The sequence below is a fragment of the Phaethon aethereus genome (assembly GCF_964289735.1).
Source record: "Phaethon aethereus genome assembly, chromosome: 3".
NCBI classification, from domain to species: domain Eukaryota; kingdom Metazoa; phylum Chordata; class Aves; order Phaethontiformes; family Phaethontidae; genus Phaethon; species Phaethon aethereus.
Genome location: NC_138576.1, coordinates 44,882,346 through 44,954,434, shown reverse-complemented (window position 1 = coordinate 44,954,434; position 72,089 = coordinate 44,882,346).

The window sequence follows — 72,089 nt, the reverse complement described above, 5'->3', positions numbered from 1 at the left end:
AGGCAAGCATGTACAATTTTGAAATTGTTGTGAAACATTTTGGTTACTAAAATGCAAAATTCAGACTCGAAAAAGGTTCTAGACAGTATTAAAAAAATTATTTGTTAACTGGATTAAGACCACAGCCTGAGCTTTGTCACAAAAAAAAAAAAAAGACAATGGGATGCCCCCGATGCCGCAGGGGTATCATACAACTACTGGAGTTCTCAGACACTGGTACAACTGTCTAGAAAAATAAAATACTTGCAATTTAAAAATCATCAATGCAGAAAATAAAGAAATCTAAACATCCATAGAAAATAAAAATGGATTTTCTTTGCAAGATGGACCTACATTCAAAATTTTTTCATGTAGCTAAATGTAAGATTACAACAGCAGCATCTACAGACCCGCCTACAGAAGCCATCTTTTGGACAACCAGCTGTTGTCCAAATGCAGTGTCAAAAATCTTTTCTGCAAGCCTTAGAGGTATAAATCAAAGACTAAGAGTGAGAAGTTGAGTTCAGCTTCGCACAACACTGATGACACTGATACTGAAGAGCTGAATGGAGCTCTGTTGTCTAAACTTGGAAAGTGGAGCAAGGAAAGAAAACTGCAGAAGTAGTTCAAGTGCTTGAAAAAATCCTTTATAGAGAGGATTATTTGGCTTTTCCAAAGAGACCTGAATTAGAGTGTGTAAGTGCCTTTATCGTGGGTGTGGTTACTGGATGCAGGAGCACTCTTTAAATTAATGCAGGAAGGCACAAGGACCAATTGCTAGGAAGCTGAAGGAAAAGAGAAATAATAGAAATAGGACACAAAACTTTGTTTTTGTATTTTGAAGTAGTTTATTATTTATATTTCAGTGGTGTCTAGAATCCTAGTCATGGAACAGAACAAAAAGATTTTGGTTTCATTTTTCTTTTTTGCTTTAAAGACATTTCAGTTATTATGTTATGCAAATGGTAACAGCTGAATGTAAACAACTTTGTAAAGTACAATGGCTGGCAACTTATGAAAGGACGGCTTATATTTTATGAGATTAAAATCTCATAGATGTCTGCTTTAAAATGATGTGAACTTAACTTCATGATTGTGCAATGCCCAGAGTTTAGTAGGCTCACTGCAAAAAAGGAAGTGTAAATGATAGTATATAGGAAAAGGAGGTCAGAATTATTTGGGATTGCATAAAAGAATCAACTAAACTCAAAGAATACCTCCCAGCATGTGTTTTACAGACTAGCAGTTACATTTACCTTTGCTTTGCAGGGATTATTAAAAACCAAGTAAACTCAATGATTAATAGGCCATCCATCTTCTTCCCTTGGCCTCTTATTTTTCTCCCAAATACTAGCTTAAAGCTACAGCTCTTCCTGATTGTCTGAGGCAGGCAGTTTATAGGTCTCCCACAGCACTTTTGAGGTGGTAAGAGAATGCAAATATTGCTGAATTCATTCATCTCCATATCTGGCCTCTGACTATCAGTGTACTATCAGGAACTATCAGTTAAAAGTATAAATGAGCAGGGGAAATGAGTGTTCTAGCCTTGTGTGCTTTCTTTTTTCACAAGCCAGTATTGCTCAGATGGTTTTCATAAGAGATATTTTTACTGAAGAAAATTGCAAAGTCTGCAGAGCTCAAAATAGACATGATTTGTGCACACTCACACACAATCACATATATATTTATAAATGTATATTTGAAAAACATCAGGAACAATTTAGTCATGAAAGACGAGAGAAAAATTCTGAGCAGTCAAAAATGTGACATTATCAGGAAGTTTTATGATATCAATTTGGAGGACTGTAGCTAGCATTGGATCAGGAACTAAAACATGAAAATACGTGTTCTAAAAGGTGAGGTGATCACACCACTGTAATAGCAATCTGAATAGCTACAGAAGTGAAGTAGATTTAAATCTGACTTCTATATAAAATGATCTCCATAACCAGCATAACCAACCCCAAATGGAGATGAAAACTGCATTTTAGCAAGTAGATTATAGGTACTATATAAAAAGAACAGTCCTCTTTGAGAAAATTTACACTCTAAGATTTAAGCAACATCTATAAACTGAAAGTGAATGTGTGATGTGATAACATATGAGCAGAAAGACTGGGTAAGACAGTCAGGTTTGATTGATTCATATTAGTCGTTCAAATGGCCTTCATAATCACAGCTGGTTTCTGGACTAACCAATAATAATGGTGATAAATTAATTTACCTTAATATTATTGTAAAATTTTTCTGCATTGGTCACTACTCTAGGTGACTCAACAGTACTATTTTTATAGTGACAATTGTGTTGACTTTCTGTCTGAGGTATTATTGATGTAATTTAATTAAGTGCCCTTTTATGTTGAGATGGATCCAACTTGAAAGAAATAACTTACAATGATTTAAAATTCAATCATACCATAAGATGATCCCCTGTTTTCAAAGATTTGATCAAATATCCACTCATTTTCAATATCTTTGGTCAATCTGAACTAGAGATATTACATGTTTGAGTTTTTCCTTTGGTTATGCTTTACTATAGATATTCTTATATTTCTGAATCCCCATCACTGAAGACCTTTTTAAATAAAGTAATTTAACTTTACCCCTTGTGCTATCGCAACAGGCCCTGCTAAAAAGTCTGTCCACATCTTTCGTATAGGCCCTCTCAAGTACTAGAAGGCTATAATGAGGTGTCCCTGGAGCCTTCTCCAGGATGAACAATCCCAACTCTCTCAGCCTGTCCTCCATAGGACGATCAGAGGACTCTGATAATTTTGGTGGCCCTCCTCTGGGCCTGCTCCAACAGGTCCATGTCTTTACTGTGCTGAGGGATGCAGAGCTGGACGCAAGACTCCAGGTGGAGTCTCACCAGACCAGAGTAGAGGGGCAGAATCACCTCCCTCGGCCTGCTGGCCACAGGTTTTTTCGTGCAGCCCAGGATACAGTTGGCCTTCTGGGCTACAATTGCACATTGTCATCTCACGTCCAGCTTTTCATCCACCAATACCCCCAAGTCCTTCTGGGCAGGGCTGCTCTCAATCCCTTCATCCCTCAGCCTGCACTGGTACTGGGGGTTGCCTGGACCCAGGTGCAGGACCTTGCACTTGGCCTTTTTGAACCTCTGGATGGCATGCCATCCCTCAGGCATGTTAACTGCAGCACTCAGCTTGTGTTTGATTTTTTACCCCTACTTATGCATAAAGCTGAGGTAAAAATTACCAAACGGTAAGAGGTACTAACCTATTGTCCAGTCTAACTAGGGCAAAAGCAGGAGTCCAATATAATATTCAGTATCATAAAATTTCAACCAAGTGAAAGACACAGATCTCAGTCAATATATTTCTTATGCCAGAATGATTATTCATTACTATTAAACAGCACAATCAGACTAAAAAACCTAGTTCACCAGTGATGTCTGTAAAAGTAATATTACACACCTTACACCTGTTCTTCACTTTACCTTCAAAGAATTTTGTAAACCTCTCTGAGGCTGCAAGGAGAGGTAGATCTGGATTGTTTCTCCATACTCAACTCTGAAAGAAGCTTGAGGTCTCCCATGGTTCACTGTTCTCTAACTCCCTCAGAGTCCCAAAGGGAGCCTGTTCCCTTCCTAGGGCTATGTTGCTAACAGCCTTGATGGTTTCTGGCTATATCAACTGCAGATATAATCTGTACACGCTGACATTTGGCTAGGGCAGATGTGCTCTTGCCACTTATGAATACTACAGTATGCCAGCACAGGGTGAAGCAAATGCATTATTTCCACTTCCCCAGTGCTAATCAGTCAGATGAAAAAAAAAAAAAATCTTATTCTGTGGAAGTAATATCAGGAAGCATGATATTGACACTGAAAACTGTCATCCAGGAGCAACCAGATCATCATGAGTGGATAGGCATGAACTACACAAGGAAATAGTATCAGTGTCAGAAGTAAGAAAGAAAAGTGAAAAGTAAATTCAATGGTTAAAATGCAAAAAATAAGCATGCATTAATTTAGAAGTGCTGCCATCATCCCATTTATGGTTCAGAGATGACTCCTGAAATTAGAATAGCTTCATACTGTTCATACATGGTTTAGGGGACATGGTGGCGTTGGGTTAATGGTTGGACTCGATGATCTTGAAGGTCCTTTCCAACCTTAGTGATTCTGTGATTCTGTGAACTCACTTAGGAGGTCTTGTGCAGTGAAGAAGACTGAATCCTTCAAGTATCATCTTGTTACTAAGAAAAAGCTTTTCCTCAGGTAACACCAATACAAATGTGAATATAAAATTACCACTACTGAGACCATGTGAAGATCAACTAGATCTAAGGTTCCTATGAATAATCTGTAATATTCCTGATGTAACCTGGTACAAAGACAGACTGTAAGAAAAACAGCTGGATAGACACCATATAACCCATGCCAAAACCTAGCTTCATATTTAAAAATAAGTCTTTGGATAGCTTCAATTCTCATCTAACCAGTGCAGGATCAGAGGTAGTTGAAAGCAAAACTGGAAATAAAACTGCAAGGCATAAAGGCTGATGGAGAACCTGGGAAATTCAGAGTCCAGAGACATCGTGGAGGAGAGGAAAGGGGTTAGGAGATCTCAGATGCATGGGGATACAGAAGAAGAATGGATTTTAGAAAAAAGAAGACAGTAATAGCTTTTTTGTTTTGCTTTTAATAGCTGGACTGTTTTAATGAGCTACAAACATGAAAATCAGTTGTAATAAATTGTTCTGTGATATTGTGCTATGCATGTCAGAGGCAATGCAGCTCTAATCTGAATAAACTCTATAAGCAACTGAGATATGCTGGCATGTGCAGGCATTGCCTATGGAGGATCCCAACCCAACTATCCCTCTCTCCTGCACCCAGTAACTCCATACTTACGGGCATGTAGAACTAGGAGCAATGGAGCTTTTCAGGGTATATTTGCAGTTGCAAAAAGGTATGAAAAAGTAACAATAGGTTAATTTTTTTGTTCTTTTTAAAACAGTTTGTAGCTTGCTTTCTCTTAAATATATTTGTATTTTCAGTACTAAAATTAATGTGAATGAATCAATGCATTTTTTCATACAATAAAAATAAAATTTCTTTTAAAAAATGACAAAAATTTCATTTGAGATTTTCATAATCAAACTGCTTGGGAGAAATTAATAAAAATGTTTTGAGTCAACACAAATCTGCATGTCTTATCTATATCCAATAATTTCTCATGTGTATTTGAATTAATTGATTTTTTTCCTCCAGATGTTGTAGTTATTCATTAGCATGAGAGGTTTTGAGCTTTGTCTCATTATTTTTCTAGGAAAAATGTAAATTATCTCTTTTTCCAAAAGACAATAAATCTGTAAATATTGTTTTCATTGTTGTGTATCCTGTGGATATGTAATAGTGACTATCAAGCATTGCAAAATACTTAACGAAATGTAGGGAAAAAAAATGTTTCTGAGGCAAAATAAGCACTCACTGAAAACATTAGGTAATTACATATACAATTAAACAAAGAGCTGTAAAATGAACTTCTTGAACCTGCGGGCCAGAAAAAATTAAGCTCTGAAGATGGCAATTTAGCTAATAATTCAAATAGCAAGGCTGGCTAAGGCAGGAATTAGTAATGGTTGCCCACCCCCCATTCCTATGCTATTATCACAGCTGGGTGTTCCAGTCAGTGAATTATGTGACATCTACATAAAAGCAGCCTTGTAGTTTTTTACCACTTGGTACCAAAGGAAAGAGCACAGTGAAGGTACATCTCATCTGGCCCCTGACTCCCCACAGGTAATTTGCTTTTGCCCTCTGACAGAGTTCAATCCTTTAATAACACAGGCAAACATTGGGTGAACACCTCAAGTAATACAAAGATTGGAAGAATTACTCCAATTTTAAAAGCCACCCTGGCACTAATGGCCAATTCAACAGTGCAGAAGCGCCCTTCCTCCTTCTAATCATGCCTGAGCTATTTGGCTTCATTGTTTTATTCATGTACTTATCTAGAGATATCCATTCTCTGTTATTTGATTGTATTTGTATGCAATGCCTTGCCCAGAAAATATAGTTAGCCTTGGAACAGCAAGAAAATTTTTTCTGGAGTTCCTGGGGTGGGATCTTGTCTCTGCTTTTGGCTTCAGTATAGTTGAAGTCCACCTTAGTTTTGTGTGCATATATTTTTGTGTGTGTTCAAACCACAGGGATAAAAGAACTCCTACTTTCTAGCCAAAGAATTGCAGGATTATCCATTGAAATAAAGATTTGGTAATTCAGCCTAGAGGAGAGAGGTGATGGGGAACTAACTCAAAGTGTTTAAATGACAGGAATCTGCTAAGAGCTGACACTCATTAGAGCACCATTTCCAACACACTCAAGCTCATGATTCATTCTTTCCTTTTTACCACGCTCTTTTAGACTATGCTGGGCAGCACAAAACTGCCGTACTTCAGTTTCTAAGTGCTATCTGCTGCCTTTTGTGCCACACCTTGGTAGTTTTCAACAATGGCTCTTCAGCAGTTTTGTTCCTAAGGTGGCTGTTCAGGACAGCTCAGTATAATTTTCAATCTGTTTTCAGCGAACCTGTTTATAACTAGATGTGTATCTACATAGTTACAATGACCTTGTGTCATAGAATCCATAGTGCTAGAGATTTTCTGTGCTGGTGGGTTAAAACTGAAACCTCTGTGCCTGTTTAGAGCTAAGTCCTACTGTTATAGCTATGCACTGAATCTGGCCCTTGGACGTGGAGAAAACTACATTATTGACCTGACATATAAGTAAAAAAAAAAAAAAAAAAAAAAGACAAAAAAAAGACATGAAATTTAGAGGCAAAACCTGTGAATTGTACTTAGTTTCAAAATTAGTCCCATTTTGTCTGTTTCTTGCTTAAGAGGAAGGGCTTAATTTTTTTCCTCTCTCAAAGAATGAATGAAAGAACAGAAGAAAATTATAGGTATTGTAATTGTTTATTGACAACATGTTTCTAAATCTTCCTAGAGTTGCCATCATTTCATCCCGAATTTACATGTTTTGGGCTGATGAAACATGAAAAATCTCTCCTGTCTCTTTTGAAATAATTGAACGAGCATGGAAAATAATTTCATCTTTTTCAAAGAACAGAGTTCTTCAGACACCAGAGGGAGAAGACTGATATGGTACATTTTTTTTTTCTTTTCTCCAGTAGCTGGTAGGTGTCTGGAGAAATGTAATAATAGACACCTTGGGTATTCAAAGTCACCTTATAAAACTACTATCCAGTGTAGAAGCTGAACCCTTCCCTATATGAGTAAGGGTTAGGCGAAAGAAGGGTTTCCTTTTGGGGTCGGTGGGGGAAGGCTCTCCGCTAGGTGGCACTGCTGAAATGTGTGAACATTCACAATTTGGCAGGTCTGGTATTCAGGGGTTTTTTTAAGAATTCTTTGCAAAAAGAACATTTTTTGCCCCCACAAAGGTATGCTAGTTCCATATGCCACAGAGAAAAAGATACATATATCTATGCTGAGGTTACAGAATCACAGAATTCTTTATGTTGAGATGTGGACCTATGTATAAGGAAAAATATTCTAAAAGAGAAAAAGAATAATGGAACTTCTATTAAATTCTAAATTTAGGTTTGTTTAGTTACATCCTTTTCAATAATGAATTATTTAAGGCTTGTTGACATCCACTTGAAATCACAAATTAGTCTTACCAGTTAGTAGCACTGTATTAAACCTGTCTTTAAAGATTATATTCAGTGAGCTTGAAACATTGGTGGACAGAGGAACATGGAACTAATGGGTGAAATCCCCTATGTTGTAGATGAGAAATTGAAGGACAGTGCATATTTGCTTGTGTTTCCACAAGTGAATCTGGATCTTCTGAGTCCTGATTCACCGATAAATCTGAATTGGTTATCTCCAACCTATCAATGTGGACTATCATTCAGTATGAATCAACTAATGAAACATTTGTGATCTGCACTACTCTCTGGATGCAAATTATATGGTGACAACTGAAAATCTTACTATATCTTCGGCTTAAAGATGGCTGGCTTTGCTTCATTAAAGCAGGCACAAGCTTTGTATATCATAGCTTCAGGCTTCAGTACTATGTCCCTGTCCCTAATGAAGTACTAGGTGTTAATACTCTGTAGTATGGCATTGCTCAGAAAAACTTGATTTCTGGGCGTAACTGATCATTCAGCACTGAATAGGATGACAAGAACCATAGTTCATTCAAAATACCAAACTGAGAGCAAAATTTTTACATTTTCTTTTCAATGAAAAGAAATCTTGTGTTTCTGAACACTGTCCACCTGCTAGACCTGCACTAACAGATGCTCATTGATGTATCCAAGCAGTACTTAATCACTTTTTTAAAAAGTTCAGAAAAGTTGCTGTGGTTTATTTGGAGACATCTCACACTTTGCTGAAGTCTCCAGGGCTTGCTGACATTACTGACTCCTCATGAATGAGGGCTTTTTTTATTTTCCCTTCATTTGTTTAGCTCTTTACCTAATTGATTTTCTGTGCTAATACACTAAAGGTCTGAAGAAGGCAGAGCCTCAGGTGTGACAGATGAAATAAGGTGCTTTTAGTCATTGCTTTTATCTTCCATGTCTAATGTGTTGGTTACAGCTGTGCAGTTTAACAGCAAAATCAATACATCATTTGCTGCTGTACCTGAAAGAATTTGGAAGCCTGTTGGTATTTTAACTATTAGGTTTCCCCTGAAAGGCCTCTACCCCCCCACCTCATCCCTCCCAAAATCAAATGTTGCAGGAAAACAAGAACCATTTCTGTCTCCTAGCATTTGTGTATGCATGTAAATTTATTAACCATTTATCCTACTGCCAGTTACCTAAACAACTTTTTTGGAAATTGGATCTTATAGTTTATTTATTAACTTTGCATTTACCTCTAATATAAATGCTATTCAGGGCATATTTACTGCTGGCGCATTGAGTATACAGTTCATAACATGACAAATATAAAGAACAAATAGGGAAATAATTTTCATGACAATGAATAAACAAAACTCATAGCCCTGTATGCAATGCTGGTTTCCTGATGCAGACACAGAATTAGTGCTATGAAACTACTTTGTCCTCATTTTTCAAATAAACACATTTTGACCTCAAAAAATTACAGAAAATGCCAAGAAAACAGGGCTGTGCCAAAGAAAAGGCATAGTAGTGACTTTTAAATAATCTGTTGAGTCATAAGTCAGTTTAGTTCCTTGTCATGTGGTGTGTGTTGTACTGTTTTCTCCTCATCTCCTGATTGTGCTTTAATTTGGGTGAACTTCATCCTTGCCACATTGGTGTACTGTTATTATATCTTCTTGTTCTTTGACTGATGTAGTTGTTTCTTTCACACTGCTATACTTATTGTCATTTGCTAAGGAAACCCTCAAACACAAAAATTGCTCTCTAAATAACATGATTACCTTATTATTGATTTATTTCATAGTTTGCTGTAAGCATCCTCAATGTTGCACACTGGGAGATCTGTGCCAAACAAATAACAGGTCCCTTCCCAGATAGTACGCACAGAACAGCATAGTCCTGCAAAGAGCTCAGTCATTCCCGTGAAATACTGTGCACCTTTACCTGATGTGAATTTTGACCCTGCCTGCTTTGGTCACACCCTGCACTGTGACTGATCACACTATGAGGCACTGATTTTCTGAATGAATTTTGAGAATATTTAAGGACTCACCTGAATTAAACAATCATGTGAGAAGGACTCATCAACTCAATATTACAAGTTAGTAAACTTCTAATAATATTATAACTAGGATTGACCAAATGATTATGAATAGTAAAAGCAGAAGCCTGAATGTTCACATGAGTAATGAAACAGAAGAAACAGATTTCAGGATTAGGATAACATGAATTTTCTGTGGTTTTTTTTCTTTTTACATGTATTTTGTGGATATGCTCTAAACTGTTATAATCAAGTATTAAAAGTAATAGTTTGAATGGTACTTTGAACATAGCTGAATCCAACAAAATTAGTTCTGCTGTTCAGATATCAACAGCAATATCCTCAGCAACCTACAACTGTACATGAAGATAGCACACTTGTGTTGAAGAGATCTTTTCAGATGTAACAGAATGATTTTAAGAGATTTTACTATGGAACATGTGTTCAATTTCGGACACTGAAGTTTCATAGTAAAACAAATTAATAGGACTTTATTATTGGTAAACCGTTACTTTAATATCTCCCCATCCTGGATTTCTGACTGTTAATAATTGATTCTGACAGTTGCTAGTTGCAAGTGATATTTACAATAATTTTAACTAAAGCAAGTCTTCATCTTTAGTTTAGCTAAGAGAATTCCTGATAAATTTCTAAGGCCAAAAGGTAGTGTCATGGTCAGCTTGACAGAATTCACATAATTTTAGCAAACAGTTCCTGAGCCAAGTTTCTGACTTCTTGCTGTCCAAGAACATAACTCCCAGAAAGGCACTCTGTCTCAATAATGATTAGCACGTTAGACAGTCACAACCTTCAGAAATTGTGCCAACTCTTAATTACCCTCAGAGTTTAATGATGTCAATGTGGATGGTCATTAGAGTTTATTACACCTTTGTTTGCTACTTTAAATACCACCCTTACCTAATTTCTATGCCTCCAGGAAGTAATCAGGGGCAGTGATCCTATTCTGAAAGAAAAAATGGACTCCAGGCTTCAGAATAATTTCATATAGATTTTGAATCCCTTTAAAAATATTAACATACTTTTCAACCTGTAGGTAACAGATGTGAATGTGGTGTCCAATTAATATTCTCGGCAGTTAATAATCTCATTAAAACTGACAATACCACCTTTCCTGCGGTAAGTTCCATCCCTCTGATCATTTTTGTGGCCTTCCTCTGGACCCTCTCCAACACGTCCATGCCTTTCCTGAGCTGAGGGATCCAGAACTGGACGCAGGACTCCAGGTGGGGTCTCAGCAGAGTGGGTAAAGAGCCAGAATCACCTCCCTTGACCTACTGGACATGTTTTTTTTGATGCAGCCCAGGATACAGTCGGCCTTCTGGGCTGCTAGTGAACATTATCGTCTCATGTCCAGCTTTTAATCCAGCCATCCCCCCATGTCCTCCTGGACAGGGCTGCTCTCAATCCCTTCATCTCCCAGCGTGGATGGATAATGGGGGTTGCCCGGGCCCAGGTGCAGAACCCTGCACTTGGCCTTGTTGAACCTCATGAGATTCACATGGGCTCATTCTTTGAGCTTGTTCAGGTCCCTCTGGATGGCATGCTCTCCCTCAGGTGTGTTGACCACACCACTTAGCTCATTGTGATCTGCAAACTTGCTGAGAGTTCACTCAATCCCACTGTCTATGTCATTGATGAAGACATTAAACAGCACTGGTCCCAGTATGGACCCCTGAAGGGGCACCACTCATCACTGGTCTCCATCTTGACATTGAGCTGTTGGCCACTACCCTATGGATCACAGAATCACAGAATCATTAAGGTTGGAAAAGACCTTTAAGATCATGAAGTCCAACCATCAACCCAACAGCACCACGCCCACTAAACCATGTCCTGAAGTGCCACATCTACACATTTTTTGAATACTTCCAGTGATGGTGACTCCACCACCTCCCTGGGCAGCCTGTTCCAATGTTTGACCACTCTCTCAGGAAATAAATTTTTCCTAATATCTAGCCTAAACCTCCCCTGGTACAGCTTGAGTTTTCCTCTTCTTTTATTGCTAGTTACTTGAGAGAAGAGACCAATACCACCTCACCACAACCCCCTTTCACGTAGTTGTAGAGAGCAATGATGTCTTCCCTCAGCCTCCTCTTCTCCAGACTAAACAACCCCAGTTCCCTCAGCTGCTCCTCATAAGACTTGTGCTCCAGACCCCTCACCAGCTTTGTTGTCCTTCTCTGGACACACTCCAGCACCTCAATGTCCTTCTTGTAGTGAGGGGCCCAAAACTGAACACAGTATTCAAGGTGTGGCCTCACCAGGAGCATGATCACTTCCCTGCTCCTGCTGGCCACACTATTTCTGATACAGGCCAGGATGCTGCTGGCCTTCTTGGCCACCTGGGCACACTGCTGACTCATGTTCAACCAGCTGTCAACCAGCACCCCCAGGTCTTTTTCTGCCGGTCAGCTTTCCAGACACTCTTCCCCAAGCCTGTAACGTTACATGGGGTTGTTGTGACCCAAGTGCAGGACCCGGCACTTGTCTTATTAAACCTCATACAACTGACCTCAGCCCATGGCTCCAGCCTGTTGAGATCCCTCTGCAAACCCTTCCTACCCTCCAGCAGATCAACGCTCCTGCCCAACTTGGTGTCATCTGCAAACTTACTGAGAGAGCACTCAACCCCCTCATCCAGATCATTGATGAAGATATTAAACAAGACTGGCCCCAGAACTGAGCCCTGGGGAACACCACTTGTGACTGGCCACCAACTGGATTTAACTCCAATCACAACTTTCTGAGCTCGGCCATCCAGCCAGTTCTTTACCCAGTGAAGAGTACACCTGTCTAATCCATGAGCCATCAGTTTCTCCAGGAGAATGCTATTGGACACAGTGTGAAAGGTTTTACTGAAGTCCAGGTAGACAGCACCCACAGTCTTTCCCTCATCCACTGGGTGGGTCACCTGGTCATAAAAGGAGATCAAGTCGGACAAACAGGACCTGCCTTTCATGAACCCATGCTGGCTGGGCCTGACCCCTTGGTTGTCCTGCACAGGCCCTGTGAGCACCTTCAAGATGAACCTCTCCATGATCTTCCCTGGTACTGAGGTCAGGCTGACAGGCCTTTAGTTCCTGGGATCCTCCCTCCGGCCCTTCTTGGAGATGGGCGTCACATTGGCATTGTCTGGGACCTCCCCTGTTAACCAGGACTGCTGATAAATGATGGAGAGTGGCTTGGCAAGCTCCTCCGCCAGCTGCCTCAGTACTCATGGATGGATCCCATCAGGCCCCATAGACTTGTGAGTGTCCAGGTAGCGTAGCAGGTCGTTAACTGCTTCCTCCTGGATTATGAGGAGTTTATTGTGCTCTCCATCCCTGTCTTCCAGCTCAGGGGTCTGAATACCCTGCGGATACCTGGTGTGGCTATTAAAGACTGAGGCAAAGAAGGCATGAAGGACCTCATCCTTTTCCTCATCCTTGCTCATAATGTTCCCCCCAACATCTGCTAAGGGATGGAGATTCTCCTTGGCTCTCTTTTTCTTGTTAATATATTTGTAAGAACATTTTTTGTTGTCCTTTATGACCATGGCCAGACTGATTTCTTGCTGGGCTTTTGACTTTCTAATTTTCTCTCTGCGTGACCTAATGAGATACTTGCACTCGAGTTGTCTTCCCCTTCTTCCAAAGGTGATAAACTCTCCTTTTTTTCCTAAGTCTCAGACAAAGCTCCTTGTTCAGCCAGGCTGGTCGTCTTCCCTGCCAGCTCGTCTTACAGTGCATGGGGACAGCCTGCTCCTGCAACTTTAAGATTTCCTTCTTGAAGACTGTCCATCCTTCCTGGAGCATTTTGCCCTTCAGGACGGTCTTCCAAGGGACTCTCTTGGCCGGTGACCTGAACAGGCCGAAGTCTGCCCTCCATAAGTCCATGGTAGTGGTTTTTCTAAGCCCCCTCCTTAGTTCACCAAGAATTGAGAATTCCATCATTGCATGATCACTAAGCCCAAGATGGCCTCTGACCACCACATCTCCTGCCAGTCCTTCTCTGTTCATAAACAGCAGATGAAGCAAGGTACCTCCCCTTGTAAACTCACTTACCAGCTGTGTCAGGAAGCTATCTTCCACACACTCCAGGAACTTCCTAGACTGTTTCCTCTCTGCTGTGTTATACTTCCAGCAGACATCCAGTAAATTGAAGTCCCCTACAAGAACAAGGGCTAATGATTGTGAGACTTCTGCCAGACGCTTATAGAACGCTTCATCTGCCTCTTTGTCCTGGTTGGGTGGTCTATAACAGCCAGCCAGCAGAATATCTGCATTGTTTGCTTTCCCCTCATCCTTACCCAAATGGATGGATGCCACCATCCAACCAATCCCTCTTCCACTGAACAGTCCACCCATAAATCCATATCTCTCCAATCTCTAGCCACTAGGTTTGTCTGGCAGGACTTGCCCTTGGTGAAACAATGCTGACTTTCTTGAATTGCCTCCCTGTCCTCCATATGCCTTAGCGTAGCTTCTAGGAGAAGTTCCGTGATCCTCCCAGGCACAAAAGTGGGGGAAGTGAACATAGGGAAAATGTACTAAATGTAGTGAAGGTATTTTGATATTTGATCTGTGAACTTGGATTGGCTATGTTAAATTCAGCACTGAGAACTTCAGTGCCAGACATTTTTACACATGTATTTTTTAAACACATTTGTACTATTTGGAGAGGGTTTTTTTGTTTTTAAACCTGCTATGGAACATCTTGAATCTAAGATGCCCCTACGAAGATCTGTCACACCCTTTTCAACTGATCTGGCAAGAATCAGAACTCACTATAGCCCATCATAGAGTCAGGGCTTTTTATGATGCCTTAATGATGCTCTCCTGTAGTAGACACTATGTCCTATTTTTCAGGCTTTGCTGCCCAGCTAAAGACCCCTGCCGCATGGATGGTTTGGGTACTTTTGCAACATGATAGCCTTTCCCTCTGAGAGTACACTATTCCGCTATTAGTGACTCTTTACTGCCTGAGAGGAGGAAAGTTGCTGACAACGATCACAAAGAGCAGACTTTTGGTGCCTTGAAGCCACAAACAAAGGAAAAAAAATCATTCACTTCAGAAATGAGCTTTAGATTACACAAGAACTAATCTTATCTGTATGGGGATAAATAGTCAATAAGATGCACCTTTTGAGATTCCCATACTACAAAGTAATGAATTCATGTAATTCTTCAAAAAACGCAAGCTTGCTTTTTCTAGATATAGAAGGCTCTAGTACAAAGTTAAGCCTCATGTACTCATATTACAATTGTCTTTTCATCTGGTACATGCCAAAATAATATGTTTTAAATGTTGCTATGAAGAACTTTATAGCATTTTTAAACCTGCATAACATCCCTGTTCAATTGGCCACTGTAGTGGCACAGTGGGGGCCAAGTGTTTCTGGCGGGCCATCAGCCAGGGTCCATCCCACCACCCCAGCCAGTCCTGGGTCTTGCTAGTGGAGCACAGCATCTGCCCTATAAGCAGATCACACATAAGCTTCTTGTGGCTCCCGGTGTGCATCTCGTACTTTCCATGCTTGAGTGTCAGAATACAGACTACTGGCACTTGGTCCTGGTTCATAAACACAAAGTGAATGAAAGTGTGGTTTGCCATGTTTATGTTTTAGGTGCCTTTACTGGTTTACAGTGGGGTTGGGAGGAAAGAATTAAGTCAGGTGTTTTTTGGCTATAACTATTTAGAAAATAAAAAAAACTCTTTTGAAGTAAAACAGCACTAAACAAAGAAAAAAAAGTACTCCTGTGTATGAACATGTCTCTTTTGAACAAGTCCTGGAGAAAATAACATTTTTGGTGATTATATCAATCACCATCAATGAAAAGAAGTGAAGGGGAACCTTAAATTTGGCCAATACAGCCATGCATGAAATGGAAGGCATCGTCTTCAGAGTTTGATTCAGAGAAAGCGGTATTCTACTCCTTTTTGTTTGTTTATGAAGCATGTTAGGCAAGGATGCTATTCTGTGCATTCCTTGGCTTCAAGCCAGGTTTTAGCTATTATACTGTTGGTCTTGTTTTGAAATTGTTTGTTAAAAGGGATGAAATAGAGAAATATGTTAATTTACATGTCAATACACACTCCTCCCCACATACTTCACCCCAGAGTTCTCCAGTTAATCAGCTACAGAGAGTAAAGACCTATTTCCCCTTAAAGTAATGAGAGCACCCTCTGGGATGAAGAAAGTGTATGTTCTTAGAAGTTTGTGATACCATGCCTCATGAAGATGGTTTCAAAACAGTCACTCTCTTTTTTTCAATGCAAATGAAAAACCAGAAACATTTTGCTGAAAACTTGTTTCATGGTCATACATTTTGTAACTGCTATTTAAGTTTATTTGGGTTTTACAATCAAACCTTTTATTTTTATCTAATAAATATGTCTTGGACAAGGAAAGCCATTGCAACAAGCTGGAGCTATGTGACTCCTTCTGCCAAGGCTGGCAGAACTCCCTGACATACCATATGATTTAGCTACTCTGGGACAGATGCTTCTTTTTGCTGCAAAATATGGAGGCGGTGTGAAGGGGTCGAAAAAGACAGAGCTTCATCTCCCAAATGGGAAAGAAGTGTGGATCTTTTGGAAAACGCTTCTCCCTGATTCAGAAAGCTCCATCTCTCTCTCTCTCTCTCTCTCTCTCACACACACACACACACACACAGAGCAAGAGGTGATTAGTCCTCGGAGCTGATATGGAAAATGGTTGGTAGATGCAGGATTTGTTCAGGCAGTAGCTACTCTATAAAAGATGTTTTTATTACAGATCAGTGGAACACTATTGTGCCCTTTGCAAGTTCTATTCTTCTCTTTTTCCGATTATTCTTGCTTTTTATTCAATGACACTTATCCAAGATATGTACTAGCATCCTCACTTTTTCCAAGCAAACTCAGTACATATTGAATGCCTACTTGCTTTCCTTCTGATGCATGAATAATACATTCTAGTTTTGCTATGGCCCAAATGCATATGAAAAGGTAGAGAGAGAGAGATAGTTTACTATATACTTTACTTTTTAGGGTGCTCTTCTGGGAGATGGAAATCAAAATGCTTATTTTTGGTTTTAAGCCAGTGGAGGGAAAAAGTGATAAGGAAAGTAGCTAAGCCATGGTTATTGCAATATGTACCTTGTAGTAATTTATACCTTTTTATCGCACCTGGCCTTTACTGACAGTAAGTCAACCAGGGACTGTCTTAAGCACATTTTTCCTTTGGCTGTAATGACATTACAAGGTTCAAGGGAAACTGTCATTGTTTAACCCCAGCCGGCAACTAAGCACCACGCAGCCGGTCGCTCACTCCCCTAAGGTGCTATGGGGGAGAGAATCAGAAGAGTAAAAGTGAGGAAACTTATAGTTTGAGATAAAGACAGTTTTATAGCTAAAGCAAGAGCCACGCACGAAAGCAGAGCAAAACAAGAAATTCATTCACCACTCCCCACGGGCAGGCAGGTGTTCAGCCATCTCCAGGGAAGCAGGGCTCCAGCACATGTAATGGTTTTGTGGGTAGACAGATGCCATCACTCCAAACGTCCCTCCACCCCTCCCTTCTTCTTCATCCCAGCTTTATATACTGAGCATGATGTCACATGGTAGGGAATATGGCCCTTTGGTCAGCCTGGGTCAGCTGTCCTGGCTGTGTCCCCTCCCAGCTCCCCGTGCACCCCCAGCCTTCTTGCTGGCAGGCCAGCACAAGAAGCTGGACTGTCCTTGACTACTTAGCAACAACTCAAATCGTCAGTATGTTATCAACATTGTTTCATCCCAGATTCAAAACAGAACCTCACACTAGCTTCTGTGAAGAAAATTAACTTTATCTCAGCTGAAACCAGGACAGTAACAAAGAAAAAAAACCCCCACACTTACACTATACAGAGTTCCAACATGAAATCAAAGTGGAATATTCTGCTTATCCTCTCAGATCCAAAATCAGAAATATTCTCCAGCTAGGCATATTTCTCTCCTGATTATGCACTAATATTTACCACAGATGTGCCATAAATAACCTTTCCACAATTTTCCTACAAAAATGAAAGCAGGTGATTTAAGCTGATGTGTCAAAAATGTGAGTATGTCTTACTGCTTGTACATTGCCTTTCTTATTTTCAATAATTTAAAAATAATGTAATCTATCCTTCTATACCTCTTCCCTTTTCTTTTCTGAAAGCACAGTCATTGGTCCTTTAATGACTTTAAAGATTTTTAATTCTGAACATGTATTTTTTAAATAAATAAGAGCTTTTGGCCAAAAGATTTTTATTACTGACACATCCCCCAGTGATCTAATTTGTTTTTCTTTGAAAGCACATGCTCCATTCCAGACCCCATGGAGACAATTGCTTCCATACCCTCCTCTGCAGCTCACAGGAGTCATAGGATACAGAGAAGGAAAAATAAACATAAAGGCAAAGATGTACTTTTTTTTTTTTATGAGAAAATGTCCAAAACTTAGTAGCATTCTTAAAAACTTGAGAGTTTAGCAATGTTCAGTTAAATTCAATTCAAGAACAAGTTGTTTGGAAATTTTGTTCAAAATGTAATTTCTACAACTATTCCTTTCATTTCATTAAAACTTTCGCTCCCATGTGTGCTTTTATTACTTCTTCAAACTGTGTAGAACAAGGAGGATTCACATTCTTGTTCTCCAGTTTTGATGCCAATTTTAAGCAAAGAGTTGCCTGTTCAACCCAGATCAAAGCTAAGATTTGCTGCACATCCTTTAGCCTGTGTACATGTTTTTGACAGTGATTTTGTTTCTACAGCTGAGCAAATGACAGAATCATCTTTTTACTTTCTTTCTCCATCTCCCTCCAGACTGAGATTTCATAAGAATATTTTGTTCAGTCATGTCCCCGATATCTCTGTGTCTCGCTTGTTTTCACTGTGTGTGAACGTTCACGTGCTCAATCTTCATTACTGCAAATAATCAGGAAAAGGACATGTTAATCTCCAGTTTGTCAAAAGCAATTTTAAAATTGTCTCTTTAATTGTAATACGCTGCTTTGGTTAATTAGATATGTTAACAGAGGCAAAGAAAAAATGTAGCAGAAACCTAGCAATGTAACTGTGCAAACAGAACTGTGAACATGCATTGAGTATGTTTTCTACACACCTCTGCATTTCTAAAATAAAAAGTTTTATAGAAAGGTTATGCCATTTTTTGATGTTGAAATACCTATTTTCTATATGAAAAAAAGTATTACACGGTCCCAATCTTACACCATGTGTGTATGTAATGAATGATAAAGTCATTGGGTTTTGGAAGTACAATGTTTAGTTTTCTTTAGTTTAAAGATGTTTAAGTGAAGCTGTGTTTAAAAATTTGAACAGCAGGTGTGTTATTTCAGCTTGCATCAAGCTCCTTGCAGTCCAATGCTCCAGTCTATAGTCCAAAGGAGGAACCAGGATCATATAATACAAGGGGAAAAAGAAAAAAAGAATAAAATGTGCAGGGGAGCGAGGAAGAAATTATCTAATGTTCCTCAACAAAAGGAAACCCTGTGGGTTTCCCTCCTCTGCAGAATCCCACTTCAGTCAGTTCTTAATACTCCCTTAAGGCAAAATTGAATTCCTGATGTCCAAGTCTCTCCTAGGTAGTTGATGGGTGTCCCGCATCTGTGCTCTGGTAATAAAAACCAAAACCACTTAACTAGGTCTTTCAAAAGAGTGCTAGTGCTTCCCAGAAGTGTGTCAGAAACTTAAAAATAATTCAGTTTTTTGAAGTAAAAAAATAATAATTTATTTCAACGGGGCCATTGAAAGTTCTTATTCTTCTTTTTAATGACACAGAATTAAATTTCAGTTCCATGTTTCCCATTAGAGTTGAAACAGGGTGCAGAGTAAGATTTGTCATAATATATTAGTGTTCTTTGACTTTTATTATAATACCATATAAATTAAATACTCCTAGCAGATGTGACAGCAAAGAGTAATTGTGTTTGTGTTGCAATATTTCTTAGTGATTTTTCATTTATTAATTTGTTTTATTGATTTGGTAAATCAATATTAAGCCTATATATGAGAGAACAAAAGAAAAGGAAATAGACTAAATTGGTACTTACAAGTATGAAATGAACATGAAGTTCAAGGTTTATCAGGAAGTGATAATCTGGTTGAATGAACTGAAAATGGAATACTTACGAGAAGCATTTATTCTATATCTTATAGTTAAAATTTTGGGATTACTAATGCTTTTATACACCTTTATATACATTCTAAAGTAAAAAATCAATAGAACATTAACTGATTATTATAATTTTATATACTAATAGTTGTAATACTTTAGGAACAATATAAAACTTTGACTATCATTGACAATCAAGATGAGAAAGTAAGTTGTATCAGTCAGTGATGCCAAACTCCTGAAAAACATGATGATATTTGTATTCTCATTTGCAAGAACACATACATAATACATTGGAATGTGATGGAATTGAAATTAATTTAAAAGATCACAGACACTTCTGCACTTTAGCTTTACCTTTTCCTTCATTTCACTCTACTTCAACGTATTTCTGAGTTTGATAATTCTAAGATTACCTACAATCTCAGTAAATATCTTAATTACATTTTATATTATTTCACATTTTTTTCTGAAACATTACTAAGTAATATATTTAGCAGAAATGATGGGGAAAAAAATCCACATTTAAACTATTTTTAAATAAAAAGGATTTTAAGACAATTTTGAAGATTTTTTCCATTTCTCCCTTTTTCTTTTTCTATTTCCTTCTTCCTCTGTTTTTGTTCCATGTCTCCACTGGTGAGGAGAAGTTAAGTAAAGAAACATAGATGGGAGAAAGAGAAAGCATGACTAATTCTACCAAAAATATTTTTATACAAAATTAATTGTTGAAAAAGTTTTTTTCAGTTGTTGAAATTTAGAGGATATTTTTCAAAGTCTTAACAAGTTTCATATTTTAAACTTTTTTGCATGTTTTAAAAATATTTATTGTATAATTTTTCAAATCTTAATTGAAAACGACAACTAACATTTAGGGAATGTTCCTTTCCAGACACAATTTATGTCTTCTCACAGGCTGATTTTGATAATTTGCCTTTTTCTCTATTTCCTCAAAATCATAATTTGTTTTATTGTTCAACTTAGGAACCCATACTTACAGAGTCAAAATATGTTTCTGTCTGGACATTTTAATTTTTTCATTAACGTGTATGTTTTAATATTCTTCATCAGGTTTTATTTATTCTTTTTTCTTCTATTTCCTCCCATGTCAGTTTTCCCAGTATCAGTCCCTGGGGCATACTGCTGGTCACTGCCCCTCAGCTGGACTTTGTGTCGTTAGTCACAACCATTTGAGCCCAGCAGTACAAATGGTTTTCAATTTACCTCACTGTCCTTTTATCTATTCTGTACTTTATCAGTCTATGTCTATAACGGTATTATAGGAGAAAGCATCAAAAACCTTAGCCAAAAGTCAAAATCAACCATACTCACTGCTCTCGCCTCATCTACCAAGGCTGTCATTTCATTGTAGGAGTCTATCAGTTTGGTTAAGCATGAGTTACCCTTCATAAATCCATGCTGACTACTCCCAATGACTTTCCTGTTCTTTGTATATTTGGAAAATATTTCCAGGACTATCAGTTGCTCTATCACTTGATCTCAGATGTCAAGGTGAAGCTGATTAGTTTGTAGTTTTCTGAACATTCCTTCTTGCCCTTCTTGAAGATTGGAGTGATATTTGCTTTATTCCAGGGTCAGGAATCTTCCCCAATCACCATAACATTTCAAGGGTAACCAACAGTGTCTTCAAAATAACATTTTCCAGCTACCTCAGCACTCATGAGTGCATCCTATCAAGTCCCATGACTTAAATATGTCCACTTTGTTTAAATGTACCCTAACCTGAAACTCTTACACCAAGGATAAGTCTTCTTTGCTCCACATTTTCACACTGGTCTTGGGGGCCTGAGATTCCTGAAGGCAAATCTTACCAGCAATGACTGAGTTGAAGAACACATTGAGAACCTCAGGCTTTTCCATGTCCTTTTTCAGGAGTTCTAATGCCCTATTCAGCAGCAAGCCCACATTTTCTCTAGTCTTCATTTTGTTGTTAATGTAATTGTAGCAGTCCATCTTATTGCCTTTCACATCCCTTGCTGTATTAATTTCCAGGCTGGCCTCAACTTTTCTAATCATATCTCTGCATGATCAAACATTTCTTTATTCCTTCTGGGTCACCTTTACTTCTTTCCTTCCATCTCTTGAACACTTGCTTTTCAATCAGGAGCAACTTTGTCCATGCAGGTCTCCTGTTGTCTTTGCTTGATTTGCTGTTTAATGGGATGGACTGTTCCTGAGCATGGAGGTGAGCCAGCTGGAGATCCAGCTCTCTTTGGACTGCTCTTGTCTCCAGGATTGTCTCTAATGAGTTTCTTCCAAGCAGATCCCTGCAGAGGCCAAAGACTGTTCTCCTGAAGTCTAGGTCTGTGATCCCTCCTCTCAGGATCTTGAACTCCACCATCTCATCGTTGGTCACTGCATCCAAAGCTTCAACCCCCGGTCAGTCCTTCCCTGTTTTTAAGTATGAAGTACAGCAGAGCATGTCCCCTCATGGGACCCTGGCTCACCTATGTCAAGAAGTTGTCATCAATTCACTCTAGAAAACTTTGGGATTGCTGCTATGTTGTACCTCCAGCAGATACTAGGGTGGCTGAATTTCCCCTGAGGACCAAGGTCTATGATCATGCAGAATCAGTTGCAAAGGCATAAGAAAAGTCTTCTGTCAAATAAAAAGAAAAAAAATTCCCCAAAATAAACCTTCTTCAGAATACTTCTATCTCCTAGACTATCTTAATAGTTTGTTCTGAGTGCCAATATCTCATCATATAATAATTATACCTGTAATAAAAAATTTATTATTATTGAATATCTGCTTTTCTTTCCTACTCAGATTTATTTTTCAATGTGAGGCTTGCACTTGGTGGCTCCTTATCCCTTAAGGTCTATTGGAAGAGCTGACCCTTTTTTAGGTCTGCTTTCAACAATTTCCAGAATAAATGTGTGACATTTTTCAAAATGTAATCTGGAAATTAATTGTAGGGAAAGGTTTCTGTGCCTTCAGAAAGTGTTAATAAGTGTGTGGGTGGTGTAATGTGGGCGACACATTAGTTGCTATACATAGGAATGAAGTATGCACAACAAGAATAAAAGGAGGTGATGTGATCAATGCTGCTACCCACACTGTTCTGGATTTTGGATGGATTGTAATTAGTTTCACCTCTATACTTTAAATGATAATGTCTGGAGAATTCTGGAAGGTGAAACATGCTATTATTAGCATAATTAACTGAAAATTAAAAAAAAAAAGATACTACCATTAAGAGGTACACTATATTCCGTACTCTCAGCTATACCTAGACATCCCCCCACCCCGCTCAAATCAATATCTGATGTTGTATCATCATGACATTTTTGACCATGTATACATATCCCCACATTTAAAAGTCCTAGGAGAGGGCAGGTATTTTGTTGTTTTGATAAAGTATCTGGGTTTTATTGTGCAGAAGTCTGGGAAAAATAAGTACAAAATATGTGTTAAACTGAGATTGTACTTTCAATAACAAAAAAATCAATAAAAAAGCAACAAAAAATCCTACCCAAATAGGCAGCACCTAGTGAGTAATAACTTCATTTCTGTATAGCTCAGGGGGGTTGCAAGGGGAGTGTGAAAAGTTCATTATTATCAACCAGAAAAAAAAGCGAGTGCTAAGAAGAAAGAATCGTATTTCCTATTGGGATTTCTCTCAGACTACATGATTTGCATGAAGGGCGCCACATCAAACACATTGGGTGCCCTTTTTCAAATATTAATGTGAAGCTTGTTTCAACTTCTTTCTTGACTTTGTGCCACCTTGTATCAAAGGAAGTTAAAAAGTAGGACTTGGGAGGAAAAAATACTTTTCCAACTGTTTCAGCACTTAGGAAAAATCTTTCTGTATTTGATCAGTTCTGCTTCAAACTTTTATTATTTTGACAAACAAGCACATTTTTATAGCTGTGCATTCTATGACAATCTGATTTGGACTTTTTTCCCCCTTTTTTTTAGGTTTTCCATTTTGCAGCAGTGGGTGTCATGACTGACCAACTCAGAACATTTATGTGGTACGTAATTTAATTATCTGACTTAGCCTTTTCTCCTACATGTGATAATTTCTGTTAAATATTTATATATCTGAGCAAGATTACACCAAAATATGCCACAGAAAATGAAGCCCTTAAGATTAAATGTGCGTACTCTGAGCTGTTTTAATCTCACCTAATTGAACTTTTAAACACCTACCTCTAAGCTAATCAACCTATGTTTTTCTTAGAGTCAATGGGGAGAATTAAGCACCTCCCCAGCATGGTACAGCTAAATTAGTTGTCTGAGAAAGATGACAGGAATTCTGCTCCAGAAGTGGCACATTTTTTTAACTGACTATAAAAGGAGCCTAAAATGTTTAGCTTATATTTCAATTACTAACATTTAGATGTAAACAGTAGGTAATTCCCACTGCAAGTAACTATATAACAACACCCAGAGGAAAAAACAAAGTGGACATACTTTCTGCCTGTTTCCCCTTCTCCTCAGAAACAAAGCAAGCTGAAGAAAAGTGGCAGGATTTTTTGCTGAGCAACTCAAGCATAAGTAAATTTCTCATAAAAATACAAGAGATGACACACATTATATAGCATGAGAGCAATTAATAGAGATAAGAAATGAAGTTGTGGAAATTTGCAGAACAGCAGTCCCAGGAGAAGCTGGTCTTTTCAGAATGCACAACCCACAGTTTGCAGGACAAAAATATGAAACTACAATGAAATAGGAATTGTAAGTTGGAATTGATAGCTTGAAGTAGTGTTATCCTAGCCTGAGAACTAAATGTTCTCCACGAATCCTGGGAAGAAATCTTCACTGAGGTCTCACAAGCTATGGCAGAGGAATATTTAAATTCACAATTATCATCCAGATTTATAAATGAAATGATCACCATGCAGGTGGTACAACTAAAGCTCCTGAAGCATTTTCATAAAAAAAAAATCCAAAGTACTCTGGAGAATACAGGTAACCAGGTTGTTTGGTCTGTAAAACACAGATCTTCCAAGCCCTTTTCCTTACTATTTTTCATAAAGAAGAGATTAGAGATTGAAGTGAACTACTGTCAACCAACATGTGAAAAACCTAGCAGTGCTACTGAAATACAGAGTAAAATTTAGACCTAATGGATTCTTTATGTGCTTCTTACTACACAGAAGTGTTTTCACACTGAAGTCAGTAAGACTGTTTTTCTTGTAAGTCACAGAAAAAGCAAAGTTTTATAGGAATTTCCTGTCAATGTTTTTCACGTTAAAAAAAAATAAATTAATATTATTCTGACCAGTCCTATCTATGGCCATAAGCAAAATAAAACATAATGATTCAGTCTTTAAAAACATTACCTAGCCCACAGACCAGAGAAAGAATAATCAGATCATTAAGAATGTATGATGTGGGTAATATAGTTCCCTTTTGCATAGATATAAAAATCCCTGATTTGAATATAGTTTTCTTTTTTGTCCTTATTCCCTCAGAATGAGTTTTTTGTCACTTTCGGGCTGGATGTCTCTTGCATGAGATTTTATTTCCTTTTTCTTTGTCTTTTTCTTTGATTCACTTAAATTATATGGGCATTTTGCACATTTTAAAGCATTAACGTCAAAATATTCATAGAAAGAGAAGAGCTGAACTTTAATATCATATTGTAATCCTATATATGTGTGTTGATGTTATTTTCTAATTTGAAATATTAATTACTGTTGGGAGACTAGATTCTGCGGTATACATTTTGGCAGCCCCATATATATTGAATTAGTCCATATTTCTGTTGGAGCATATAAAAGCAGAATCTAGATCTATGAAATTAGTTATAGAAAGATTTATTAGATTGTCTAGCTGATAATACAACAGATCACTATGAGTACTCTAAACTGAGAAGAACGGGCATAAGACTTTACCTCTTAACAATCCATTATCTGTGTATTTGCCGCATTCATAAATGACAAACATGTAATCTTAGACAAGGTCTGCAACTAACAATTTTTGTTGGCTATTTTCCATGTAGTATGTCTGAGCTATTTGGTTCTTGGTTTCCACCATTATCAGTAAAATTAAGTTAGAGGAAAGAAAAACAGCATTGCACGTGCAACTATCCTCACTCTTTTCCTACTCTACCAATGTTTCCTACTGTAGATCATTTATACTGAAAAGACTATCTAGGGTCAACTATGTTCCAGAGCTGAAAAAAACGCAGTTTGCTTTTCCAGCCTTTCTCTTAACTCACAAGGAAAGGCAGCAGTCAATGCCTATCTGAAGCTAGTGAAGTGATTAAAAGATTTTTATTTAAAAAAATAAATGTTTTTTGCTTTTTATCTTGGTTTTAGTGACAACTTGAAACAAAGATAAACAGAAGAATTGGATCACTGTGGTTACCTATTGCAGCCCATTCAGCTTTAAGCTACATTTTCTACCCGGTTTAATTAAATTTCAATTTCCTATCAGCTTGCTCTTATGGACTGTATTGAACATCGACATCCTGAGCTATTACAGAGTAGGTTGAAAGGATAAGTGTCTTTCTAGGAGAGGTTTTCATGGAAAAGGCAGAGTTTCAGAAAGTGTTATTCAGTGTAAGTAGTGGTAAACAGTAATTTCATTCCTTCAGCCTACATGGACTGTGAGCCTATTGAATTATATTTAAGATTCTGTTGCAGATGCTACCCCACTGTAAAAAGCCCTGGGGTATATCACACGATCTCAAATTATAGTAAAGCACAGTACATCACCAAATGGCTCTTAACAAACATATAGCTTTAAGATTCTTGTACCTGTTTCCATGCTCCTGCAACATGCCTGCATCAGGAAAAAAAACATGAACACTCCCCTACCTGTTCCAGATAGATCCTATCTTTCAAAGCTACCAATAAGACATTAAGAAGCTCAGCATGACCTGGCAATGTGTGCTCACAGCCCAGAAGGCCAACCATATCCTGGGCTACGTCAGAAGCAGTGTGACCAGCAGGTTGAGGGGGGTGATTCTGCCCCTCTACTCCACTCTCATGAGACCCCACCTGGAGTCCTGCATCCAGCTCTGGAGCCCTCAGCACAGGAAAGATATAGACCTGTTGGAGTGGGTCCAGAGGAAGGCCACAAAAATGATCAGAGGGCTGGAACACCTCTCCAGTGAGGACAGGCTGAGTTGGGGTTGTTCAGCCTGCAGAAGAGAAAGCTCTGGGAAGACCTTATACCAGCCTTCCAGTACCTAAAAGGGGACTACAAGAAATCTGGAAAGGGACTTTTTACAAGGGTATGCAGTGCTAGGACAAGGGGTAATGGTTTTAAACTGAAAGAGGGTAAATTTAGATTAGGTATAAGGAAGAAATTCTTCACTGTGAAGGTGGTGAGACAGTAGAACAGGTTGCCCAGAGAAGTTGTGGATGCCCCATCCCTGGAAGTGTTCAAGGCCACGTTGCATGGTGCTTTAAAGCAACCTGGTCTAGTGGAAGGTCTCCCTGCCCATGGCAGGGGTGTTGGAACTAGGTGATCATTAAGGTCCCTTCCAACCCAAACCATTCTATGATTCTGTGGCTCTACAGAATGAGCCAGTGTTCCCCTGCTCGCTGTCAAGGGGTAGACATCAAGATTTTTTCCTGACTACGAAGTAAGTTATTTCTGTGCAAGAACTTTCTGCATCTTTTGCTGTCATTCCTCTGCTATGAAATGCCCTGAGAATGTACCATTTTGCGTGATGCTGTTTCCAGAATGCTAAAGCAGCTTTTAATTCTCTTCTTGAGAACAAAACCAAAATTCCGTCTTTTTGCACAATTGTTAAAAACTGTTTTTCAAAAACTATCTTCTTTTGCCTCTGCTTTTTTCTGAACAGAACTTTCTGCCATTTCAGCCCTTATAAAAACAGGAAAAGGAGAGAACAACAAATAATTTGGTCTCTGCAGTCAGAGCATGGCAATTTGTAAAGACAGCTGAATGTTTACTTTTCCTAAGTATTAAAAAAACTGTTTTCCAATTAATACACATCTCTTCAAAAAGCTCAATTTCTGAGGTGGACAAAACTCAAATTATCCTTAAAAAAGTAATTTCCTGTTCGACATCTCTAAAACTACATAATACAATGCATTGTGACTGCCAAACTCTGAATCACCATTTTAAGAAAGGTAAAGAACCACTATTTACGGTCATAAAATACAACTTTATATCTGTCTTTCCAACTGCACTTTCAGTACACACCAGATGAGAAGCTCTCTTTCCTGGACTGAATTGGAGCTATTCAAGCACCTACCGACAGCAGTTCTGGGTAATATGCGAAACCTCCAATTTTGTATTGTTGGGCAATGGTACCATATGGCTGTGTAGCCTTATAGTTCTGACTAGCTGCATAGCCATGGCACATACACTGTATTGCACAACTCAGTATTTATATTATGCTAAAACTTGTGACAGGACAAAGTTGTACTCATAAAACAATGCAATTCACTCTCAGGACATTTATCAAAAGCATGTGTGAAATAATTTTCCATCTTGACTATTCTAGTGAATCAAGCCTTTGCTGTGTTTGAGAGCTGTACTTTCCCACCTTTTTGTCTCAAATCACACTTTTAAAAATAAAAACAGTGTTTCAAGTCTCAGTAGAAATATGATGAAAACTAAGTTTTCCAGGGGAAAAACAATAGAACATTTGTTTGCATAGAACTGAGGCATCTCAGTGCCTATATCCAAGTCTCCAGATACTGTTTTCTAGTAATTTAAGTTGGAGCTTATCCCTTGGTATATGAAGTTATCATTTCTTCACACTGAGGGCTAGTACAAAATGCATGAACTGCAAGTTGGGAGCTATAAAAATCCTGAAAGCCAATGGCTTAATACATGAATTTCCAACTCAGCTGATACTGTATAAAGTATTAGCAGCAAACATTGGGTCACAAGGGGATTACCAGGTCATATTGTACACTCAGCATAAGATCTCAGCCATGCTTCTGTTTGATGCCTGCAACATTACTGTTTGCCTCCCCATTCTGAAAGGGGAGCAGCACAATCAGTTAGTTATATTTCACTGGTGTCTCTTTTTTTGAACAACAAAGTATACGGACAAAAGAGGATTTAAAAAAATTCTTAGGATAAGGAAACAAGAAACAGTCTTTGAGATTATCTTAATACTTGTTTGGTACTGTCGGTGTATTCTACATGTCAAAAGAAAAGAAACATAAGTATAAAAGCTCTATGAACAGTTAAAAGTTAAACTGATATAATACACTATGTAAAGGAAAATATTCTAGAAGTATCCTAGATTTAATAAAAGTGTGATAAAAGATCTACAATAATGGGAAATTAAATTATAATATAGTTCGTAATATCTTAAGGAGGATTGTAAGTCCAGGATCTAAGGCCCAGGTACTTTAATTCTACATTGTTTATTTAGAACTTTTAGACAGATACTTCATTTCTGAAAGTGGCTAGTTTTATAGATATGTTACTCAGTTGAGCTGTTCTTTTCCTAAGGTAGGATTTTATAAATTAAATATTATTGGATCATAAAAAAAAAAAATCCTAGAATGGCAAGAAGTAATAAATCCGTAATTTCATTAACTGCAGAAAAGTTAATAGACATTTTAATTAAAGAACCACCCTAACAGGATTAGAATTCACCGCTTTATAAAGGCTGAATCGTGCAGTGTTTCATTATCATTTCTGAGAATGTACAGGTGCTAAATTAACTACAGAGAACCTCATCTTTTGTTCCTTGCATAAAATACAAACATATTGTAAATTGAATTGAAAAATTAATTTACAAGGTTATAACTAAAAAGTTCAGACAAAGCCTGTTGGCTAATAAAGCTGGTTAGGAATTTGCTGAGGTGCTTCTTTATTTGAGAATGTTGATCACAGGAATGAATGATTTCTGGGAAATGGATTTATTTTATAAAATTTTAATCAGAGAAAGTATCATAACTGGAGCACAAGAGACTCGAACATCGCAGTGGTGAGACCTCTTACCTTGCAATACAAGCAGCTGCTTTGTGCAGGGCCACGTAAAGAAGGGAACCTGAATTTCCTACATCTACAGAGCATGCCAGTGGTGACCATGGCGAGCATCACCCAGCCGGCCTGGAAGACTGCCGGCAGCCTTTCCCACCTAGCAGCTGAATAAATGCCGTGCTGTGTGCCAGCTAGAAAGCCGTGTCTTCAGAGCAGTGCTTGACTCCTGGCTGGCATACTTTTGGGAGACAACTTGATGTGTCTGACCTGCGCTGAACCATGTGGATACAGTATCTCAGTTTCAGGCTATCTTGGAAGTTTCTGCATGGTACCTTCCTGTGAATTGCAGCGGAGGAGTATGAACCCCTTTTGAGTTATTTTTTAACATATATTAAACTCCTCTGACTTCTCTGTAAGCAGTCTTGCTTTCAATCACATGAAAAAAGGATTTAAAAATAAGAGACAAAATTTTCACATTAGAGAAGAAAGAAAAGGTCCCATTCAGTCAAGTCTCTACTTTGTACCAAGCATGTATACAAAGTATCATGAAATTTAGACTAAATACTATGCGTTGTTTTGATACTTGACCACCAATTTTTTAAGTCAGTGCAGAGCATTTTTCATGCTAAAGATTATTGGAAGAGACTGCTGGACACCGTCTGAATGCGTCATTTGTCAGAAGCAATCTGTTGATTGAATACTGAATGCAGATGATTATTTCCAGCAGTTGGAGTAACACATAAATGATCTCTGCCTTTAACTTTACTAACAGCAATGCTTTTCATTCAGTCCCTTGTTGGATAAAAATGAAATAAAAAATCAGCTAGCATCTCTCAACTCAGCAATATGATGCCAAAAACTATTTGCTTCATTTCTGTGATAAATGCACTATTCTTTGCATAAATTTCTGCCTCTGAATTCACAGGCTTTATAGATCAGTTTCTATAAGTTAAATGTTTCCACAAATTGGAAGACTTTTACATGAAAAATTCTTTTATGTAGCATTGAAGGTTGGCCCTTCTTAGAAAAGGTTCACATACTCGTCCACTTTCTTATCAAAGGCTTTCTATACTGACACAGAAGTTCAGATTCATCTGATCTAACAGACATCTGCTTTGTAAATGTTTGTATTTGAGCTTTTCATCAAGGTTCACTTCAGAGTCCATGGACTCAAGTTGGCACTATACATGCAACTCATGTTATCTTAATGTTTACACATATAAAATAGATAAGGAACAAATCCTAATATATGTATGCCTATTTCTTTCCATTGGCTACAAAAAGAGCCTAAGGTACTAAGATCTGAGTTGCAGACAGTGAGATGTAGATATCTGAGAAAAGATGAGATGAGATGAAAGAATTGTTTATAAATATGTTTATAAGGCTTTTATTCCAAAAGCTAAGCTGTTAAAAATTAGAGAAAATATAATATAGATGCACAGGTACACTGCAATGGGAACACGATTAATGACATATAATATTAATGATCACATTGATAATGAAATATTTCACTGGCTTTTGGAAACTGCTGCAGTTACTATCTTTAAAAATGGCACACTGTCCAGGTTTTGGCTGGGATAGAGTTCATTTTTTTCCTGATAACTGGTATAGTGTTATGTTTTGGATTTGGGATGAAATTAATGTCGATAACACAATGATATTTCTAGTTGTTGCTAGGCAGTCAAGGACTGTTCAGCTTCCCGTGCTCTGGCCTGCCAGTGAGAGGGCTGGGGGTGCACGGGGAGCTGGGAGGGGACACAGCCGGGACAGCTGACCCAGGCTGGCCAAAGGGATATTCCATACCATACGACGTCATGCCCAGTATATAAACTGTGGGAGCTGGCCGGGGAGGGTCCACAACTCGGGAACTAACTGGGCATCAGTCAGCAGGTGGTGAGCAATTGTGCTGTGCATCACTTGTGTTGTATATCCTTTTACCATGATTTTTATTATTTCATTATTATTATTCTCTTTTTTTTTTCCTTGTCCAATTAAACAAGTTCTACCTTTTTTTTTTCTTTTTTGATTCTCTCCCCCATCCCACCGGCTGGGGGAGGGTGAGCAAATGGCTGTGTGGTGGTTTTAGCTACCTGCCGGGTTAAAACACAGCACAAACACACAGGTTCCTTTTTCAAATCCAGTTCCCTTTCTTGCTTAAAGACAGCAGCTATAAGTTTTCAACAATAAGACTAGTACTACTGCACCAGAATTATTTCTTTATTGTCACTGTTACACAATCTTTATGTTAATACTATATCAGATGCATCACTATAAAAATAGTGTAGAGTTATCATTTATAATTTCCCAGAGCCATATCTGGATATGAATTTTAAAGAATGTATTTTGATTTCAATACATTTTGAGAAATGAACTCTCCATCTGTTCCTTCCCACTCTTACCTTATGGTTGATATTTAGTTTAAAAAACAGTGAAGTCAGTACAACCCATTACAAAAGAGACTTTAGTAGGCGAACATTTCTATGCTATATTGAATACGCTCTGTATAATAAAAGTGATTTGAACAACCTGCACTCTACTTCGAGGTTATTAGTTCGCATAAAATATGGGCTTATATCAGAAAAGAGGTACAATGCAGTTGCTGTTGTATTACAGCAGTGTGAACAGAGAGAATGATTATCAAAATAGGACATCCTGAATAATCTTCACATTTTGTACTCTAAATACATGAAAAGATAACTTGGAAATAATGTCTTCATTTTACACACATTGAACTCCTTTGCAGTCCCCTCCCCCTCACACACTGATTTCAATGGAGGAGGCCCCCAGCCAAGAACATTTTATTTACGTCTTTCATCATTTTGTGGAAAATAATTTCAATACAGAGAATGGGAGGGGAAGAAAACAGAATTTGCCATATGTTATGCTATATAAAGAATAAGCAAATGCTGACACATCATGGAATAAACTCTTCATTTCCCAGGCTGTTCCCTGCACTCCATTTTATATACAAATGCAATCTGTGCCCTTGCGCTGATGGAGAACTTGGGCAGAACCTCAGCCTCTGTCAAGGGATCAGGGTCCTGAGGTATACCATGGTCCAGGATTGTCTAGTTCCCAGCAGATATTTCATAATCTGTATGTACATATATATACACTGTACATACCAATAGATAATCTGCATGCACGTAAAGGAATGGCCATGATTCTAGTGCTGAGCTTTGGTTTTGTTTTTATAGTATCACAAATAAAATAATAGAAGGCAAATGATGATTAATCCTGTCATCCAAGTTATTCCATGACCAATTTTTTTGTTTTATTTTATTAATTTTTTTAGCTATTTGTATGTTGCTTATTTATATAAATTATAATTTTTTTAAATACTAAAGGTAAGCTTTTTTGCCTTTTTTTATTTTCTTTTTTTTTTTCCCCCATTTTATTACCAAAACCACAGCTAAAATAACTAGAGATATCTGCAATATAGCACGGAGCAAAGGAACCTGAAATGAAGGTCCTGTGTGAGATTTGTGATTTCGCTGTGCTTCTACCTGTTTTCAAACCAAGAAGAAATGGGATAATAATTACCACAGTTCCTGTGGTAGTTATTGTAGAAGTTGTCCCCAAATCTGCGGGTTGGTGGAGGCTGGGTGCAGACAAGCTGGATTCCTCCACATCCTACATCAACCCTGCCTTGGCTTGGTGGGTTCCTGGCAGCCAATTGCTTGGTGTAGCAGCCACATCCACCCATTTTATCCAGGGAATCATAGGAAAAAAAAACTTTATGCCCCACACATTTTTTACTGCCTCATTGTGGGTATAGCCTGTTTCCTTACAGCTCTATCAGAAGACTACCTGCTAAGTGTCAAAACCAATTTCTTCTAACCCAGACGCCTTTGCAGGATGCAAATGGGTATTTGCAGGATGCTGTGATTACTGTTCTCTCTGTCTTGTGACAGGCAGGACACACATTGCTCCATGCAATCCTTTTATTATGTTTGAAACATGCAAGTTTATAAAAAATTACTTTTAGTTACACACAGGATATTTAGGCAAGCTAAGTACTTATTACAGGAGTTTTGTTTTTTTTTTTTTCTTTCCTCTTGCCAATCTGTTTACTCCAAGAATACAGGTTGCAGGGCTAATAAGGTACAAGCTAAGCACTCATTGTTCCTTCTGACTATCTTTTTAAGCAGTAATCTGATTACTCTTCTTAAATATTATTATTATTAATAATAATAATAATTATCCTCCCATAGTAAAGTAGAAAATGTTAATATTGCCTTCATAATTCAGGAGCTTATTTTCAAAATAAAATAAAATAAAAACCAGAAAAACTTTTCAGAAAGACCAAAAACTCTGTGGAAAGTATTTATAAACATTAATTCTTTGACTTTTGTAATTAGATGATTTTAATCCATTTGATCAACTAATAATTTCTTGCTCTTCTCTATTAAAGCCTCAGACAAAATAACTTTAATTCTTTGAGTTGTTCTTTCAGGTTCACATAAAAATCACAAAAATAAAACCCAAGCTATCAGCCTGGGTTAGAAACAAATTTAGGAATTAGGAAAATGAGAAAACAGAACAAACTTTGTCATGCCTATCAGTTTATACTGTCCATTTCTCTAAAGTAGGCAGACAGCATATACAATCATTTCATTCTGCAAACATTTCTTACTTGGACTAAGTGTAAATTGAGACTAACAAAGAGTTCATAGTATGGTTTCATAATGCTTTATTCAGTATTCTACAATCCATTGAAGAGTCTCTGATGGACCTAATACAAAAACTTAATGTAATTTTACCTTAACGTCATTGTGATAAGCTGCCTGCTATCCTTCATGACTTTAAAGATTCACTGCTCCAGGATCCTGTCAATTAACACTTTCCAGGAGCTCTTGGATAGTCTGACTTGGCTCTGATATGTCTAATGTACTGAAGAGGACCTGAGTAGCATGTTACTAAATATCTGTTGTGTGCAGCAGCTATCTAGGCAGGACTGAAATGATGAGTCCATTTTTTTTTTATTCCCTCTGGTGTAGCAGTTTGACTGCCTATTTAAGCTGTTCAAGCAAGTTTAAGAGTTTCATGTCCCATCTCAGACTCAGGGTTATCTAGAAGCTGCCTCAGGTTGTTGCAAGTACTTGAAGTAACTAAGGTGAATAGACTATTTGATGTGAATGTGGATAAAGGCCATATGATGCCACTCACATGCTTTTTTTTCTTCTTCCACCAGCCCCCAAATAGAATCTGGAGGAATACATGCAGAGGGATCTGCGATTTGACACTGGGTGCAATTCATAAAGGGTGGCTCTGATTTGGAGAAGCCATACCATTTTTTACAAGTCACAACAGCAGGTATGAAGCAGGCCAAAGGGACTTCACATGGTAGACTAGTCAAAATATCATCCAGATAGATAGATTTTAGATCCAGCAACTTGAAAGGCACCATAACTCTTGACCAACATTTGAACAGATCAAGAAAAAATATCAAAGGGATTAATCTAGGATCGTTTACTGTCCGTATGTTGTACACGACGACTTTTCTTCTGTTGAATTCTAATACCTTTTAAGCAACCCAAATATTATTTTGTAAATGTTAGCTTATTTTTAATTTAACAAAATGAAAAATTCTTTACATTCTATATGTTGATTTTTTCACATGCCATGAGCTTATCCAAATTTTTCCTTCAAATTCTTTATGACATGTCTATTCTAAATCTCTTGAACAGAAAATATTATAATCTTTTCCTAAGATTGGGCTGTTGGGTTTATATTTAATGCCTTTGAAATCTTTGTTAAATTTAAAGCAGGAAAATGGTGTCTAAAGCAATATCAATTATTAGAATTGGTGGTTTACTGGAGTCATAGAAAATTGAGTTCTCAGGTTAATTGAAAGTAAATGCATACTGATGTGAAGGAGAGTTTAAAAATTCTGGTTTTGCATGGAAGATTAAAAGAAAACACCTTAAACGTTTAATAGCTTTATAAGTTCTAGTTCAGAAGCCCTGGAATTCTGGACAGAGCACAGAAACATGAAACTGCTGTTTATAAGTGGCTGATTCTTCATTCTAAATTTGTGGATATGAATAGATTTCTGGCCAAGACCTATGGAGGAATTTAGGAACCTGACTCTCACTGAAGTTGAATGGAAAATTAGATTCCTAGATATACCTTTGCATCTAGTCCCTAACCTTTTTTACTGTTGGGATCACTCTGCACGGCTCGACCTTAAGGAGAAGGAGCTGCAGCATTGAGAAGCTGGTAAACAGCTGGATATCTGCAGGGCTCGGCCTTGAGGAGAAGGAGCTGTGGTAAACAGCTAAGAAGAAGCACTGTATAAGAAAAACAGGATGGAACCCGGACCACGTAGCAGTAACCACAAGTAGGAGGAGTATGATAATGCAATCTTTAGAGCTAAGCCAATGATTGTAAGACAAGTATGCATAAGGTAGAACTTAGTGTATAAATATGTGTAAGGTTTTGCAATAAAGTTGAAGCTTGCCTTATCACTCATATTGAGTCGACTGCTTGCCTTCCCTCGCTCGTCACATTTTACTGCCTCACAGAATGGCAGATGTACTGATTTCATTTCAAGATTTTGAATTTTAAAACCTTTTTTCAAGTGAAAAATAAAATAGAGGAAAAAAACACAAAAAATATATTTAACTATTGTTGCCCAGAGCTATGTATTAATAAGGAATACAAATATTGCAAAAATTAAAATGTAGTACCAAGTTGAAATGTTGCAAAAAAAGAAATAGGAAGATAAGAGTTTGTTTACATATGGCTTGAAGTGCACATAGTATTGTCAGAGAAGGTCCTGAGATATCTAAAGCTGAACTGATATTCAAGTGACCGTTGAACACTACAAAGTTTGAGTATATTTGCATTCAACTTTCCATTTTATTTTCAATTCTAATTAGAAAGATTTTGCATGATTGGAATAATTGGACTAAAATTTCTGTTTCTAATTGTTTCTTGGACCTAGGCCTATCCATTTAGTCTGAGAATGTCTTTTAAAAAAACACCTCTGCCCTTTACTACTAGTGTCTCCTTTCAACAATTATAATTTTACATAGCGGTGACTTGCTTGCTTTTTTATTTTGACAACATTGCTTTAAGGACTCATTATTCTTGAAGTAGGAGGCAACCTTTGACGATGATAAAGGCCATGCAATGTGCTCAGTTCAAGTAGCAAAAATAGTACTTGAATTCACCCTTCTTCCAAGTTTGATCTGCCTCTGAGAATCAGGAATGGTACAATAGAAATTAATATGTGTATGAACTACCTACAAAAAGACTTTCTGCAAAGGGTTCTGTCTCATCCTTCCCTTGCTCTTTTTTGCTCTCAGTTAACTTTTTTCGAGGTTGTTGAATGGGATATATTAAGAATTTAATCTTGGCTCACTAGAATAGGCACACAAAGCAAGTAACCAGAGAAATAAAAACAGTACCTCTCTTTTACCCTTTTACTCTTTTATCCTAAGACAACGTCCTATGGCAAACAGAGCTGACCTACAAGGGATTTTCAATCAGATTCTGAAAAAAAACCCCAACCCTCATTTCTGAGCAAACTTGAAAAAATTAAGAAAAAATAGGTAGAAATACTGTGATAGCTACGTAGATACCTTGATTAATATCATCCTGTGAAAGTATAAACAGAATACAATGCCTTATGTGTCTGCTTGATTCAGTGAGGCAATAGCCTTGTAGTTTGCTTATTTTTTATTTCTTCCATTTGCTGTCTTATGTTTATTTTACATTACAGGGCATTTATTTTGCAGGAGGAACTTTTCCTCTTATATCATTTCTCTCTTGTGGTATCATACTGTGCATGTTATGTTTATTCATGAACACTGAAACACATATCCTGGGCACTAAGGAATGTATTGTTTTAGATTGAGTCTCAATTTATATTTAAGACCATTCCTGTTCATAATAATTTACTTAAAAGGACTTTAAGTAAAGCATTCAAATAAGTCAATTACATGCTTTACTTTATAGCTTTATTTGTTTTGTAGATATCAGAGTTCGATTAATGATTTCTTTTCAGTTTTTAAAATGCCATTATTTTATCAACTATGTTCTGAAGATATTGAGGCTGGTATATTAGCCTCACCTTATTATTAGATATTCCTTGCAACATGATTATATACAGCTTCATCAGAGACACACAGCGAAGTCTTATGTGTAAGAGTAATTTTCAAAATTATTAATTAGAGAAAGAACCAAACTATAAATGCTACATACTATTTGAATGCTACTCATTATTTGGCTAAATAGATCCACCTACAAAAATCACGGGCAATGCCATCCCAGGCTATGTTTTTTATTTGCCTCTTCTCTTTAGATTGTATCACATGGAAGCATAGTTATTTCACAGAGCTGATGAAAATTTTATTTCTACATTCTCTAGAGATTGGCAACAGAGGGCTCAAGAACCTTGGAAGTGGGTGCTCCTGCAAAATCAAATAATTTACAGATTTTTGATTGCACCCCCTCTGCAAATTGTACACAATATCAAATGTCGTTTGAGTACACAATCAACCAAAGACCCTCTAAAACTGCCCAAGAAAGTAATTATGGAAGATAGCAGTTTAGAGGTAGCTAACAGTCACTGCCTTTGCATACTTCCCTGATACAGTCATATATTCTGGCATCCTGTTTGGCTGATCAGGGTTATAGAGCACCTATAATTTCAAAACTACAGACAGTTCAATGGGGAGCAGAAGAGTGGGTTTAGGTCCAGGGCTTTTATTTCTAGATTTGCCCAAACAAAAGCAGGACAAGTTTGCATCGTCTTCAGTGTAATTGGCTTTTACTCAAAAGTGATTTTAACATAAATATTGAGATTTTTGTTCTTGAAGCAGCGTCATTGTTTGCATTTCCCCTTGAAGCAGGATGAAAGTGCAGATGCCATTCGGCTGGAATGCTGACAGCCAGCCAAACTCCAAGGGCCATGACCCGACTGAAACAATTATTTATGCTGAGGAAAAGCCCGCAAGTAGCTTTCAATGCAGAAAGTAGAGAAGAAGCACTTTGTAACAAATATAACTCTTAGTTATAAGCTGAGATAAAAAACAAGAAGACAAACAAACCAATTTTTCATTCAAATGATCATCCAAAACTTTCCATCAGCAGTTAGGATAAACACAACTGTACTAATATAAATAATACAAGTAATATAAAATTTAGAAGTGAGCGTGCAGCCCCACGCTGAATAGTGTTGTCCCCTCATATCAGACCTTTGAGGGAAATTTAAAAGCTAGATTGTCACATGGACTTTCTAGGCACCAACATAACCAAGGTAACATGACGCTACTCCTCTCACTCTTATCTATGTCAGCAATACAAGCACAAACAAGGTTATATTCCTGCTAAATTACTCTCCAGAGTTGACGGCTGGAGACAGATGAAAGATAAGAAAAAAGTGAACTGAAAAAAGGTTATTTACTGTTGCTAGCTATGGCAACACAGCTGAAATAGCATGTATGATACTATAAACCAAAAAATCTCAGAAAGAGTGTTGTTTGGGTATGGCTGCCAGGACGTATTTTGTCAACAGGTATGACTTCACTTTATTTACCCTCTGAACTAACTATAAACAAGGCCTTTGCAGAATAGACATGTACCTAGAAAATCATAAACTCAGAATTATCTAATAAGATTTCTGAGAGGTAGGCAGTGCTAGTCCAGTTCAAGAATCATGATCCCTGACAGCATCCTTCTCCCTAAATTGGAGAGGTATGGATTTCATGTGTGAACAGTACGGTGGAAGAAGAATTTGTTGGATGGTTGCATCCAGAGGGTAGTGGTCAACAGCTCAATGTCCAGATGGAGGTCAGTGATGAGTGGTATCCCTCAGGGGTCTGTACTGGGACAAGTACTCTTTAATGTCTTCATCACTGACATAGACAGTGGGATCGAGTGCATTCTCAGCAAATTTGCAGGTGACACCAAGCTGAGCGGTGTGGTTGACACGCCTGAGGGATGGGATGCCATCCAGAGGGACCTGAACAAGCTCGAAAAATGGGCCCATGTGAACCTCATGAGGTTCAACAACACCAAGTGCTGGGTCCTGCACCTGGGTTGGGGCAACCCCCAGTATCAGTCCAGGCTGGGGGATGAAGGGATTGAGAGCAGACCTGCTGAGAAGGACTTGAGGCTACTGGTGTATGAAAAGCTGAACATGAGCCAGCAATGTGCACTCACAGCCCAGAAGGCCAACCATACCCTGGGCTGCATCCAAGGAAGCATGGCCAGCACGTTGAGGGAGGTGATTCTGCCCCTCTGCTCTGCTCTGGTGAGACCCCACCTGGAGGCCTGCATCCAGCTCTGGAGCCCTCAGCACAGGAAAGACATGGATCTGTTGGAGCAGGTCCAGAGGAGGTCCACAAAAATGATCAGAGGGATGGAACACCTCTCCTACGAGGACAGGCTGAGGCTGAGAGAGTTGGCGTTGTTCATCCTGGAGAAGAGAAGGTTCAGGGGAGACCTTGCAACCTTTCTGTACTTAAAGGGGGCCTACAAGAAAGATGAGGACAGACTCTTTAGCAGAGCCTGTTGGAAATATTCAAGGTCAGGCTGGACAGGGCTCTGAGCAACCTGATCTAGTTGAAGATGCTCCTGCTCATTGCAGGGGTGTTGGACTAGATGTTCTTTAAAGGTCCTTTCCAACCCAAACTGTTCTATGATTCTATGATTCTATGATTCTATGATTCTATGATTCTATGATATATGTAGTTTTTATGACCATTAGCTCAATGCTCAGGGACAAATGCAATGTTAGGGAGTAGTAGGAAGAAACTGAAAACAACTGAAAATCCCTGGGAAAAAACATTTTGCTTATTTATTAATCCGTGATGCACTCATAGTGTGAAAACCACATGAACTCAGGTCACAGTATTACAAAAATTAGAGAAGATCTTGAGAAAGACACAAAATATTATCAGTGTTGAAGAACAGCTTCATTACAAGGAGAAATGCATTAATGTGATACTAGGAAGCTTGGAAGGAAGATAACTGGGGAAAGAGGGAGGAAGACACAGAGAAAGGAATGGATAGTGCCAGTGAATTGCAGCTGTTATCTAGAATGTTTAACAACAGAAAACCCAAGGGGGCACAAAAAGGAAATTTTTGTGGAGTATTAAGGCACGGACTCTGGCAGGGATTCAAGCCAAAGACCTTTATTGCTACAGGCACTTGCTTTTTATACAGTTACAGCTCTCTCACGCACCACAAAATGCCATCTGATTGGTTACTACACACAGTCCACGCACTTGTCACACAGTCGGGATTGGCTGCCTATAGGTGTCCATGCGCTCTTCTCTAACCATTCTCCTTCCTTCTTCTGCTCCGGTACCTCCCCTTTGGCTGCTCATGAGAATGTCATGCGCTTCTACCTCCTCCTTAATTGTTTACCACCTTCTCAATGCCACAGCTCCTTCTCCTCAAGGTCAAGCTTTTGCAGGGTGTTCCCAACAAATTATCATGTGGAAGCTTTAAAACAAACAAAAAGAAGCTTGTTTCACACAGCACATAAGTAAAATATGATGCACATTTGCAAAGGATGTTTGGATATCAAACTATAGATGTGTTTGAAAGGTGAGTAAACAAGTTCACAGAAAAAAAGTTAATTGAAGTCTGCTAATCAGAATACTGAGGATAAAACATCCAGAGCTCAAGAAGTCCATAAACTGGTGATATGTCACAAGATAAGAACATACTAGGGTCAGAAGGAGGGTATAATGATGGAAGTATCATTGTAACCTGTGTGCACTGCACTGAAGAATCAACTACTCATGTCGTCTACTATTTTGCGCAGCATGGACCAAAGAGTACTTAGTAGTGCTTGCATGTGGCTGAAACACTTTTACCATGGAATGCATTGTTCGGGCATTGCAAAAGCTGTGCAAGCTTACCTGACATCATTAACAAAAATGTTAAAATATCTGTTATGGAGAAATTATATCAAATAACATTCTAACTGAAAATGGATACGCACATTCTAACAAATGCAGGGTGAAAACTGTACAAAACCCTCCTGGATAAGAAAGGTGTTTTAGGAGACTGCAAATCTTCAGCCAAAAGTTGATGCATATATGTAAAGTTATTTTTAAAATAATAGAGTCTTCCTTTATATTAAACAAGATTTTTCTTGTAAAATAGCAGTGATATTTATACCAAAAGATATCAGTTAATTCACTTATTCAGTGATTATATTAGCCACTATAACAATCTTGTTTAAAAAAATATTTTGCTGCAAAGTCAAGATTTGTTAAAAACATCGAGAAAGACAGTAGTTATGGTTGATGGTTGTTAAACAACTATTTCTTTTTCCTAGATAAGAGTAATGTAGTTTTTTATTACACGAGCTGTGTGAGATGTGTGATGTCTTTGATATTAATTTTCTTACTTGTAAAATGGTTGAATAGGTAACTTATGTGGACTTAAGGAATTCACTGCCTAGCAAACCTTTTTCTAAACCTTTTTCCAAACCTTTTTCCGTGTTGAGATTAGTAGAGGGAACTATAGACACCCCCACACAACAAAGTTCTTAAATTATGTGTGTATATATGTCTGTATATGTGTATGTAAAGATACACATATATACATGCCTTTTACAATATTGTCTGGGTTTTATGTTCCCAAAGTTAAGCATGGGTGTAAGTGCTTTGCTAAATGAGGACCATCAGTGCATACAATCACTAATCAAAATTCCTACAGAAATATATTTAAAGTTTTGTCTCATTAATGTTTATATGAGGTTGTTGTTTTGGAACATGCTAAAATATTCTAAGGTATTAAGACTCAACCTTTTTTTTTAAATACATTGAGCCAAATCCCGATGCCTGTAATTCCAGTGTAACCTGAGGTCAATTGAGTTAATGGATCTGGGAGCCAAACCTGAAAGCAGGGTTTGGCCAAGACTTCAGAAAGGCAAAGTACACTAAATTTTGAAAAATCTCAGCGCAAAAACTTTCAATATCACAAAGTTTATATGTGTAAGTAAGTAACTTCAATTGAAGTGTGGATGAAAGCCATACTATTTGTAAAGAGGGGGTTGTACCTGTAACTTCCTATATGTGGGCCTGAAAATTTACTGCACAATTTACATGTACATCCACTATTTCTCTAATGAACCTTGGTTATTTGGCAACTAGGAACAACTAAGCTAGCAAAATTCAATCTAAATGCTCTATCTTGCTAAATCTTCCTAATGAATACTGTAAACTGAAAGATAGTTGCAATAAGACACAAATCCTAAAGTTAATTAGTATTTTAGTACAGTTGTTTGTCATGTGGACATAACATCTAAAGAGTTTAGGTGACAGATTTGTTCCTGGTTATAGGTCCGAAATGCAGCTTGATGTTGATTGTACAATTAAAATTCCATTTACTGTATAGTCTTCTACCTTCATCATGAAAGGGAAACACAGTGTATTTGGGATGATTCCATACGAGAAATTCATGAATGGTCTTGAATGTGGTTTCCAACAAACTAAAAGTTACACCAGAGTTATTAGGTAGATTCTGCATTATGGAATTACTATATGGTTTGCTTCCTTGCTGGGCAATGCAACTCTTTCTCAAGCTAGAGTTCCCTGGGTAATACAAGACACATAGAGAAACTTGCAGGCTGTGAACCTTATCCTGTTCCAAAATAACTCCTCCATGGAACACATTAGTTTCAGAACCAGCTTTAACTACTTTGTCTTTTAGCAGAGATACGTTGAGCACTGTGCTGATTTTATGTTGTTTTTTTTTAATCTGAGACAACGTCTACAGGAAGCATTTACGCTTAGTACTGGTTAATGTTTATCCCTAAATTTAAAAACATACAAATTTGTGGAGTATTAAGGCACGGACTCTGGCGGGGATTCAAGCCAAAGACCTTTATTGCTACAGGCACTTGCTTTTTATACAGTTACAGCTCTCTCACGCACCACAAAATGCCATCTGATTGGTTACTACACACAGTCCACGCACTTGTCACACAGTCGGGATTGGCTGCCTATAGGTGTCCATGCGCTCTTCTCTAACCATTCTCCTTCCTTCTTCTGCTCCGGTACCTCCCCTTTGGCTGCTCATGAGAATGTCATGCGCTTCTACCTCCTCCTTAGTTGTTTACCACCTTCTCAATGCCACAGCTCCTTCTCCTTATGGTCAAGCTTTTGCAGGGTGTTCCCAACACAAATTTTCCCTTCCATACCTTAAAGACATGTGTCCTTCACAGAAAACAGGTCTTTGAGGTGGCCATTCACACTGCTCTGTCCTCTCTCCTGAAAACTGGACCCAATGAACCAGATATGGGATGTTTCCAGGATGTAAATACTAAGTATGTAATGATTTTTTTTCTAATCCGTGTGATTTCGATGCCTTACTTCTACCAAAAATCACGAAAGGTTACTCACTCTGTACTCATTTTCCTTTCATGCACGAGCATTTGTACAAAGTAGAAAAGCAGCAGTAACTTATGATGCTTTAACTACCGTAATAGCTAATGGACTTTGAAGGGAGCATAATGGGCTGCATACTGTTCTGCTAACCTGCTCCCTGTCACCCGCTGCCCTTGACAGCTACAGAGGTCTGCACGGCAGCTATGATGTGACTGAGCAATGCATTGCTGCTTCTGTTGCTGTCTTCCTGGCTCTTCGCCTCTCCTTTGTGGGATTTGCATACAGCCCTTTGTGAATTCTTCTCAAATATATTTTAAGTACAGTAGAATTCTTTACAGCTTGTCAGGAATACACAATAAAGATGCACTAATACCTAAAAGCTTCAATGGAATACAAAGGACTTGCCTTTGGGATGCCTGATTTACTTTCCCTTTTAAGGAAAGTGTTATACAGTACATCATTCTGGCTGGCATCACACTGGATGTCTGTCAGAAGCTACCTTTTTTAACTGTCAACCCATCAAATTAATTGCTTTGTTCTGTATGTGGGTTGGGTGATGACATTCATTTTTTTTCTTTTTCTTTTCTTTTTTTTTTTCATTTAACCTGCTGATAAAGGAGCTAGATGTTTGGAAGACAAAGTATAGACATTTTTGAGAAGGACAAAATGGACATTACAAGAACTGAAAAAGTAATCATGTTTATAACCTTATGAGGTAAGTAAAACTATACTGAAAAGGTAGAACAAGTGCAGGCATCTTGCCAGCCTACCACTCAGACTGCAGTATAGCTCTTTTAAAACTTTGTCAAGTATTTTGGCACTGAGAAACTGCTGACAAATTAATATGTTTATGTGCTGCATACAGCATCTATTTTGGACTGTAGTGCTGCACTAAACATATTTTTCCAAATACACTCACTTTATCAGATTTTTTTTTTTCCCCCTGAGAGTTTTATTTTTCTACCTTCAGCGATGCAGGAAGGTTTTTATTTCAACTGTTTTTTGTAAATATTTCAAATTAACAATTCATTATTCAATCCTGTAGGGACTTTGGACACTGCAATAATTGTATGTAATTTTGTTATATAGCGTGTAATTTTGTCAAACATGCAAAACCCTTTAGGCCACTGGAAACTTTAGGAGGGTGCTCATTATGGATATACAAGAGTGGTGCTGTATAAGTGATGTTTCATTTCCCTTGCTAATTTAAAAAATAAAACAAACAAAAAAGCTTTGTTACTACTGGACCAATAAAATTGTGTATACACACAAATTAATACAAATATTTTATCTCTGTGTATATATATATATGCACACACATATTTGTATGTATGCATTTCATTCAAAGTGAAAATGCTTCCAAGAAAGGCGTCATGTTTATATTCTGTTAAAAGGTATCTCTAATAAAAGAAAGTAAAGAAAATTAAGGGCTAAACTTAGATACTGTAAAAGCAGTGAGAACAATAACCTTCTTTAATTGAAAAACCTAGTGCTCACAGCCCCTATCCAGACTGCGGGAAACTGAATTCAGTTCCTTCTTCTCTCTGGTGAAATTTGAATCCAGTTCACCCACGTTGAAAAACTTCCCGCAAAAGGATACAAATAAGGAAAAAGAAGCAGATTCATTCAGTCTCCTCTCTTCATGTTGTTGCACCCTCTTTATACTCTTCACATTTCCATTGTGTGGAAGTGTGTGATGTGTATTCAGGGCACATTTTGCCCTGTGCCCTCAATAATCCCTATAATGAGAATACGAGTCCCTCAACCCCACTCCCCTGGACAGCCTGTAACGTGACAGTGTGTATGGATCCAAATCCAACAGGAGAGAGTCGCACTGTCTCCCAACATGAATAATGTTATGAGCTGAAGCCGGATAAAAGAAAATATTGATTTTGTGTACCTCCGGTCTCCCCTCAGATTTCAGGTTCAATCGGTGGATCTAACACACATATATAATATTTTTTTAATTTAATGAAATCCGCATTTTTCATGAATACATTATTTATCAAAACAAAAACATTAATTTCATGCAAGACTGAAGACAACAGGCTTCAACAGCATAGGTTCTTTTTCTTATGTCTGGCATGGCAAAGCATTACTGCTATGCTAGAGATAAGGCTGATTTACGTTGTTTAACATTTGTAAACTGTAAAGTTCAGAAGCTGCTTTAGATGATCTGGATAGGAGAATGTTGTAGGTACGTAGAAGTATATACCAAAAGACATCAAAGTTGATGATGATTTAATGTAGTAACAGACACACTGTAACTTCCCTTACTACGATGTCATTAATTTTTTCAGTGCTAGCCTTCTTTCAGATTCTTACAAAACCAGCAGATAGACTATCAGTAAAAAGAGGCAATGGACACTCTATACTCCAACCATACTATTCAGGATGAGCAAAGTACTTCACTAGTAAATGGCTGCACCCACATTCTGACAGCTCCTTGTGAGATGCCTATAATTATCTAAAACCTGATTGTCACCTTTATCGTTTTACCCACTCACCACTAAAGGTTGGTAAGTTAATTCTCTTTACTTTCACTAAAAGACTTTATAGAATAGGCAGTACCTGTGTTTGGAAATGCTTAATGGGGAAAGATAATCACTCTTTTTCCTCCCTTCCCTTCCAGCCCTTTGAATTCTAAGTCAGAAAATAGTTGTCAACTCCATTTTTCTGATTGTATTGCCAAATCTGTCAAATTCTAACCAGCCAAAATGAATATTTGTATCTCATTAATACAGTTCTTGCAATGCACTTTGGTGGCATGAAATTGTGCTTAGAAAAGTGCTAATATAAAGTAAAACACAGTCAATAGGACACCGAGGAAGGCAATTAATGCTATTTAGCTCCCTTTGTAAATGCCTATCTTCCAAGAGCAACTTGTGTTTATGTAGTGATGTTAAACTGAAGATGTAGTCAGGGGTCTTGTACTAGATGACCTCAAAAGGTCCCTTCTAACCCAAAGATTCTATGATTCTATGATTTACATAAAGACACATTTACAAGCAATGAAAGAAAGAAAAAGCCTGGGAACATTATGTTCTCTGATAAATTGATAATTATAGAAGTCCAAATAAAGATATCAAGGAAGTTCTAAAGTGTGTGTTCAAACACAGTTGTCTTATATGCAACAAGAAGCAAAAAAAAAAAAAAAGAAAAAGTTTCTGGAAAACCTTGTAGTAACTAATGCAAACAAAAGAGAAGCAGAAAATTGATAAGAAAATAGAACTGGCTTGATTAGATCAATTCTATTAAAAGCTCTGAAAGACAATAAATGATTCAACAGAAGTAATCTGCAGTTCAGGTTTACTCAGTAATCCACTGGAGGTCTTTGTCAAAAGATTTTGACAAGCTAATTAAAAGGAGACAGTTACACAGCACTGAGTATTTACCTCTGTGAAATGAATCAACCCATCTTCAAGTTTTTATATCTATATTTTCTTTTTAGCAGTGTCACAGTGACCTTTCTGGATACCGTTAATAAACTCCTCCTCCATCATGATAGCTTCAGAGTAACATGCTATTTAAATGTACTGTTTTGGGGAGGTTTTTTTACATTTAAGTAAAATCATGGAGAAAATATTATGTAGTAAAATCTAGGTACTGTAAGCCTCAACAAATGGTATAGTCTGAATATACATTTCTATCTTACAGAGAAGGAAAATACCATGAAAACAAACATAATAAAACCCTATATAGAACTCCAAATAACCAGCATATATGATGAGAATACTGAAGTGGTTAAGATACTACGATGACAATATATTTCATTTAATAGGCAAGTATATTATTTCCTGAAGGATTCCCAATTTGTCTGGAACAACATTATTTCTTCATGCCATTTTAAAAAGGTTGTTTAGAAAAAAAATAATGAAAAAATCCCAGGTCAAATTTTAGCCCAATGCTTCACATGTTTGTTTTAGGATTATAAAGATCTTAGATATTTTCATCCCCTCTCCAAAATGTTATGATTTTTCTGAAATCCATCTCAAAAAGAATCTAAAAAATCATTATCTGCTTTATTCTGCCAATGACAATACTGTGTATATTTATGATTTGTATTTTTTCTGTGTCACATAAGAAAGAGTTGTTAGTCTGCATGATTTTCCCTAAAATTACAGACATTCTCAGTATGAATTGTGTTCTTTACTTGATAATTACAAGTTTGTTTCAGCTGTCCTTGACCAATACCATTTCTACAGTGGAAGTAAGTTGATAACCAAGAGTCTAGTCACTACTCTGTGATTGATTGTCCCTTTTCTGCATTTCACTTTGTGCATCAATAGAAAGAGACTAACTATGCTTGCACTAGAAAAGTTTTTTTAACTATGTGAATGGTAAGATACTTTGACGATTTAAGCTAAAGCTTGTTTTTCAAAGCTGGGACGGAATTTTAAAAACCACACTGTTCCAAGGGATACGTGCAGAATCCATAAAACAGTGTCCGGATGCTGCAGCACTGATGTTAGGGCCAATAAAAGCTACAAAGGAAAGTCTGTTCCTACAAAGGAAGAAACAAAGGGAATAGTCTCCAGAGGGGACTGCATGTAACAACTGTTAGTTTTTCTACAAGAGACCTCATGAGAACACCTTACAACCTCTGCACTCCTTCAATCGGATGGCTTTTATGTAACATAGTTCATAGCAGTATTTTGGAGGGATCAGATTAGGGTCAGTCTAATTTCTTTCAGTTACCTGTTAGCTAGTGTTAAGTGGCAGGTAAATGGCATTGTTTCATGGAGTTTGAGGGAATATTGGTTTATGCCATATGTCCCCTCTGGTAGAGACCTATCAGCCACACAGCTGAATTAATGCAGGACTCAAAAGGGTAAACTGGTACAGCAGGTACAACACCACCAATAGTCCCCTCTCCCAGTGCTAGATTAGAGCACACAATCTGATTCCTTCTGGACAACCCCTAACTGGTGTGCATGTGCTCAGGGCACACCTCAGGTACTTCTAGGGCTAGCAAGCGTTCAGGCCTCTCGGTCAGGCTGGAATACATCTGAATCACCCCTATCCTCCAAAACTCAAGTAGTGAGTGCATCATGACCTCATCAACAAATGTTATGCTCTAGATTCACATCTACTCGGAAAAAACTACCTGCTGGTATAAGACATAGCCTGTTTTAACACTGAGAACTGCCAATGTTATCATATCATGCAAAAAATATATGGTCCTCTTTTTCTTACCATACACATTCTCTTACACAAGTTAAAAAGCAATTATTTAATGGATTTATTGTAAAATAGAAATAATGACTGAGCCTTTAGTTTTGCGACACTGCAGAGTCATATATATATGTGTGTTAGAAATTATGCCAGTGGCATGTTTGTGGTTTTATTGATTTATTTTTGAAAGACTGCCTCTTTTTGAATGAATAAATCAATGTATCACGATATAATTTTAAGTAATTTACTAGTGTACTCATCCTTGTTAATTTAAGCCAGCTTGATTTGGGCTGTAACATTCCTGTGAAGATATCTGTATATTTTATATCAGCTCTCAAAATTGCTGAAACAATGTCATCGTCATTTTAGTTCCATCTGTCTGTTTTAGATGTTCTCAGTGTTACACAGATTTAAATTTGCATTTTGTAATCTTCAGGGTCTATTCTCTAACAATTGACTTACATTTCTCTTTCCAGTTTTTGTTGACTGATATTTCATCTGTATTTTAAGGTATGTTTAGCACGTTCTTGTTAGATACGTGAAAAACTAGAACACTCTTATCATAGTGAGACATCATAATTTGATACACAGCTCTGTGCACCACAGAGATCCTCAGTATTCACTGCACTTCTTCACTGGGCATGGGAAAATAAATAAAAAAAAAAATATTATTCTCATAGAAACTGAAGCCTGTCCTCTAGATATACGCTTGTACTCCTTATTAATGCCAAGTGAAATTTTGTCATTGCCCCATTCCCCTTTTTCCTCTGATGATGTCTGGGGCTGCTTTCAGAGAGGCTTCATCTCACAACATAGCTGGCTGAGAAAAGGTACACAGCATGCTAACGTTCAGGGACTTTATTCATGAGCCTAGCAGTTATCACATCACACATTCCAGCCTATGATCAGGTCTCACGTTGCATTGTCAAAAAATCACTAACTGATTTCCCCTGCGCGGTTCATTTGTATGCTAAGTCAACAAATGATCCTTATTTCAACAATGTGTCTTAGAGTGAAGCTCTTCTCTACCAACTTTTGTATTCTAAGAGTTTAATCAAAATGACAGCTGGTCATTTTGGCTATTCCTGTGCTTAATGGAGAGTACTAAGTTTTGTGAGAGGGTAAATCCTGTCATCTGCTTTAGATATTTAGTTTAAAACAGGATAAATTTCTTTTGGAGATGTGTGTCTCTTTCTATAGACAGAACATGGATGCTGAGGATGGGATTAATCTAATGTTTATTAGTCACTAAAAAGTTAGTTGATCAGATTCAAGATAATTACTCCAGACTCTCTGTATAAAGAAATAAAGAAATCCAAGGAGGGAATCAGTCTAATACATTGTGTCTGTGAGGGGAAATGACTTCTGGAAATGCCATTTTCCCTGCTTTGTGTAAAAGAAGACTAGTTCTGACTACATTGTACAAAGAACTTATAGATGTTTAAATAAATGTGAAATGAGTACCCTAGTATGTGAATGCCTTGCTTGACAGCACTTAGGTCTGTGGGTAATGGGTTTGTGGAACAGGATTGCTTAACATTTGTATTTATTCAGGGGTCTAGCCAATGTGTGATACTCTACATACATTAGATAAATGTACACATAGTGGTATAATATCCAGTGCAGCTTCTTTTCTCTCTACAGTGGATACCCACAGATATTATAACTGATTAAAAAATTATCATAGTCTTTTCAGTTTTTGGCATAGATGATGTCTCAATGATTTTCTGTGACAGTGAATTTACCTGGCTGACCACATATTGACTTTTTAAAAAAATTAAATTCTTATAATTGTGTTCCATTTTACTGACTTTTAATTACATTGAAAGACTCCCTGTGTTATGGGATCATTATGCATTGTGCCACTGCTACTCTGCCACAAGATAATGAGAAGGAACTTTTCAGTTCTGCATTTTTAGTGCCTTGGTTAAATCCCTTCTAACTGGATTCAGTTCAGCATTAAATAATGTTAGGCTTTGTAATTTCTCATCAAATGCTAGGTCTGCCATGAAGCTTCCTGGATGAACCTTCACGGCTCATCTCCAGATTTTTCATTTGGTACGAGACACACTCTGATTTCAGGCATCTAAAAGTGAAAACTCTAAATCCAGCACATTGGCTTGTATGACTATGCAGTTCCTAATATGAATCAGTATTTTTTAAAGCCAGTCACTTCATGCAAAGATGCTATCTCTGTGTTTTCTCTAGTTTATTACCAAACACAGACACAGTGCTACTCTCTTCAGATTAGAACATATAACTTTTCTTAAAGGTTTGCAAGATATACAGTTCTTCAAATTATAATTTTTTTTTTGTTATTTTTCTTTCTGGTAATTGTTTCTGTGAGATGTAATTCAATATTATCATTTCATTCCTCCATAATTTCATTTGGTGAGAATTGCTAAAATTTGGTTTCTTCCAGGGGACACTTCACAGGGGCTAATGGAAATAATTGCACTGAACTATTTTGAAGGTAAGAACTAAAGCTTATGATACACTTTTTTTTTTTAATATCTTATTCTTTGGTAACCTTTAGAGGAGCGTAAAGAAAGTTGATCTCTCCTTGTTGATCATGTTCCACTCTTCTGTCATATTAAACCCACATTCTAGGTCTTTGCAATGTGCTTTTCAATTAGCAGAAAGGAATTTTTTTCCCTATGTGACATAGCTTACCCTCTTATTTCCTTTTCTGTACAGTAGTTCTGATCATACAACAAAACCCTACATGATTAACCACTAAACTTGTCGCAGCTCTTCTCGTGACATATTTTCCTAGGATATTAAAAATCCTTTAAATGGCTGTATAGTTGTTTTGTCCATATGTTCAAACCACTGTTCCTTAATTTTTATTTTGCGTTGTGCTTTTTTTTTTTTTTTTTCTTCCTCCCTCCCTTAACTTTCACAATCAAAACAGGATGGAGTCTACTTTCCATGGTTGACTGTCTGGGCAAGTTAGTGTTATTTCAAAAACACAAGATAAAACCCTCAGTCTCTAGAGTTCTTTCAATGTAGTGAAATATAGTTCCTGGCTTTTGGTCTTTTAATGTAGGTCTCAAGTTTCTTTCAGAGGAGTGCTGTGTTCTGTGGCCTGTGATATCCAGGACATGTGAAACAGACACTATGTTCCACCTCTGGACTAAGAACCTAAGCATCTCTTTCCTGAGATTTCAGATGATTCTGTCCAATTAACTAGCTATGCCCCTCTAGTCTTCTGCTTCTTTATATTCAGGCCCTGCCATTTTCTCAGTTAAGTCAACATGAGCTTTTGAAAGCAATTTCAGCAGATTAAGACCCATAGGATTGAGGCAAATGTTAATGTAGCACCTGTAGTGCTAAATCCTGAGATTGTGGCCACAGAATCACTCATAGGAGGTGTTTGGCACTTGGGGACAGTGCTCAGCATCTTAATGAAGTACATAAGCCCTCATCGCACAAAAGCCAATATTTGCACCTAGTTTTCACAAGAGAAATTGATTCTGTAGAGCTGAATCTGCAAATAAAACTGTTTCTGTTAGAACTCATGCCAGGAAAAGATTTGGGTTTTTTTGCCGTATTGTCTGTGTATGTATACACTTGGCAGGCTTCTCCAAGGAAGTGTGTTTTCACATCAAGTAACTGTATCTGCAAAGGTGTCAACAGGCATCCCAGAGTAGCCTAGCATCCAAAATGTTGTAGCACCTTTCTCTTCCTGATCAGTCTTTCAGTATTTGTGGAAGATCATCCTCTGTCAAGCCAAATAAAAAGCCAGTGTTACATGAAAGACATAACACGGAAGAAAAGACAAGTGATGAAATGGAAAATTATGAAACTCTTTTAATAATTCATGTAAAGTTGATCATAACATATGAAGTGAATCAAACTTGTTTCCAGACATGTCAGCAGGTCTCAGGGTAGTTCATTACTATTTTTTTTATATTTTCTAAACTTCTGGCCCTGTTGAAGGTCTCAGTAAATATGGATAAACTTATTGTAAGGAGAGGTGATTCTGGTTCTTACTGCTCAGGAGACAAAGGCTCAGGTCTCCAAGCATATCTCCCTCTGTCAGGACTCCTGTGGCCCTACTGAAAGGATCTTGTTCTTTATGGCAACTATGGCTCATGATCATACTGTAGTATTGTATAGGAAGATTTTATCAGCTAGAAGAGACAAAGTATCTCTTTCTGAAGGGTATGGCCAAAGCCATTACAGAAAAAAATGTCTGAAATTTTGAAAACTGGCAAGTGGGAGGTAACTCTGTGTATGTGTGTGTGTTAATGTACAAACTTTGACTCCTGAAATCTCAAGCAGAATCATAGAATCATAGAATGCTTTTGTGGTTGGAAGGGACTGTAAAGAACAGCTAGGCCCAACCCCCCTGCCATGGGCAGGGACACCTTTCACTAGACCAAATTGCTTAAAACACCGTGCAACCTGTCCTTGAACAATTCCAGGGAAGGGGCACCCTCTGGGCAACCTGTTCTGCTGTCTCACCTTTTTCATAGTGAAGAATTTCTTCCTTATAGCTAATCTAAATTTACCCTCTTTCAGTTTAAAACCATTACCCCTTGTCCTATCGCAATAGTTTGTCCTTGTTTTTCTTCTTTCAAAGTTGTAGTGAATGGCATTAAATCCGGCTGGTGGCCAGTCACAAGCGGTGTTCCCCAGGGCTCGGTTCTGGGGCTGGTCTTGTTCAATATCTTTATTGATGATCTTGATGAGGGGATCGAGGACTCTCTCAGTAAATCTGCAGACAATACCAAGTTGGATGGGAGTGTTGATCTTCTGGAGGGTAGGAGGGCTCTGCAGAGGGATCTGGACAGGCTGGATCGTTGGGCAGAGGTCAACTGTATGACATTTAATAAGGCCAAGTGCCAGGTCCTGCACTTCGGTCACAACAACCCCATGCAATGCTACAGGCTTGGGGAGGAGTGGCTGGAGAGCTGTCTGGCAGAAAAGGACCTGGGGGTGCTGGCTGACAGCTGGCTGAATATGAGCCGGCAGTGTGCCCAGGTGGCCAAGAAGGCCAACAGCATCCTGGCCTTTTTTCAGAAATAGTGTGGCCAACAGGAGTAGGGAAGTGATTGTACCCCTGTACTTGGCATTGGTGAGGCCGCACCTTGAATACTATGTTCAGTTTTGAGCCCCTCACTACAACAAGGACGTTGAGGTGCTCGGGCGTATCCAGAGAAGGGCAACAAAGCTGGTGAGGGGTCTGGAGCACAAGTCTTATGAGGAGCGTCTGAGGGAACTAGGGTTGTTTAGTCTGGAGAAGAGGAGGCTGAGGGGAGACCTTATCGCTCTCTACCACTACCTGAAAGAGGGTTGTGCTGAGGTGGGTGTTGGTCTCTTCTCCCAAGTGACTAGCAATAGGATGAGAAGAAATGGCCTAAAGTTGCACCAGTGGAGGTTTAGACTGGATATTGGGAAAAATGTCTTCACCGAGAGGGTGGTCAAGCATTGGAACAGGCTGCCCAGGGAGATGGTGGAGTCAGCATCACGGGAAGTGTTCAAAAAACATGTGGGTGTGGTGCTTCAGGACATGGTTTAGGGGACATGGTGGTGTTGGGTTAATGGTTGGATTTGATGATCTCGAAGGCCCCTTCCAACCTTAATGATTATATGATTCTTGTAGCACCCCTTTAGGTATTGGAATGCTGCTATAAGGTCTTCCCAGAGCCTTTTCTTCTCTAGGCTGAACAAACCAACTCTCTCAGCCTGTCCTCACAAGAGAGGTATTCCATTCCTCTGATCATGTTCATGGCCCTCCTCTGGACCCTCTCCAACTGGTCCATGTCTTTCCTGTGCTGAGGGCTCCAGACCTGGACACAGTACTCCAGGTGGGGTCTTGCCAGAGCAGAGTAGAGGGGCAGAATCACTTCCCTCGACCTGCTGGCCACGCTGCTTTGGATGCAGCCCAGGATACAGTTGGCCTTCTGGGCTGCAAACACACATTGCTGGGTCGTGTTCAGCTTCTCATCAACCAACACTCCCAAGTCCTTTATTTCACGGCTGCTCTTTATCCATTCTCTGCCCAGCCTATATTTGTGCTTGGGATTGCCCTGACCCATGTGCAGGACCTTGTACTTGGCCTTGTTGAGCTTCATGATGTTTGCACAGGCCCACCTCTCAAGCCTGTCCAGCTCCCTTTGGACGGTATCCCTTCCCTCCAGCCTGTCAATCTCACTGTCCATGTTGCCAATAAAGATGTTGAACAGTGCCAGTCCCAAGACAGACCCCTGAGGAATGCCACTTGTCACTGGTCTCCACTTTTATATTGAGTTGTTGACTGCAACTCTGAGTGTGACCATCCAACCAGTTCTTTATCCTCCAAGTCGCCCATCATTCAAATGCATGTCTCTCCAATTTTGAGACAAGGATGTCATGCGGGACAGTGTCAAATGCTTTGTACAAGTCCAGGTAGATGACATCAGTTTCTCTTCCTTTATCCACCAACACTGTAACCTTGTCTTTGAAGGCCACCAAATTTGTCAGGCATGATTTGCCATTAGTGAAGCCATGTTGGCTGTTACCAATCACCTCCTTATTTTCCATGTGTTTTAGCATAGTTTCCAGGAGGATCTGCTCCATGATCTTGCCAGCACAGAGGTGAGACTGAGTGGCCTGTAGTTCCCCAAGTTTTCCTTTTTTCCCTTTTTAAAAATGGTGGTTATGTTTCCCCTTGCCCAGTCAGTGGGAACTTCACTGGGTTGCCACAACTTCTCAAATATGATGGATAGAGGCTTACCAACTTCCTCTGCCAGTTGCCTTAGGACCCGTGGATGCATTTCATCAGGTCCCATGGACTTGTGCACTTTCCGGATCCTTAAGATGGTCTTGAACCTAACCTTCTCCTACGGTGGGTGGTTCTTTATTCTTCCACTCCTTGCTTTTGCCTTCTGCCACTTGGGCAGTATGGCTTGAGCACTTGCCGCTGAAGACTGAGGCAAAAAAGTCATTGTGTACCTCAACCTTCTTCATATCCCAGGTAGCCAGATCTCACGTTTCCTTCTGGAGAGGGCCCACAGTTTCCCTAGTCTTCCTTCTATCACTGACGTACCTACAGAAGCTTTTCTTGTTGCCCTTGATGTCCCTATCCAGATTTAATGCTATCAGGGTTTTAGTTTTCCTAACCTGATCCCTGGCTGCTTGGACAATGTCTCTGTATTCCTCCCCAGCTACCTGCCCTTGCTTCCACCCTCTGTAGGCTTCCTTTTTGTGTTTGAGTTTGTCCAGGAGCTCTTTGTTCATCCATGCAGACCTTCTGGGGGTTTTGCCTGACTTCCTCTTTGTTGGGATGCATCACTGCTGAGCTTGGAGGAGGTGATCCTTGAATACTAACCAGCTTTCTTTGGCCCCACTTCCCTCCAGGGCTTTATCCTATGGTACTCTACCAAGCAGATCTCTGAAGAGGCCAAAGTCTGCTCTCTTGAAGTCCGGGTAGTGAGCTTGCTGTGCGCCCTCCTCGCTACCTTAAGGATCTTGAACTCCACCATTTCATGGTCACTGCAGCCAAGGCTGCCCTTGAGCTTCCCGTTCCACACCAGCCCCTCCTTGCTGGAGAAGCCTCTTACTTGCTAGCTGCACTTGGTGCACACTGATTTTAAACTTTTCTATCAATCACCTAGACTGAAAAAAACGACACATCACAAACCTTCCAATTAATAAAGAGACATGAGACAGTATCACCTATGAGGAGGATGAGCACATGTTATACTTCTGTATGTAACTCATATAGACAGGAAAACAAAGTCCTTGGGTTCTGGGAAGAGTGTTCTTGAAAGGAACTGGTCTCAGAAAGAAGGAAAGGCCCTGGAAAGAAAAAGGTGAAGATCATGCTGGAAGAAAGGTCCTGTAAATGAAGGAAGATCCTGGAGATGAGAGATGCGTGGAGACAAATACCAAGGGATGCCCAGGGACCTTGGCCAGTGATACCTGAGACGGGCAACTGTAAGCAGTGACATGTCAGCAACCAACATGGCTTTCTGTCCAACCAACCAAAACCAGCAGTGACCTCCCTGCTGGTTGCAGGGAAGTCAAAACATAACATGGCAGGTGGGAGCGAGTGAGTGAGTAAATCTCTCATCATGTTGGCTCCTTAGTAAACAGCAATATTAAGATCTGCTGCAGATGGGGTTTTACTCTGGCACGTAACAAAAGCACAAAAATATTGACCTGAAAATTTGTTGAAATGGTGTGAGTGAAAAAGGCTTTTGATCAAAACAAATGAAGTCTGATATAAACAGAGAATGATAGAATAATTACCTTTCTATTTTTATAAAGAGAACCTTTGAGCTTAGTAGAGACCTCTCTACCTGTTTCTAATCCTGAACACTATGACAGCATGTTGTTCCTTTGCTTAGCTTTCTCCAAATACAAGAACAAAGCAGTGTATTTTTAACTGAATCCTTCCATTGAGTACCTAGGGCTTGATCCAGTTGCTCATCTTTGGGAAAATTAGGGTAATATTTGTTTAGCTCTTAAAAATACTTTAAGTATATTCATAGTTTACGTGATCCAGACCAATCTTATTAGGACAATTTTTATTCAACGTGTTCCTTTTCTAAGAACATGAGAAAGTTACAGTTATGTGTGGAATGGCTGTGTGGTCCCTGCATCCAGTAAAACATCTGGATCCACAGAGTAGCAGCAGATTTGGAGACAGCTATTTGGTCCCTGGTAGGAACACTGCTGAAGATAAAATCAAGGTTATGCTCATCTTGTAAATAGACAAACAAGGGACAGATCAATCATTTTTTGGCTTATGTATAAAAAGATTTTGCTCTTTGGTGTCAAAAGGAGAATTTCTGAGCCTTACTCTAAAGTTTGCTCAACTGAGTCATCCCAATATAGTCATGACAAAGTAGTAAAAGATCCATCACCTAGAGCCTCCTCAGATCTCTCCATGTGTGGGAAGTCTGTGAGGCCACAGTGCTATCTTAGAGCAAAGACAGATCTCTACTTGATAATAAATCCTTCAAAATTTCAGGCTAAAATATGAGCCACTACTGCCACCTCAACCGTTCAATATTTAGGAGGTAAAATAAGAGAACAGTTAGTAAATATATCATTTTAAGTTCCTCACAACACTATATGACAAAAAAACCACATTGTCCATAACTCCATAGAAAGTATAATACACGTCAGCAATAGAGTTGTTGATGCTTAGATAACATTGTTTAGTGCTTCTGTATAAACTGTCAATGCAAATCTATGGATTTAGTCTGTACCTCTAATGGGTACTTGTAAGCCACATAAAATCTTTTTGTGAGTCATCTGAGTGAGGTCATTCATATGATTGTAGACAGTATTACCAAAGTCTTGTAGACCTAAAAAAAGAGGCCCTTGGATCTTCTGCAACCAGCTATGGTGTCAAATAGTTCCACATCAGAAGAGAGAAGAAAATAAAGAAACTTCTGGTTTGGCTTATTTTTCATGAACGTGCATGCATATATTTTTGAACCAAGAATACATTGTCCATACCACAATCTAAAAACAGATTTATTTTGATTTTTTTATAACTTATGACAATATCACTTATCATTTTTTAATATTATCATCAAGACATTCTGGAAATTTTCTAGATATAACCTTGATCCATAGTCACTGGCTTGACTAGCCAGCTATTGACCCAACACTTGTTAGTAACCCTACAAAACCATACAAATATGTGCATGTATAGGAAAACAAAAAGAAGGAAAAGCCTTAAATTAAAAAATCAAAGCAATTATATCTTTTTCATACTCGTGTAGCATTTTTGCCTATATACATTAATTTATTATTTTGCCTGTGCCCGTGGTCCTTTAAGTTTCAGTCTTGGTGAAACTTGGAGGCTATTTTGACTTGTACAAATGCAAATGTTAAGCATCCAGGCTAATTCCTCATGTAGTTTTTATATACCATAGGACACTGACAAAGCATAGGACTCAATCCCTCAGGAAAATTTTAGCAGGGAGACATTGAAAGAGTCAGCCAGCTCATAACAACTACTGCACATGCAATTGCTTTCCAGGAAAGTGACAGGAGAACTTTAAAATTTAAACTCAGCAAATAGCTAATAAAACTTTCAGATGAATAATTTTTCAAAGAAAGGAGCCTAAAGCAGTATCTGGGTGGCCTATGAAGGAATAAATTAACAATCTTACTTGTCTACTATCCTAATCTAATCTCTTACCTGCTCCATATAGTTACCTCCTTGTGAGAGATTTGGATTCTGATTAAGCAAAGCACTTAAGTTCCTGCTTGATTTTAACCTGAGGATGTGCTTTACGAGAGAGTGTAATATGGGTATTTCTTCCTCAATCCTTCTCCCTGATTATCCAACTAGTTGGGAAGGAGGGGAAAAAATTATAAAACTGTTTTCATTTTTTCATATCATGTTCAATTTGGATTTTCAACAATCAAGCACCTTAACTAAACCGTTTACATTCAACTGTACAGAGTACAGAGAAAGTATGGAGAAAAATATGAACAGATGTGAAAGTTCAACCTATTGAGATTTGTTTGTACAAATTTAAAAATTCTTTCTTTTAAAACAAGAAATAGGAAACTATAATATTTTATATACTAGTCTGACAGCAAACTAATTTGCTTTTGAAGTGAGAAACGAAGTTTAATTCCCTCTCAAACTAAGAGTTTCCATATCTGGATCCTCCATCTTGCAGGATAAAGCTTCACCAAAAGTTGCCCCGTGAATTATTATGGTGAGAACATTCTTACACCTGTTGCTATGGTAATATTGATGATGCAGTTAAATGACAGTGTTTCTACCCTTAAAAACTACACTTAGAACATTTCTTAAGTTTAAAGGAGATTATGGTCTCTACAGACAGTGTCAGCACACTAGAGAAGAGAACAGTGACTCCGGACAAAAGTTCAATGATAATTAAATTATATTGCTTCTTAAGTGATGTTTTAGATACTACTTGTTTTGTTTTGTTTTGTTTTATCAAGATAAAATCAAAAAAGGGAATTGCTAAATGGATAAGCAAGGGAAAGGTGAAGTGAGAACCTACAGGTTGAGAAATAGAATAATGGGCAAATTAGCTAGTTGGGTATAGGATATTCAGAAAGAAATATGAGGACTGATGACTTCATATCGGTTTTTGGTCAATTCTTGAACAGTCAGTTCTGGATTGTCTGCTCTGCCTACAGTCCCTTTCCTCAAAGCCACGATGCTGAAAGAAGGGAAAACTGCCTGACATCTAGAGCCTAGGAAAAAACAACCGCATGGTTCTGAACTTTGGTAAAAAAAAATGGACTGGGCTGGATCCTGTCACAGAGGAAAAAAAAAAAACCAGTCCGTTCATATGGTTCAAACCACATCAGGATTGAAGTAGTTCATTGATTTATTAACAACATGTGAACAAAGATCAATATCAACACAAGTGATCAGTCACGATATTAGACAGTTACAGAGCATTAATAAACAGCCACGCATTGCCCAGCCCCATAACTGTGCCCCAGGAGCACACACCATCTCCCGACACGTCCCCCCCAGCTCCCAGCTAGCGCCCCCTCTGCCCCCGGCCCGTGGGTCACAAGCACACCCCCCGCGGGGGCGGCACACGGCGTGGGTCCCCGCGCGTGGGTCCCCGCGGCCGCCCGGCCCCTGCCGGGGCGTGGGCTGCTGCCGGCGCCCGCGGGGCTGCGCTGCCCGGCCCGGGGACGCGGCCGGCGGGGTCCGGCCGGGAGGCGCTGCTGCCGGTCCCCCTCGGGGTGTCCCCCGCCCCACAAACCCTCATCCTGCCTTCATGCCTCTTTTCAGGCTGGCTCCCTCTGTATTTCTGTTTCTGGCGCTGTCCCCACAACGCACACACGCCCCACGCTCACTCACAGTCGTGCCCTAACAGCTGGGGCTACCGGGGCCACCCCAAGTGTGGGTCATGCAAGCCTCCCCACAAACCCATTATACTTTTCTCTCCAGCAATTGCTCCATGAACAGTTTTCTACAAAAGATTTTGAGGCTTTGATCTGTCTTTGCTCCCTGAAATTTCATGAAAGGGAACTGAATAGACTACTTGATGGAATGTATTTACACCAGTTATTACTGAGAACACACATGCACACAAAAGTTAAAATGATGCAAAGTCCCTTAGGGAAAATATTCCTGAGTTATCAGACTCTAAGTAATGAGCATCCAGCCATTTGATTTTATCAGAATTTGTCTCCACATTTTATACAGTGAAGATTAATGAGCCCTGAGCACAATACAACTTTTATGAAGAATATATAAATTTTTATTCTTTCTAGAATAATCTCCAAAACAATCTTGTAGCACAGATCTGTAATGCAATTGGTACCACTGTCCACTGCTTAAATCATTTGATAGTATTGTATGCCTTTGAAAAAGATTTCTTTCTGGACTTGAACTTAATCAGGGATTTGGTAGAGTTTGAAGTATTTATTATTCAAATATTTAAAATGGACAAATTAAAAAATAAATGATGTGCTATTATTTTAGACATTACGACAGTAGACTAGAAACAATATCCATTTTTACTAGGGTATGGATTAATCATTATCAGCTAAGGAGCATAGTTTTAAAGTTCAGTGCAAGTGCATTTTAATGTCTGACCCAACCATTCAGGCAAATCTGGCCCAAATTTCCACCCCATTAATAAGTTAGTTAGGAAGAGACCTCGATGTATTTGAAGGTAACTAATTGAAGGCATACTTGATTTGATTTTCTACTGAGTGGATATTTTGTTTTTAATATGCCCTCTGAACTCTTGAAACAATAGCTGTCATTTGACTGATTGGCTTTACTAAGTAAGTAAGTGAAATGGGACATTTGCTCTTGTGAAGGTATTAATTTAATGTATGTACATTAAAATTATCGCATCAAGTCTAAATTGATCATCTTGTAGTCCCTCTATATTTTATGGGAAAATTAATACACCTTGCTCTAAATGAGGTGTCTCAAATAAGAAGGATGAATTTTGTTTTTCTCTCCATTTGCTGTAAAAGAGAGGAAGGGATGGATGAATAATTTGATCAGTCTCCTCACCTTTAGGCAGCTAAAGTTATGGCAATGACTCTTTCAGGGCATGATTTTCCACTTTGTACTATTTGTTCTTTTTATTTCTACTGTGCAAGTCCACAGATCATTTGTCCTTTCTGTCTGAAAAGCTGCTGTCTTGTGTATCAATGGCATTCTCGCTTTCTGCCGGGAGTAAAAGCTTAGCTATGTAAAAACTTCTGAAAAGTAGGAGATAAAGATGTAAAGTACTTTAACTTCAGTCTGAGGAACATTACACTGCCCACTTCATAACTTTCCTTATCTTCCTTCTGTTGAATGCTAATTTTCTTCATGAAAATGCTAAGCTAAAATTAGAGTCTACATACGGATTTTAGAGATCTTTATTATCTCTTTGCTTTTTAACTTCAGCCAGTCTTGCATAAGCAGCCTCTATGTACAGAATAAATGATGTGCGAAACAGGTGGTGTCTGAAAGGTGCTACTAGTAGTACTTACAATATGTGGATAGCATTCAGATTCACAGTTTGTCACTTTCATAACAGCTTTCATGCAGCCCTCATTTTGCTTTACATATGTATTTTTCTCTCTTTAGCCCAAATGTAGTTCCCAATTCTATCATAAATACCTCTGATAGTATTATTTTCCTTGAAGATATGTTCAAGTCTTTTTCTGAAAAGGTAATACTGGTGAGTGAATAATTATAGCCAGCACACAGTCAAAATGTGTGCAAGTACTGGGCAACAAGCAATAACAAAACTCAGTATTAAAAGAACCAGATGAATCTGTGACTACCAGACCTCTTGTGCAATGCAGTAGGTTCATTCAGAAACATCTATATTTTCCAAATTATGCCAGCTGTTTGCTTTCTGACTTTATTACTATACTCCAAATAATGACACCACTTTCAGAAAACTTATTGGGAGTTAATTGATTATAGAAAATTTTATGTGTTTTAGAGTAAGGCATGTCAGATAATCGAAGAGCTATATCTCTCATATGTTGGGAGCATTTACAAAAGATAGACACTTGAGCTAGCACTGCAGGTTCATCTATATTATTTATCTTTAAATAGCTTATAATAGCCACCAGAGGATTCAGACCTGTAGCTATTTTATACAGCTACCACTTATGTCGCTTTTTGGGGGGTGTTTTTTTTTGAAATATCATGCATGGGATGAAACAGAATATCTAAGAGAATTTACAATGGAACATACATTTATTTAGGTAATAATCTTTTAAAATATGTTAAATACACTCTTATTCACAGATTAATAACTATGTTTGCATAATCAATTTAAAATATTTAATCTCACAAAACCATTCAGAGTTGTTTAACCATGAAGTTTCTGCATTTACATGGTGCAACCTTAAGAAAAAAGACATTTGAAATACCAAATATATGGAAGGTGGGAACTATCAAGTGCCCTGCTAGCCTAAATAAGGCACACAGGACTGTTCAGACTCTCCAAATTTGGATCTACATGTTTGTGTAAAACAAAATTCACAGTGACCTTTTCCCCTCAAATATCCAGATTTTTTCATTGGCTCTGATGATGATATTGCTGTAGAAATCATAAAACATATGGAACTGGATGAGAAGTCCACGTGGCAAATATCTAGTCTTTGCTAGCACAGTTTATCTGCATTAACTTAAGTTATTTCATAGTAAGTCTTCAAGTCATCCTTCTTGGCTCCCACTGAAGTCAAGAGAGCAAGCCAGAGGAAAGCATATCCCATCCCACCTCTCCTATCCACCAGGATGTGTCTTCCTCTCACCTCCAACCTGCGCAGGAGCACAGGCAACCAGCCCAGCTGCCTCTCAACTTCAGACAACTGAATACCAATTTCTGATGGCTCATCAGAATCCTTTTTTGCCATTAGAGAAATAAGACGTGGACCTTCCAATGGGAGCAATGGGCAAGGCTGAAGCACTATATGGGAGAGGTACATCACTCATGGTGTGCTGGCCTGCAGTATCAAGGGAGTAGAGCTGATGATCTGGAAGATCTCTGTCAATAGTATGGTCCTAAATATGATATCCATGCAGCTGTCATCTTTTACATCTTTTACAAAATGAATTAAAATTAAGACAATATCATGGAGTTTATTTAATATTGTTGTTGGGAATAATTAGCATACTAATGCAGTATATTACAAACCTGTCAGTTGTCAGGAGGGGTAATATGTCTGACTGGAATGTTACATGTTGAATAATTTCCTTCAAAGGACTTTCTCTCTTTAAGAGAGATATTCTTAGAATTAAAACTCACAGTCACAATTAAATTTAACAAAATTAAAATAGAATAAAAGAGAAGAGAAAGAGCTTGAATCTGAAAATAATGTAGCAAGGTTTAGTAAGAAAAGATAATTTTCCATTTACATATATTTTACAGTATATAATTATTTTAACAAATTACCTTGATTAAAATAATTTCTTGGGAATATAGGAATGAACTAAATCCACAGATTTTGTGAGGTGACTTGTATCTTCTAGTAATTGTCCCCCTTTTGTCACTTCTGTAACATTATTGTTTTCTAATTGTTTCAACAAGTTAAAATGTAATAAAACTGTTATTCAGATACTGGAAGTGCCAAACTGCCTTTTCAGCATTATATTTCAAATTTTGATAAAATAAAAAGAAATTAAGTAGGCTTTAATGAAGAGATTATCATCTGTTGTGAATAGAGCTGGCTTCAACTATTCGTTACAAACAATCTATTTAGGAAACTTTCAAATTTTTTTTTTCTCTTTCCCAATTGTTTGTGAAGAGAGTTTGATTTTCATAAATTTGTTCATTTGTTCATTCTTGGACTATCTGACTAGTTTCTGAAAACAGTGAGTTGCAGCAGAACATTTTATTGCAATAGCTTTTCTCCGTAAGAGGAATTTTTAAACGTGTCACATATTTAATCAGTTCCATTTCTAAAAACAGTATTTTATTATTGTATAATAGATTACATATTTTGAGATGAGAACTGTGTGGGTCAGAGGAATTTTACGCTCCCTGAGGTGTAGGCAAATGTCCTTGCTTTATAAACTTACCAGTTTGATAAAATGCCAGGCAGGAATGGATTGAACTAAGGCAGCAAGCACATCCCCGTGACACCTAGCTTTTTACATACGCAAGTGTTTGGATAAATGGACAAAAGTGAAGACCAAGGATGCTTATAATAATTATTGTTTCCCATTATAGACTAAAAGAAATTGAGTCCATTATTAACTTTGTGGGTTGTTCCTGCTGTTGCATGTCTGATTACAAGAGCAAATCATGTTTCCTGGGTTTACCCAGGAAAAAAATTTGCAGTAGACTGCAAGCTGTCACTACTACTTGCCTTATTATATTTTAATCAGTGCTGCTTTCCTCATCCTCTGTCTCCCTCAGTGTTGCTTCTCTTGGCACACATTGCTAATATTTAGAGTCAACTTCAAGAATGGCTCCCACCATAACTTTTAGCTCACCTTCCCAGAGGAAGTTCTTCCTGTCTCAGAGGTGACTGTAAGCTTCTACATTTTCCATTGAAGGCCCTCTCATCCTTTTTTTCCTAAGTTTATTCCTTATAGCAGAGTGAAAAGACCAAAAGTCTCCTCTCCTTGGTATCATCTCTCTGTCCAAATTAAACTTCTGATAATTTTCCCTTTTATTCTCTTTCTACCAGCAGTTTCTGCACCAGTAGTAGATTCTGGTCCATTGATTTTTGCACACAGCAACCTGTTATCAGAGTTGGTCCAGAGCAGGTTCTTTATCTATTATATACTGTTAGCACTTCTCCTGGGTATTATTCTTCTTTGACGTCTCTCCTATTAACTGGTTTTTATTTCTGACTTAATTTCTCCTTGCATTTATGTTTTTGCTGTCTATCCATTTCTTCTACCACTCCCTTCTAGATGGATGTAAATTCTTGGTCCCTCAAGACCCCAGTCTTAAGGGACTAAATAAACTATATTTATTTCCCCTCTATTCCTAGAGGAAGTGATGTGTCTAGTGAGCTTTGAATCTTCGGCCAAAGTGTCCCAATACTCTCCAACCTACTATTGTACTACTTACAACCTTGTTGCCTAAAGGCAGCCTATGTCATTGTCATGTATCCAGAACCCTAGCAAAATGCCTTCAACACACAGTCACCAGTCCCTGCTCCATTACACCTGTTTCGTTATGCTCTTGCATAGTTTAACATTTAATGGCAGATTTCTTCTTCACCCTTACAGGCAACAGCTTTTGATATTGATTCTGGATTTCACTAACGTTGGAAACTGAGAAAAGGAAAAGGAGTCAAAGAAAAAAGGAATAATGGATGTCTGTTGAAAGAACAAAAAAATTGTAGAGGTATTTATTAGACCAGGAATTTAAACTAAGAGATCTGTTGGAAGTAATTGTGGTTCCACCTGTGTTCATCTGCCTGGATTTTCTCTTGTGTTGGGTTTTCTTCCAGTGGGACTAGGGCACAGATGGAAAACAGGTAATGGTGTTTGCTTGCACCTTGTCCTGAGAGATGGGTACGTGTTCTTGTATGCCAGCATCAATCCATGCACATTTAAAACATCCATAGAAAACATTGAAAGCCAAGGTGCAGTTTTTTCCACTCAAGTGATAAATTTGGTGAGGTAAGTAGCTTTTCCAGCACATCTTTTTCTCAACACAAATCAAGCAGGATTTGGTTTCACTAAGTTATTTGTTTGATTTTTGAGAAAAGCTTAAGAATTCAAGATGAAACTTTAGGGCAGATTAGCAGTATCAGTATTTTGTGCATGGTGTAGATAGTTCTAACATAAGTGATGATTCCTTTGTGTGAGAATCTGAAGTCCTTTTCCCTGGAAACTATTTTGGTTTCTTTTTCTTTTCCATTGTCTGACTTGGAAGAGAAATATAATTACCATTACAAGACCACACAAGCAGAGCACTTTCAAACTGATAAACCTTCATTAAAGCTTCAGATTTAATCTGAACATTTGGCAAGCACCCTTGTTAAAGATTAATTTTGTCCATGACACTTCTGAATATGAGACACCAAGCTAAACAAAGATACACTCTAACAGCAATAGTTTTCTTCTTTTTTTTAATAAATGTCCATCTGTAGCAGATTGGTATAAAAATGTCACCAACTTCTTGTAGTTAGGTTTTGTTTTCTTCTTAACCAACCTGTTCTGTTGAATGGAGAGTATGTGGGGCTGACTTGCCTTATCAGGTGGTGTGATGCAGTGCATTCTCATTTTGCTCCAGTGGGATATATGAACTATATTTCCCAGGTGTTAATAGGAGCTACATGTGTGAAGCTGTTGTATGAAGACAGTCTTTTATACATAACTTTCTGAGATGATAATACAGTCCAACTTTTTTCCAATACTTCACAGCAGTCAGAAATCTACAAACACAAACTTACACTCATAAAACATTTCTGAATCAAGAGTAATGATCTTACGAGAGGAAGAAAGGAAATAATAAAACTTGGCTTTAAAGAAATTTAAAATTAATAATTTTAATTTCATTTGAATGGTCAGTTTTGAATGATTTGAAAACAGAAGAATGTATTTTTTACCTGGGATTAATTTTGAATCCTTCAAAGTTGAAGGCTGAAAATTATTGCCTTAGTATCAACTGGATGGAGCCTCAGCTCTCTCTAATTCATGTCAGTGGGACTGTTAGTGCCTTTACCAGCCACAGAGATACTGCTGGGACAAATGAACATCACACCAGTAAGAGTTTTGAAAACTTGTAAAGAACAAGTTTTTACCCCATTCCTTGTTTAGGTTTTGAGATTAGGTAGTCAATTTTCAGACTCCTCTTTTGAAAATAGCAACCATTATGCTTACCTTAAACTTAGAAAAAAATTTGACATTTATTTCATTAAATAGAGCACATATTTTTCCTTATTTATAGCATATCAAATTTTTGGGAAAAGATAAAACTTTACCTTGTGTGGTGATACTTTAAAGAAGTCAAACTCTCCTGGATTTATATAACTCTAGTTATTTTTAAGTTTACTGGACAAGATCAAAACCAACTAATTGAATTTGTTTAAGAAGGTCTTTTCCGGACAACTTATTTTACAGCCTGATTTAGCAAAATAGCTTCCTGAAAAAAATTGTATAGCAGACTGTATATCAGAATAGGAATTTTGATGTGCGATCGACATTTACACAGTAGAAACACTGTTGTAGGTTATAAGGGTTATAAGGCAAGATTTGTACTAAGCCAGCTGGTCTAGAGAGAAAACAAGAACTTCCAAGCTCCTTGAAATAAATCTCTTTGTGGCAAAAGATCTAAGATTTTCTTCAACCAAGATAAACAATGTTCAATGGACAGCATTCATCGAGAGGAGAAAACAAACAGACAAGAGAACTCCAGATCTTATCAGACTTGTTAAATCTGGCCCTTAAACCATCTTGTTTTTCAATGATTTTTTTGTCATTTTTTTTTGTTTCTTTTTAATCCCTTATTCTCTCTGCTCAGTGTAAAAGCTATTGTTTTGGTAGGTTTCTACGCTGAAAGAATTTGATTGAGATACTCATGCAGTATGTGTTATACATAAGAGTGTTTGCTGTATACACAGCAGATTTACACATATGTTTTCCGTTAATGCTGTTTGCACGGCATTTAGCAACCTCCATACGAGCAAGATGAATATATATTGTATTCCAGTACCCAATCACTGACACAGTTCACTTCAAACAGACAGTGGGGCATGAAAAAACAAAGCAAAGGACCCAGCAACCAAACAGTAAAGAGGAGAGGGAAAGAAAGAAAAAGGAAAAAGAAAAACATAAAACAGTGAACAGAAGACATTGTATAAAAAAACACCCGTTTCAAACAGCGTAACATTTTTAACAACAACAACAAAGGTTGAAAATGTTGAATTTCTTTGTAAAAAACACTGGTATTTTTAACAGAGTTCACCCAAATATATCTAAAATGTTGTACTGTCCAGAATACAGGGCAGAGAATGGGACAATCCATTTCTGCCCATTCTGTTTCACAGAATCCAGGAAAGATAAAGTGGGCTTGGACATTGTGCATCTTTTACCCTTGTCCTTCCATAGGTTATACTTTTGGGGCATATAAAGCTGCCCCATTGCACCAAATTCTCCCCCTTTCCAAAGCCACTTCTCTGTCCTGCCCTTGCTCAAGCAGTTTGCATCATCAGGAAGCCAAGGATGAGCTCAAGCTGTGTGAGGAGCTGCACTACTTTCCCTATAAGGCTGCGTATGAGCTCTCAAACTTTTCTCACAGAGTCTTCACCACTTTTACAGCTAGGAAATTTTATCACAACAAGAGTAGCTTGAACCTGTTGCCTGACCTGGAATACTCGGGGAGATTTTGCATAGTTTAGCTGGTTATCTGACCAAGAGAAATGTAGTGCAGCATACCAATAATTAACACAATCGATGAATTATTGCTTTGTGCCAAGATAGTACAAAGGTGTGTTTATCTTGCATACCACATCTGGATTGATAAGCCTAATTGATACAAAACACATCTTTTTTTCGCTCCAGTAAATTATCATGTATGCGAGCAATGCTTTTTGAATTCACTTATATCAGTACCTCTCCTTGGAGTTTTTTGGAGAGTGACTGTCATTTCTGGCTCATTATTAATAAATATTTTAGAGAATAATTTAACAAAACCTCAAAGGTTCTCAATTAAAAAACAAAAAACCAAAGCATAACAAGAAATAATTACATGTGATAATATCAGTGAGAAAGAAAGATCTTACAGACTCACTTGACAAACTACAAAAAATAGCACAGAAGTTCATCTTTGGTATAACCAAAGTCATGCGACTCCAGACATAGAAGTGTCACTTTCTTCTTAAAAAATGCTCTTATAGTAGAGGCCAAGAACCCTTTAAAGAACCATTGAAACCACCCAATCACAGCATGTGCTGTCCAAAACCCCTGTTAGAGGTTTAGTCTCACTGCTCCCATGATCTACTTTCTGATCTTATTACTGTCTTTTTTACAATATTTCATTTCCCTTCCCCATAGAAAAAAAAAAACAAACCCACAGTTAAAATAATATCTCAAGCCATTCATGTAGGTATAGATTTTCACAAAAGAAAATAATCTAATTTTTAGGTATGCAGCAATGATTCCTATTCACAAAACTGGGAGCAGCAGACAGATGTTTCTTAAACATGTTCATAAAAAAGATACAACAAAAGAAATTCCATTATCTCCCTGGGTCACATGTTCCAGCACTTAACTATCCACACAGTTTAAGAAATATTTTTTGATAATAACTAATTTAAATCTCCCTTGCTGCAAATTAAGTCAATTATGATTTGTTCTGTCCCTGGGTAAAGTGGAGATCACGAATTGTCTTTCTAATAATCTTTTACATATTTGAAGACTATTTTAATGTCTCCCCATAGTCTTCTCTTCTTTTCTAGACCAAACAAAGCAGTGCTTTCAGCCTTTCTTCACAGGTTATTCTTCCTAAACCCCCCATCATTATTTTGGTCTTCAGTTTTGTTCCAGTATTCCTACAATTTACCTAAATTTTTGGTGAGTACAGCTCAGCATAATAAACCTTCTGAGGCCTCATCAGTGTTAAACTTATTAGAATAATTTTAATAATTACCTTCCCTGTTGAATATAAAATGTTCCTATTTGGCCATGTCTCTTTTCTGTGTCTGGTCTAGTGACCTCAGTGAACTCCTAATCCAACCTTGCTGTATCCTCATCTGGACAGGCAAACAGCTCAGTCCACAGGCACCAGGCACCATCTTCCTTAAGATATGGCATCTCAAGGAAGCTTTGGGATTATACGATGGAAACTATGACTCTCTGGCTTCTTCTCCTTTGCTCTACCCAGGGTACAATCAGTCAATGACACCTGAAGCAAAAGAAGCATGGGGAGAGGTTGCACAGCAGGAGACTGCTCTCCAGGATGGCTGTCACTGCCCTGGCATTCAGCTGAGATGGGTGTGTGACTCGGTGCATGCTCCTGCAGCAAGCATTGAACTAATAACATGTATATCTTTATGGTATGCACACTTTAAGGATGAATACTTCTTCAATCAGTCAGCAAAAAACAATCCTGTGCTTCCACTGGCAGTTTTCAAAATTGCCCATGGTCTTCATTGCATGTAGAAGGACATTCAACATCACCTGGATGAGCTAGGTCCCCTCTACAGTAAGATTCCCTAGAGTTGAATGTGATGAGGGTATAGCACAAGCTTAGTCTATTGCCAGGTCAGAGCAGGATCTGGCTAAATGCAAAGTGCTGTCTTAATCCATTTCAGAGTGGCATTTACCTGAAGTGGCATCATTTTGTTGATGTCTATGAAGGTTGCACTGGACTTTGATTCCAGGTGATCTGTAATCCTTTGGCCTGCCCAGATATTCCCTGGTTCACATATGCACTAACAAGCAAATGTAGTACTTTACATTTACCTTTATTGAATTTAATATTCTTTGCTTCAGAACATTTCTTGGGTTTGGAGATAGATTTCCCTGATTTATTCCCTAGTACCCTAGTGGTACTACTACTTCTACATGTTTGTGTTTTACAGTAGTAGCCTAACCTATTAGCACGCTTCCTGGAACGAACAGATGAGACCCAGGTAATGCCCCTTTTTCGCCCCTCTATACCAGTTGCCTGTTCTTTTGATGTAGTCATTGATAGTCTCTCCTGTCTAGGGGAAGAACAGGAAAGCAGTAATTCACTTGGGTAGATGATACATTTTCCTAGCTCAGAGCATAACCAAACATGCATTCACACACTGGATAGTGTTTGTGGGTTTCCGTGACTGATTCTGCAGCTCTTGATTACAATATTGCATTGCACGTTTATCTTCTCAGCAACGTCTGTGACTGTTCTGCATTAAAGGAGCAGACACTATCATCTGACATGGGGCTTTGCAAGAGGTTTCATGAGAACTGAACCAAAGGGTTTATGACCCCAGTTGTGTT